Source organism: Lathyrus oleraceus, chromosome 5, assembly GCF_024323335.1.
Source record: "Lathyrus oleraceus cultivar Zhongwan6 chromosome 5, CAAS_Psat_ZW6_1.0, whole genome shotgun sequence".
Classification (NCBI taxonomy): domain Eukaryota; kingdom Viridiplantae; phylum Streptophyta; class Magnoliopsida; order Fabales; family Fabaceae; genus Lathyrus; species Lathyrus oleraceus.
In genome coordinates, this window is record NC_066583.1 from 261,233,709 (window position 1) to 261,305,797 (window position 72,089).

Below are 72,089 nucleotides of genomic sequence, written 5' to 3' on the forward strand. Positions count from 1 at the left end.
CATTTTGGATGAAGTTTGCTAGGCCAAAACAGAGCTGCATCATTGGAGAAAATCAAATGTCCAAAACTCCACATATCATATCCTTGCCACTCAAGCCTCATTTGAATTTCATAACAGTTGGATATGGATCAAATTGGATTACTTCATGGGCCTGTACACGCCCATTCAAGCTTGTGCATGAAATGACCAAATTTAGGAATTTTTTAATTGTGCAATTATCAATCCCAAATGCTATAAATACAAGGCCTCTGAGCTCATTTCGAGGAGACCTTGCGCGCCAGCTTTGCCCCCCAATTGAAACCCTCACATTTCAAAGGAAAACCTGAGAATTTTCAACTTGAAAATTGAGTTTGAATCTCACTGTTTGGAGATTCAAGAACTCCAGGATCCAAAGCTTTGTACCATTGTTAAACCTTTCCTGCAAGCTTCTTAAGTGTGATCAGATCAAGGTTGAAGCAAGCAACATCAAGTTCTGCACAACATTGAAGGTAAATTTTAGAAAACTTCATCTCTTCGATTCTCACTCAATTCTACTCAATTCTCTTGGATCTTTGGTTGTCTGAAGTCCTACCAATGTAGGCAAGAAGATTGAGTTGCTTAGAGGTCAAATCGAAGCAACTCAGGTGATACACCTCAAAATTCAACTCCTCATATCTTTTTATATATTTGGAGTTAGTTGAAATTGAGGTCAGATTCGTGCTCTATGCCATTTTTTCTTTTAGATCATGTCCTCCTTTTTCATTTTCTTGACGGTGATGAGTGAACCAGTCCAGTGGACCTCGCCTGAGAAGGTCACTGGAGATCCAGCGTCGGTGGTGTGCTGGACAGGTTCTGAGCCGTTGATCTCATTTGAAATGTTTTAATCTCACGCGTTGGTTTTAATTACCATCCCTGCAACGCATTGACTTAGGTCTATTGTGGAATGCGCGCACTGATCCACTTGATCTGCCACCTCAATTAATGAAGGAGACCAAGTAGTCCACGTTTTTTCTGATTATTTAAATTTCATTTAATTTGGTTTATTTTCATTAATTCATATTAATTTTAATATTGATCCAAAAAATATGAGAGTTTCACCAATTTTTTAAAAATAAATTCCTCTTTCATATTCTGAATTAAAATTATTTTTTGGATCATTATTAATATTTTTCATGATTTAATTGATTTTGTGATTTTTTTTAATTGTTCAAAAATACTTTTAAGTCTTTAAAAATTCTGAAATTTTTTCTCCAAGGTCCTTTGACCTTATTTGACCTATGATAAATCTCATGGTCATTTCTTTGGTATTTTGATGAGCTTTTAGGAATTTGGCAAATCATATTTAATTTAATGCAATATTTTTAGTATTTTTTTAATTTGAATAAATGCCAAATAATTGTGTTGACCTCTTGTGGTGATTTGTGTAAGTTTGACTTATGTTGTTGGGCCTTTGTCAAGGTTGATTTGACTTTGTTTAGTTAATATCATTGGATTTAGGGGATTGATGGAATGTACATTCCATCTCCCAAAATGAATGAATGATATTAATTTGGTAAAACTCCTCCTTTGACCAATTTCAGTTTTGATCCATTCCCCTCCCTTTTCATCTATTTCCCATTCTTTATGCATTCATCTCATTTGGCCTATGATATCTCTAAGTCCTAAGGCTAGTTGATTGAAAAATCAACATAAGTATGGATGAGATTAGGCCACCTCTTTTGCCTATTCTTTTTGCGTGTGGTATGTTTCATGAGCATAGTCCATTATACTATGTCTCTAACATGCATTAACACCAAAATCATATTGCCCGACCTCAAATAGTTGTGACTTCTACATAAGTCCAATTATGATTGCTTAACATAGCGCTAAATTTTTGACACAAAAGGCATAACGTTCTAGTTAATGAGATTGTAAGTCTCCTCTCTTTCATGGTATTGTGTGGAAACTTGGCCTTTTTTCCTTCCTTTGGAAGATGTCTTGGCTCAAGGATCCATGCTTGTGATAAGTGGGCTGAGTGTTCTCCAAAGAATGACTTAAAGAAAAGCAAAAGCAAAACAATACTAACTTCTAACTCATTAACAACTAAAATTTAATTTCAAGTCCTTTATTTTAATGCACTTTAATTTTTAAGCTCTATTTATTTTCCATTATTCATACCATTCTAATTGTTTATGTTAATGCAAATTTCACTTTGTCCATTTGGACCATATTGTGTGATATATCTTGTTTGTGTATATTGTGTTTGTTTGTGTGGTCTTTGACAATTAATGTACATAATAAGAACAAAAACCCTAAAAAGCTTTTGTATGGACTGTTGACTTGATCTTGGACAAATTGGACTTAGAATCTAGGAAACCTCCCCATGCTAAAGGACTTGGCCAATGCCAACATTTGTGTAACCAAGTGCTTACAGTTTGAAAACTTCATCTGATACATCTTTGAAGATCCCTCTGAGTTCATTTGCAACATGATCATTGTGAAGCTGTTATTTTGAACCTATGACTTTTGGAATTCATCTATTACATGGGCTAATTTGAAGAAGATCATGGAGTGGCTAAGCTTGGATGTGGCTATCTTTATTTGATGCCTTGCTCTTCAAGATTGATATAACTGTATGCATTGTTTGTTGCTTGATTCTAATATCCAAGGGAATCTGGGGTTTCTATATGGAATTCTTGCCTATTGGATTGCTACCCATCAGTCATATATTTTCAACTCTTAACTTTTAATTTTGAGCATAGGATTAGTCTCTTCATCTCTTCCCCATTTCTTTAATTTCAAAATCTCTTCCTACTTTTGAAAAACTTCTTTGTTTGAGCTTGTTATTTTCTAAACTTTGACCACTTTTTAAACTAGAAACTTTGGCCTTATGCCATGGCATTTTTCAAATTTCTTTTCTTAATCAAACTTGTAAATTGACTTAACCATACTTGACTTAAACTTTCAAAAAGCAAAAAAGAACTAACTCATTCAAACCATTTTTAGGCCTTTGTGTCTTTCAAACTTAATTTTTGTTAAAAACAATGCATCCACTTTGAAATTTGTATCACGAACTACGAGGTTTTGATCCCTCATTTTTATATTGGTACGTAGGCACAAGTCCGAAGGTCTTGTCAAACACAAAAATATGATCAATGAATTCTTTTCTCATCCCCCCATTCTATTTGTTTGTAAACATCATTTTGTACAAGAAAGGGCTCCTTAGGAGTACCTAAGACACTTTTGGTGCTAATACCTTCCCTCTGTGTAACCAACCCCCTTACCTGTAATCTCTGACATTTTATTAGTTTTGATTTGAAAACTTCTTGCTTTTGGGTTTTGTTCGTACTTTTTCCCTTTTCCCTTGGAAACAATAAAAGCGCGGTGGCAACTCTTGTTATTTGATGTCTTGCTTATCCATAGCTTGATGATCATGAATTTACCGCTACATAAATTAAGTGGCGGCTCTGCTGGAGACTAGTCTCCAATGGGTTTAGCCTACTTTTGTGTGTGTATATAATTGTATATATGTGATGTTTGTATATTTGTTTGTATAATATAATCTGCTTGTTATGCTTGGTGATCTCTGAGTGGTGAGATAAGTTCTAACCCGAACTTGAGTGCAATTAAGATAGGAGGATGGTATAGTCATGTTCGACTTGTGTGGAGTAGTCCTTAACAAGTTGGCTTGAGATCCATCTACTCAGTGGAGACTCTTTTGGATTTGGAAATGTCACACAAGTATTTGTGGTTAGGCATTACTATCTCTAATTTGGGATCGAGAAGCTGAGGACCGTAGAACATTTACCCCCTCTTGGCCTATTTAGGACGTAGTGGGGAGACTGTTCAAGTGTAGACTTGATAACAGTTGCTAGGTGATACTACACCCAGACGAGTTTCTCTTGAGAATATTATGGGTCGATGAGTCAGTCATCTTAACCTGTAATATCTGATAGATGGAATTAAGACTCTTGGAACTTTTTAGGACATGATCTACAGGTTTTTATCCTTAGTTCACTCCTTTGGGATGGTTCTTACCCAGACTCCATGCTCGTGACTCACAACAAACCCTTGATTCTTGGTTGATCCAATCAAGTCTTGTTAATATCAATGGAACTTAGGTGTTGATAAGGTGTAAACCATAATCCATCAAAATGGATGATTGATCTTGACAATGACTTGATTCATCCCTTGACCTTTGTTTGTTTGCCTTGTGTGTGATCCCATATTTGTGATTGTTGCATTCATGCATTCATGCATTCATGCGCATCATAACATTCATCACACGAAAATTTCAAGGAACTGAGGTATTATTTGTAAATATTTTCAGACCATGGATTGTGGACGAAGGAATACTAAGAAGTACATTTTAGATGTCCCGACTTGAAAGAGTTAAGGAAGCTAGCATCTTTTGTATTAGATCCCTTGGGCTTCAAACAACGTCATGGGAAGCTATTGTCTATCTTGTCTGCTGATGTGGTTGAATGACTCTTAATTGTGCTAGTGCAATTCTATGATCCTCTCTACCGTTGCTTCATTTTCCCAGATTATCAGCTTGTGCCTACATTGGAGGAGTATGCCCATCTCTTGGGGATACCTGTTTCTAGTAGAGTTCCTTTTAGTGGATTGGAGGAGATTCCCTGATCTAATCTTATTGTTGAAGCTCTTCACTTGAAGAAGTCTAAGATAGAGGCTCATTGGGTGAAGAAAGGATGACTGTTTGGATTGCCATCTGATTTCCTCATCAAGGAAGCTACTGCTTTTGCTCAAGCCGGTAGTATGGATGCTTTTGAAGTTATCTTTGTGTTTCTCATCTATGGATTAGCTTTGTTCCCTAACATTGACGGTTTTGTTGATGTTAACGCCATTAGACTTTTCTTGATTGGCAATCTTGTGCCTACTCTGTTTGGTGATATGTATTTCTCTTTGCATCTAAGGAATTCTAAGGGCGGTGGAACTATTGTCTGTTGCATTCCTCTTCTGTACAAGTGGTTTATTTCGCACTTGCCTTAAACACCTGTTTTTGTGGAGAACAAACAATATCTACGGTGGTCTCAGAGACTTATGTCTCTCACTAATGATGATATAGTTTGGTACGATCCCTCTTTGAGCAGTTTGGAGATTATTGATAGTTGTGGTGAATTCTCTAATGTGCCTCTCATTGGTACACAAGGAGGAATTAACTACAACCCTGCTTTGGCTCGTCATCAGCTTGGGTTCCCCTTGAGAGACAAACCTAATAACACTCTGTTAGAAGGTATTTTCTATTAAGAGGGTAAAGATCCCCAACATTTGAAGCAAAAGATTGTGCATGCTTGGCATAATGTGCATAGGAAAGGAAGATCCGAGCTTGGTCCACGCAATTGTGTAGCTTTGGAACCTTACACTCTTTGGGTGAAGAAGAGAGATTTAGAGTTAAGGATGCCTTATCCCTGTGAGAGGCCTATATATATGGTTGTGGTTGAGCCATTAACTCTCCCTAACCAAGATGTAGAGGAGTTGGAAAACGCGCTCACCAAGATGAAGCAAGAGAAAGATATGTGGGAAAAGCATTTCCATGCTTTGAGCAAGAAGCATGAAGAGTTGCAGTTGGAGTCTAAGGACAAAGATGCACTTATTGAGCTACTTGAAGACCGAGTGACAAAGAGACAGTGAGAGCCAGAGGTTTCATCTTCTAGCATGCCTCAGCCTTCCGTTGCTTGGAAGAAGATTGTTGATCAGCTTGTCCTCGAGAAGACTCAGATGAAGGCTTCTTTTGAGACCGAGATTCGACACATTCAAAGGAAGTACGCGCCTGCAGCCAGATCTTCTGACATTGTTGTTAGGGATCCTTAGGATGACTAGTCTCCTTTACTCTTGTATTTCTCATTTGATTTCTGAAATTGTACTCAGTGTAATCCTTCCAATTTATGTAAATAAAAGAAGATTTTTGATCATATCAAATTATTGCAATTATTGTTATATATATATATATATATATATATATATATATATATATATATATATATATATATATATATATATATATATATATATGCAAATGATATAGCAAGTTCCTTGAAAATAAAATAAAATAAACAAGCATTGCATTTCATGCATCATTTGTATAAGCATGTTTCTCTTTTGCCATATGTCTCATTGGTGCTTCAGCCAAGCTGACTCGTCGGTACAACACTCGCGCTAATCATCTAAGAATCATGGATCATTTGGAGCAAGAGAACAGATAGTTGAAGGACGAGATCCCTCGGCTGACTGCCATGATGGAGTCGGTGTTGGCTGCTCAGAGTCAATCTTCTCCAACGCCCGCTACTCCTCCTCCTCAGAGGACTGTTATTTCAAAAGTAGCTACTTCTACCATGCCTGTTGCTGCTTATTTTGCGCCTTCTATGTCTGCCGGATTCCCGTGGGGAAGGCCACCGAACTTCATGCCTGAAGGCTTTGCGCCTACCTTTGCGTCCATAGCGACATCTAGCCCGGTCATGTCTGTGCCACCTCCCGTTGTGCATACCTTACCTTATGTAGAGGATACCATTTATCCTTTCGAGCCTTCTAAGGATCTGGATGTTTACGAGAAAATGGACGAAATGAAGGATCAGTTTCTTGAGCTGCGCAAGGAATTGAAGACGTTGAGAGACAGGGATATGTTTGGGAAAAGTGCTGCTGAGTTATGTTTGGTACCGAATGTGAAGATTCCGGTGAAATTCAAAGTGCCTGACTTTGAAAAATACAGAGGGAACACATGTCCGCTCAGTCATCTGGTGATGTATGCCCGCAAGATGTCCACCCAAACTAACAATGATCAACTGTTAATCCACTATTTCCAAGAGTGTTTGATCGGTGCTACGCTCCGTTGGTATATGGGGTTGGACAGTGCAAGCATTCTCACTTTCAACGACTTGGGAGAAGATTTTGTCAAGCAGTATAAGTACAATGTGGATATGGCGCCTGATAGAGACCAGATGAGGTCTATGCCTCAGAAGGACAAAGAGACATTCAAATAGTACGCGCAAAGATGGAGAGAATTGGCTGTTCAGATCACTCCTCCCTTGGAGGAGAAAGAAATGACAAAGATCTTTTTGAAGACCCTGAGTTCATTTTATTATGAACGCATGATTGCTAGTGCACCCAATGACTTTACCGAAATGGTAAATATGGGGATGAGGCTTGAGGAAGGTGTCTGAGAAGGACGTTTGTCAAAAGATGAAGCATCGTCAAGTAAGAGGTATGGCAGTAGCTTTGGGAAGAAGAAGGAGAGCGAAACTAATGCAATAACTAGTGGGAGGCAAAGGAGGCCTCAGATCAGAAGAAATCAACCACCCCATCAACACCGCCATCAGGTATCTTCTGTCATTCCACTATTTTCCAATAATCAATCAGTGCCAATTCAACAACAACAACGTCAACAACCGCAACCGCAACAACGAACAAACACCTACAACAACAATAATACCAACAACAATCATCATCAATAAAACTTCGAGAGGAAGAAGGCCTCTTTCGACCCGATTCCTGTGTCTTATGCTAAATTGTATCCGTGTTTGGTTCTCAAGAACCTACTTCAACCAAGAAACCCGCCGCAAGTTCCAGAACCACTTCCATGGTGGTATAAGCCTGAACTCTGTAGTGCTTTTCACCAAGGGGCACCCGGACATGATATATAAAACTGCTACCCACTCAAGTATGAGGTTCAGAAGCTGATGAAGAGTGGAATGGTGTCCTTTGAGGACCGTGCACCGAACGTGAAAGCAAATCCATTGCCCACGCATGGAAATTCTTCTGTTAATATGGTGGATGGTTGCCCTGGCGAGTTTAAGGTGTTTGATGTTCGTTTCATCCGAAGGTCCTTGGTGAAGATGCATAAGGACATTTGTATGGTGAGTGATTGTGAGCATGACCATGATGGTTATGCCGTTTGCAGTATTAATTCAAGAGGTTGTGAGGTTGTGAAAAGGGACATATAACGACTGATGGATGAAGGCATGATTCAAATTGTTTAATCCCGTCATGTAGATGACAATGTGAATGTCACAGTGCCCATTTTCAAGCAACCAAAGAGATTGGTGATCCAGTACGACAGCAGTAACAGTAACAACATCAGCAACAGATCAGTATCATCGTTAGTTATACGGTTAGCGGCCCAGTCCCGTATTCATCTAATAAAGCTGTTCCGTATCAGTATAATGCTACGATGATGAAAGATGGTCAAGAGGTTCCGTTGTCTACGACTAGCTTTGTAGTGAGCATTGTTGATGTTACCAAGGTGACCCGCAGTGGTCATGTGTTTGGGCTGGTGTTCCCAAAGGATAAAGAAGAATCGGTTGTCAGTAAGAAGGTGGAAATGCCTACTGTAGATCCGGCTAGTGCTTCAAAGGGTAAGTCTGGTGAATCCAGAGATTTGAAGACTAATTATTATGATGAGGTACTTCGATTGATCAAGAGGAGCGAGTTTAATATGGTGGAGCAGTTGCTCCAAAACCCCTCAAAGATTTTAGTGTTGTCTCTGCTAATGAATTCTAAAGCACACAGAGAAGCACTGCAGAGAGTTCTTGAGCAAGCGTTTGTAGAACATGATATTACGGTGGATCAGTTTGATCATATTGTAGCTAACATCACTTCCTGCAACAACCTCAGTTTCTATGATGAAGAACTCCCTTACGAGGGTAAAAATCATAATCTGGCTGTGCATATCTCTATAAATTGCAAAGATGATGCTTTGTCGAATGTGCTTGTTGACACTGGGTCGTCACTGAATGTGATTCCGAAGTCAACTCTGTCAAAGCTATCATATCAAGGCGCGCCTATAAGGTATAGCGGTGTAATCGTCAAAGCTTTTGACGGTTCACGCAAAACAGTTATTGGTGAAGTGGACCTTCTAGTTAAGATAGGTCCGGGTGATTTTCAAATTAATTTTCAAGTAATGGATATCCACCCGGCCTACAGTTGCTTATTGGGAAGGCCATGGATCCATGAGGCGGGAGTTGTTACCTCTACATTGCATCAGAAGCTCAAATTTGTAAAGAATGGAAAGCTTGTTATCATTGGAGGAGAGAAGGCATTGTTGGTTAGCCACCTGTCATCTTTCTCTTATGTTGAAGCTAAGGATGAAGTTGGAACTCCGTTCCAAGCCTTATCTATTGATGATGAAAAGAGAGTTGGGGCACATATGTCCTCATTGAAAGATGCAAGGAAGATTGTTGAAGAAGGCAATGTTGATCAGTGGGGGCGCATGGTAGAGGTCTCCGACAACAAAGGCAGAACCGATCTGGGTTTTCAGCGAGGTTCATCAACGGCTAGATCAGAGGATATGCAACTTAGCTTCCGTAGCGGAGGGTTCATTCATGGCAATTAACAACACTTAGCTGCTATGCTAGAGGATGACGAAGAGGGAGACTGCACCAATTTTGTGACGCATGGAAAGGCTTGCAACAATTGGACTGCTGTTGATGTTCTTGTTATTTTGCATCGATCTAAGTAATTGCTTTTATATGTTTTCAAAATCCTTCTACTATGCCTAAGGGAGAAGTGAACATTGTTGGGCATTTTGAAATTGATCATTAATAAAATTAATTCTATTCATCCACATCTATGATGTTTGTTTTTACTTTTTGCTTTATTCTGAAAATGGTAATCACAAAAAACATAAATAAACAATATAATTGTCCATGTGCATAATATTTGGTCACAAATTCACTTCTCTAAAATCAAAATATCAAATCATTATGCAGGTTGGTTTCTAACCCCATTGAATACAATGGTCCTTCTCCTTCTCCAAAATTTGAATTCCTTGTGTTTGAGGCCGAGGAGGAAAGTGATGAAGAAGTGAGTGATGAATTGTCTTGTCTTCTTGAGTGTGATGAGAAGCCCTTTCAGCCATTCGAAGAGCAGATTGAGTTAGTCAACTTTGGTTCCGAGGATGATGTGAAGAAAGTCAAGATTGGGTCTTGCCTGTGTCCAGATGTTAATAAGGGGTTAATTGATCTTCTTCGAGAGTATTCAGATGTGTTTGCTTGGTCCTATCAAGACATGCCTGGTTTGGATTCTGAGATTGTGGAACATAGATTTCCTTTGAAGCCAGAATGCCTGCCAGTCAAGAAAAAGTTGAGAAGAATGCATCCTGATATGGCTGTGAAGATCAAAGAAGAAGTGCAGAAGCAGATTGACGATGGTTTCCTCGTGACCGCTGAGTATCCATAAGGGGTGGCCAATATTGTGTCTGTACCAAAGAAAGATGGAAAAGTCCGCATGTGCGTTGATTATAGAGATTTGAATAAAGCCATTCCAAAAGATGATTTCCCTCTGTCACACATTGATATGTTGGTAGACAATACTGCTAAGTTCAAAGTCTTTTCATTTATGGACGGATTTTCCGAATATAATCAAATCAAGATGGCACCCGAAGATATGGAGAAGACCATATTCATTACACCCTAGGGAACATTCTGTTATAGAGTGATGCCTTTCGGTTTAAAGAATGCTGGTGCAACTTACCAGAGAGCAATGACTACTCTTTTTCATGATATGATGCATAAAGAGATTGAAGTTTATGTCGATGACATGATGGCTAAATCTACTGATGAGGAGGAACATGTTGAGCATTTGTTGAAGATATTCCAGCGTTTGAGGAAGTATAAACTCCGCTTGAATCCCAATAAGTGTACTTTTGGTGTTCGTTCTGGTAAGTTGTTGGGCTTTATTGTCAGTGAGAAGAGTATTGAAGTTGATCATACCAAAGTCAAAGCAATACAAGAGATTCCTACGCCCAAAACTGAGAAGCAAGTCAGAGGTTTTCTCGGCCGCTTGAATTATATTTCCAGATTCATTTCACACATGACTGCCACATGTGCGCCTATATTCAAGCTTCTTCGGAAAGATCAGTCTTGTGATTAGACCGAAGACTTCCAGAAAGCTTTTGATAATATCAAGGAATATCTGCTTGATCCTCCGATTTTGTCTCCGCCTGTGGAAGGAAGACCGTTGATCATATATTTGACTGTGCTTGAAGATAGTATGGGTTGTGTTCTTGGTCAGCAAGATGAGACTTGAACGAAAGAATTTGCAATTTACTACCTTAGTAAGAAGTTCACCGACTGTGAGACTCGATATTCTATGCTCGAGAAGACTTGTTGCACATTGGCTTGGGCTGCTAAGCGTTTGCGTCAGTATATGTTGAATCATACCACTTGGTTGATATCCAAAATGGATCCAATCAAGTATATATTTGAGAAGCCTGCTTTAACTGGGAGAATTTCCCGTTGGCAGATGTTGTTATCAGAGTATGATATCGAATACCAATCTCAGAAAGCGATCAAAGGTAGTATCTTGGCTGACCATTTGGCTCACCAACCGATTGAAGATTATCAGTCAGTGCAATATGAAATTCCTGATGAAGAGATCTTGTACTTGAAAATGAAGGATTGTGATGAACCATTGCTTGAAGAAGGGCCAGAACCTGGTTCCCGTTGGGGCATGGTATTTGATGGAGCTGTTAATCAGTATGGTAATGGCATTGGGGAAGTGATTATTACTCTTCAAGGCACGCATTTTCCATTTACAGCTAGATTGACTTTCAAGTGTACAAATAATATGGTAGAATATGAAGCTTGCATTATGGGGCTCGAAGAGGCCATTGATCTCAGAATCAAGCACTTATATTTCTTTGGCGATTCAGCTTTGGTCGTGAATCAAATCAAAGGTGAATGTGAGACGAATCAACCCGGTTTAATACCATATAGAGATTATGCGAGGAGGATTTCAACCTTCTTTACCAAGGTTGAATTTCATCATATCCCTCAAAATGAAAACTAGATGGCAGATGCTCTTGCAATGTTGGCATCAATGATTGTAGTGAAGTATTGGAATGAAGTTCCCAATTTGTCTGTAATGTGTCTTGATAGGCCGGCTCATGTGTTTGTTGTTGAAGAAGTCAAAGATGAGAAGCCGTGGTATTATGACATCAAATGTTTCCTCCAAAGTCAGATTTACCCGTCTGGGGCATCTTTGAAAGATGAGAAGACTTTGAGAAGATTAGCCAGCAATTTCTACTTGAATGGTGATGTACTATACAAGAGAAACTTCGACATGGTTTTGCTCAGATGTGTGGATAGACACGATGCAGACTTGTTGATGACTGAAGTACATGAAGGTTCCTTTGGCACTCATTCCAATGGACATGCAATGGCGAAGAAGATGTTGCGAGCAGGTTACTATTGGCTGACAATGGAATCTGACTGTTGCAAGTTTGTGAAGAAATGTCACAAGTGTCAAATATATGCTGATAAGATTCATGTTCCTCTGACACTGTTGAACGTTATTTCTTCCCCATGGCCTTTCTCCATGTGGGGAATTGATATGATTGGCATATTGATCCCAAAGCGTCCAATGGACATCGTTTCATTTTGGTAGCTATTGACTACTTCACAAAATGGGTTGAAGCAACACTGTATGCGAATATAACCAAGCAAGTTTTTGTAAGGTTTATCAAGAATCAGATTATATGCCAGTATGGTGTGCCAAGTAAGATCATCACTGATAATGGATCGAACTTGAATAACAATATGGTGGAAAGTCTTTGTAAAGACTTTAAGATTGCACATCATAATTCTTCTCCCTACAGACCCAAGATGAATGGGGTTGTTGAAGCTGCAAACAAGAACATCAAGAAGATTATTCAGAAGATGGTTGTAACGTATAAGGATTGGTATGAGATGATCCCATTTTATTTGCACGGGTATCATACATCCATCCGTACTTTGACAGGGGCAACCCATTTCTCTCTTGTTTATGGAATGGAAGTAGTGCTCCCCGTAGAGGTTGAGATTCCGTCATTGCGTGTGCTCATGGAAGCCAAGTTAACTGAAGCTGAATAATGTCAGACCAGATTTGACCAGCTGAATTTGATTAAAGAGAAGAGATTGACTTCCATGTGTCATGGTCAATTATATCAATAAAGGATGAAGAAAGCTTTTGATAAGAAGGTCGGACCTCGTGTATTTAGAGAAGGTGACCTTGTGCTCAAGAAGATTTTATCATTCAAACTAGATTCTAGGGGAAAATGGACTCATGTTAAGAGAGCCTTTTCAGGCGGCGCTTTGATTCTTACAACTATGGATGGTGAAGAGTTTACTCGTCCTGTGAACGCAGATGCAGTCAAGAAATACTTTGCCTAAAAAGAAAAGAACAACTCGCTAAGTTGAAAACCCGAAAAGGCGGCTTAGGCAAAAAAGGAGCGTCTCGGTGGATTGAAAACCCGAAAGGGCGATCCAGGCAAAAATTAGAGACATAAAACAGAAAAATTTCCTGATAAGTTGAGTAACCCACCCTATGGAAACTTATGCAAAAATTAGGGAGTATGGCAATTAACTACATGCTACTTTGAAGACTTATCTTGAGCACATTGTCAGACTCTGGTTCATTATCTCCAATGGTCACTAAAAGCACAATGGATATCAAGAGTTGGTAGAAGGATTAGCGGTCAATTGTATTCAATGTAACCATTTTCCATGTAAATTACCATTTTCAACTTTGTAAAGATCTATGGAGTCTTGTCATTTACAGACTACCATTCTATTAAATAAAATTGAGCTTTTATCCAATTGTTTTCACTCTTATTTTACTTCAGCCAATAATTTAAATTTTATTATGATAATTTTTGAAATTAAAATTTAAAACAAAATCATTTTCTTAAATATATAAAAGCAAGAACTTTTCAAAGCAATTAAAAAGAAACATCGACAACATTTCGAAAGCAGCAAGTCTTAAGTGTGAAGCATTAAGGGTTCCCTAAAGCAGTTAACCCTTCGGGTATCCCTAGCCGAGTTTGTTGATCCAGTTCCCCTGCGACATGTTTGATCCCCTGCGGAACTCTCGTACCTTTTCCTAGCCGAGTTAGTGGATTCAGTACCCTGCAGAGTTGTGTTTTATCTCCGATGGAGTTTCTGTATCCCCCTACAAGGATTATGTTTTCTTTAGCAGGTTTGATTTTGGATCTTCAGCAGAGTAAGTTGATTTCCCTAGTAGATCGCGTTGGTTTCTCCACCTGTTGCCATCCGACTCGCTCCCAGTCAGAGTTTCCTTCTAGTTTCTGAGCAGTTACTTGTGTTATCCTCTGTATAGTTGTCTCCCATTTGATATGGTGTTGACCTAAAATTCCCCGCAGACTCGATAATGTTTCCTTTCCTCAGCAGACCTCCTCCTTCCCCAACTAGGGTTGAGCCTTTGAGATGTTGATCTCTCTGTTCTCCGGCAGTTATCCCTTTTTCTGGATTGGCCGAGGATTATACCGATGATTCAAATTTTGCGACACCTTTGTATACTTTGAGGTCATTTTGTCAGCATAATCATCATATATACATATACATATACATTCATATAATTTCATATCTGCATATTTACATCATTCATATTTGCTAAATCATTGTCTGAGATTCTTATGCTCTGTTATGGCAGTACTTTATCCCCATACGAGTTCGGTGTCTGTCCTCTCTCAATTATAGAAGGTCGTCCCTTTAAGCATAAAGACTTTAACCTTTCTCCTTTCCCCACTGAGTTATTTCCTCATGGATGATCATTGTTTCAGTTTTCCTCCCCAGTTGATTATCTGGATGGAACCACTACCCTTGAGATATATCCTCATTGGGTTGAGTCGTGATTGACCGTTTCTTTCTAGCTATTACCTAGATAGATGCTTTGAGTTTCCTAAGAGTTTATTGCCCAGTAACTGGTAATATTCTTCTTAGTTTGCAGTTTGTTACTTCTTGCCTAATACACGACAAAAGTACCCTTGTTTTTCTCCTCAGTAGAGTCCCTAGTGGATCTATTCCCCATGAAGTATATCCTTGATATGTTCATCCTAACCGGTGACAGATATCTTTCTCTCCCCTGCCTGAGTTTATCCTTGATATGTTTATCCTAACCGATGACAAATATTCTCATCTTTGGTATTCTACCCAGTAAAAGGTAGTTGTAATCCCTATTTTTGTTCCCTAGAGAGTTAATCCTTGATATGTTCATCCTAACCAATGACAGGTTTCCTTCTCTTTGCGGTCTTCTACCCAATAACCGGTAGTTGTAAGTCCTGCCTTTGTCCCCTTCACAAAGTCTATCCTTGATATGATCATCTTAACCGGTGACAGATTTTCTCTTTGATGGTATTCTGTCCAGTAACTGATAGATGTAATTCCTATTTTCTCTCCTCGCAGAGTCTATCCTTGATATGTTCATCTTAACTGGTGACAAATTTTCTCTTTGACGATATTCTATCCAACATTCAATAGATGTAATTCCTACTTTTTACTCAGTTGGTTTATCCTTGATATGTTCATCTTAACCAATGACGAATATCCTCCTTGATAATTCCCAGGCAAGTCTATACTTGATATGTTCATCCTAACAGATGACGAATTTTCTTCCCTGTTGAGTTTATCCTTGATATGTTCATCTTAACTGATGACAGATACTCTCATCTTTGGTCTTCTACCCAGTAACAGTTAGTTGTAAATCCTATTTTTTCTGCAATTTTCCCCAGCAAGGCTATTCTTACCCAGTAACCGGTAATGGATACTCCTTCCTGGAAACTCCCAGTGAGTCATCCTTGATATGTTCATCCAAACCGATGACGGATGTCCTCTCTGTAAGATCTTTGTTATCTCCTTACCCAGTAACAGGTAGTAGATAGCATATTTATGCTCCTCCTGTGTTGAAGTTTATTTCTCCCCAGTTGAGTTGAGTGCGCATTTCCTTAGTCAAATCGCTTTTCCTACATGATTCAAGTACGTCAGTTTTATCCTGACCTACTCGCTTCCCCTGCAGATACTTTGTTTCCCCGACCGAGTCTTTCCATTCTGTATGGAATTCCTCTAGTCTCCCAGCAGTTTTAAGTCGTAGCCTGGCCTACGCATAACCTCATTTATCCCTTTAGAGTCTTTGTCTCCCCAGTGAGTTTTCCTTACGAAATACATTATACTCCTGCGGACTTTCGGTCTCTCTGTTTTCTTTTCCTTTGTGGCAATATTTCCCCACAGGGCATTAACTTTTGCATTCATATCATATGCATCATAAGGTCTCTTTGGGACCAAAATTTGTTTCTATGTGTTGTTATTTAAGCTCATTCTACTGAGTTGAGCCAAAGGTTTTAACCTTCGCCTCCTCAGTTAGAATTTCCTTAAATAGGGGAAGCTGTAAGACTCCAATTTTGACCCTAAGATCCCTCATGCAATTTCATCCTATGCATTAGCATTGGGATCATGCCTTGGCATCCTCCTTACCCCTCTCTCATTGGGTTTGTTTTGGGAGAGATCACCAAGCACTATATGATTGTGTCATACTTGTATATTTTCATTTTACTAACCAAAATACCAAAAATATGTCTTTTTCATTTGCCTAATTCTTTTGTAGGAAGGGCATGATCCCATTGATTTATCAAGTTCATATCTAGGGTTTGAGACCCTCATGGCAAAGAGCACAACCATGGATTGACCCACAAATGGTTGTAAGCATCATATATGAGTCCCAATGATTCCTACATGTGTTATTGATCAAGTATTCTTCAAGAGTTTGAAGGTGATTTGCCTTGGAAACCCTAGTTTGACTGGGTATCTTGAGTAACTTCTCCAACAATCCATCTCACAAATTGGTAAAATTTCTCAAGGTACACTTCAAATTTCATCATCTTATGCATATATGATCTACCATGAGCCAATAAAGTCAAAAGAATTGAAGATTAGCAAGTTGGTTGATGGTGGTTGGCCAGATGAATTCATCTGATCAAAACTGGGTCTCCCTAGACCCTATCTCCTACAACTTGCACCATATGAAAATTATTCCAAGAGAAACTTTACTCTAAATGACATTACAAACAACTTTCATGTTGAGACCTAGAGCTAGTTTTGCTTGGAAAATCATTTTCTATGTTGAAACATTATAGGTCATTTTGTCTAAACCCTAATTTGAAAGTAAACTTCCCAAGGCCATAACTTGCTCAATTTTTATGAGATGAAAGATTTCAAAGTTGCACAATCAAATTCAAGATGTCTAATTCAACTTTTATGTTTGGAGTAAGAGCTAAATCAACTTTTATGAGCATGTGATATGAGGATACATTATAGGTCATTTTTGACCTGTACCATTGAACAAGTGATTTTTCCAAACTTCAAAAATGTATAACTCTATCATTCTAAATCCAAATGCCATTAAATTGGTGACCATTTTTAGGGTATTTGAAATAAATACAACTTTGATAAAGACACTTTTCTCATTTTGAGCTCACATAACAAGTTAAGCAAGGTGGAATATTGAGATATATGGCTTGACACTTAGAAATTTTTTCAACATGTTGAAATTTCCAAACTTCCACCTTCAAATTCACCATGATCCAAGTTCCAAATGAAAAAGTGTTCAACATCAAATTTGCTCCCCTTGATCTAAGCTTTCAAAAGAACTCAAGTTCATACATTTTGGATGAAGTTTGCTAGGTCTGCGCATGGCTTTAACATAGCTGCATCATTAGAGAAAATCAAATGTCCAAAACTCCACATATCATTGCCTTGCCACTCAAGCCTCATATGAGCTTCAGAACAGTTGGATATGGATCAAATTGGATTGCTTCATGGGCCTGTACACGCCCATGCAAGCTTGTGCATGAAATGACCAAATTTAGCAATTTTCATGTGTGCAATTATCAATCCCAAATGCTATAAATACAAGGCCTCTGAGCTCATTTCGAGGAGACCTTGCGCGCCAACTTTGCCCCCCAATTGAAACCCTCGCATTTCAAAGGAAAACCTGAGAATTTTCAACTTGAAAATTGAGTTTGAATCTCACTGTTTGGAGATTCAAGAACTCTAGGATCCAAAGATTTGTACCATTGCTAAACCTCTCCTGCAAGCTTCTCAAGTGTGATCAGATCAAGGTTGAAGCAAGCAACATCAAGTTCTGCACAACATTGAAGGTAAATTTCAGAAAACTTCATCTCTTCGATTCTCACTCAATTCTACTCAATTCTCTTAGATCTTTGGTTGTCTGAAGTCCTACCAATGTAGGCAAGAAGATTGAGTTTCTTAGAAGTCAAATCGAAGCAACTCAGTTGACACACCTCAAAATTCAACTCCTCATATCTTTTTATATATTTGGAGTTAGTTGAAATTGAGGTCAAATCCGTGCTCTACGCCATTTTTTCTTTCAGATCATGTCCTCCTTTTTCATTTTCTTGATGGTGATGAGTGAACTAGTCCGGTGGACCTCGCCTGAGAAGGTGACCGGATGTCCAGCGTCGGTGGTGTGCTGGACAGGTTCTAAGTCATTGATCTCATTTGAAATGTTTTAATCTCACGCGTTGGTTTTAATTACCATCCCTGCAGCACATTGACTTAGGTCTATTGTGGAACGCGCGCGCTGATCCACTTGATCTGCCACCTCAATTAAATAGGGAGATCAAGTGGTCCACGTTTTTTCTGATTATTTGAATTTTATTTAATTTGTTTTATTTTCATTAATTCATATTAATTTTTATATTGATCCAAAAAATATGAGAGTTCCACCAAAAAAATTTAAATAAATTCCTCTTTCATATTCTGAATTAAAATTATTTTTTGGATCATCTTTAATATTTTCCATGATTTAATTGATTTTGTGATTATTTTTAATTGTTTAAAAATACTTTTAAGTCTTTTAAAATTCTGAATTTTTTTCTCCAAGGTCCTTTGACCTTGTTTGACCTATGATAAATCTCATGGTCATATCTTTGGTGTTTTGATGAGGTTTTCGGAATTTGGCAAACCATATTTAATTTAATGCATTACTTTTAGTATTTTTTTAATTTGAATAAATGTCAAATAATTGTGTTGACCTCTTGTGATGATTTGTGTAAGTTTTACTTATGTTGTTGGGCCTTGGTCAAGGTTGATTTGACTTTGTTAAGTTAATATCATTGGATTTAGGGGATTGATGGAATGTACATTCCATATCCCAAAATGAACGAATGATACTCCCTCCGTTCCTTTATATGTGTCACTTTTGCAAAAAATATTTGTTCCTATTTAACTGTCACTTTAAGAGTATAAGATTGTAATTTGTCAATTATACCCTTACTTTTCAAATTAATTTTACTTACACATTTACTCATAATTACTCCACCATTTTAAAATTGGTTTATCAATTCCAATGTCTGAGATTAATGTTGCGTGCATATTAGGAGTACATGTTACCACCAATGGAATTTCAAGAGGTTCTCAAGAGGTCCACTTCTCAAAAAAATTAAGGAAGAGTTTCAATATTTTCTCTCTTTAAATGGGAGCTTTTTAGCCACAGTTCCTAAGATATGTAATGGAAAAACAAAACAATTCATGAAAAGAAGAAATGATGGAAGATTCATTGGGAAACCGTGAAGAAGAATCAATAGAAGACTCATTGGACAACAAAGAAGAAATAATGGAAGATTCACTGGACAACAATGGAGAAGAAACAATGGAAGACTCATTGAACAACAATAGAGAGGAAATATTGGAAGACTCTTCTGACAACAATGAAGAAGAAGGAGAAATACCAATATTGGATTTTGATTTAAACGAAGAGGCTGAATATGAATTTGATTTGAATAAATTTTCAGAAGAAGGAGAAGAGTCTTCACAAGCGGCTGAGGAGTTTCGTCCGGTGATTAGAAAGATGCTAAAAATAATTCTTCCTAAATTTTATTAAAGTCTTTGTAATGTTTAAATCTATGATGTAGAAAGAAGTTCTTCCTTCTTTATAAAAATCCTGTAGTACTGCAAATGAACGATGTTCTTGTTTTTGAAAATTAAATATTTTCTATAATATTTTTCTTATTTTAGAGTTATTTTTTGTAATAATTTTCTTACCATTTATTTGATTTTTTTCATTAAATATTTTTTATGAATTGATTCAATATGATTAAAGTATTTTTCATAGTAATTTAGGAATGATTTTAAGATATTCCTAAAATATTTTTTTCCTTTTTTTATTATTTTGTTTAGGAATGTTTTTTATTCTTTTGTTTTTTATAATTTGTTTTTTATAATTTGTTTTTAGGAATGTTTTTTATTATTTTGTTTTTTTGTAATATACAATTTATTTTGAGTTTTTATGTGAAGTACATAATCTATTGTTGTGTCTAACCTTTTTAATTAACTTTTTTTATTAATAATGATTTATCATATGAAAGAAAAAATATGCTTAAAAAAATTAAAAGAATGAAACTTATAAGTTGTGTTCTTGGTTTTTTAATTGTGTGCAAGTGACTACAACCCAGTCACAATGAGCATTACTCTGTATTTAGGTACTTAAAAACTTGTACTAAAATTGGATCACACTTCATTTGAACGGGTAATTGTCCTTCTCTTTCTAGTCTTTCCTTATTCAAATGTGGGATTTTATATTTATTAGAACCATTGGCTTTCATGATCTCTATCATGCATAATTGCAATGTTACAAATATATGATTGGACTTCACAGATGAAAAGTTTTCAAATGACTTCACCACCGCACGAACAAGTTCAACAATAGTTTTAGGGGACTCCTTGTGTTGTAATGATTGTATTGCACTGAAAAATCCAAGGTCTAAGACATTCAAATCAGGAGAATTTGCAGGTTGACACATCAAACGAATATCAAATCCATCTCGTGTGGCTTCTTGAATGAACTCTTGATCATCATGATTAATATGAGTTCTTGCATTATCTTGTTGGATAAATATTGTACTAGTACCCAAATCATCTCTTGACCATTTTTCCTTTATAGTTGGCAAGACTTTTTCAATAAGAAATGATCTTATGACATCTCTATTTACCGATGTTATTGCTTTTGTCTCCATTGTTCCTGCAACTCGGTTAGCACTTGTCCTTTTAGCAGGTTCCTGGGTAACAAATGGAAAAATACCAATTTTACCTGAAAAAATCTCATTTCCTTGCGAGTCAAATCTTGGTCGAGTAAGAGCAACTAAAAACATAACTTTGGCAATAAAGTTTTTGCTTTTACATGTACGATGTGGTTCATCATCCTCCGATAGCAAATAATAGTTCTCAGATTTCTTAGTCATGTAAAACCACTTTTCATCAATATGAATAATATTGTGCATACTTTTAAACATTGGATCATGTGGTATACCTTCGAGCATTGACAAACAAAACTCCAACCTAACTCTTTTGTTTTCTTCTTTTAACAGTGGCTTTATGGCATTTGAGTGACGTCGTATAACTCCTGATTTTAAAAGCCTGGATTTGTTTTCATCGCAAAAGATAAAGACCAGATGTTTGTTTCTTTGTCTCAAAGGAATTTGACTAATTTGATTAGGATAAAATTGAATTCTCTTACGTCCATAGTTTTTTGTCTTCCTATGGGACACATCATGTATTTCACATTCTTTTGCTCTTTTCCAAATACGTTGAATAGTTCTCCTAGAAACAGAAAATGATGAAGCCACCACATTTGTAATTCCTCTACGTAATTTTCCATCAACACTTTTTTGTAGTAACTGGTGATAAATAGTTGTGCGTTCTTCATTGCTTAAAACTTTTAATTTTTTTCTTTCACTATTTAGTTCATCTTCAATATTTTCTTCTCCATTTGGTACACCTTCAAAATTTTCTTCACTATTTAAAGCATCTTCAACATTTTCTTCCATATTTAGTACGCCTTCAATATTTTCTTCACTGTTTGATGCATCTTCAATATTTTCTTCCATATTTAGTCCACCTTCAATATTTTCTTCACTATTTGATGTATCTTCAATATTCTCTTCATTATTTAATTCGTTATCTACAATATTTTCTATACCTGTAAATAAAATTAGGAAAAAATTATATAAGTCAAGTAATATATTCTTAAAAAAGTACTTTCTAAAAAATTATTTATTTTTTAGGCTCTATTCAAAAAATTAATGTTATTAATAATGATAATAGTTTTATTGATAAAAATTCATCCTAAATAACAAAATTATTTATTTTTGAGGCTTTATTCAAAAAAATCTAATCAAATACGATTTTATTTAGAAAAATCAAATATTTAGTTATTTAAAATCACATGTTTTAGAGCATGCCAAATCAAAACGGTTATCTTTAAAAATAAAAATAATATTAATGATAATCATTTTATTCATAAAAAATACATTAAAAATCATCATATAGAATAAATCATTCAATCAAGTTCATATTTATATTCATAAATGTCTTTCAAAATTATTTATTTTTTACTATTCTTATTGGTTACCTATTTAATTGTCTTTTTTAAAAATATTCCGCTACCAATATGTAAAATCAAAACTGAAACTTTGAAAACTAAAATAAAAACTAAAACAAAAAAATTATGTTTTTAGTAATATTAATCATTTTCTTCATAAAAAATATATTAAAAAATTATCCTACTCAATAAATTATTCAATCAAATACATAAAAAATACATTAAAAAAAGCATCCTACACAATAAATTATTTCTTCAACTTAATTAGGCAATCCATAAAAAGTAAAAAATCTCAACAATTAAATTTGAGTTAATATGTTATTAATACTATTTATTTATATTATTATTATTATTATTATTATTATTATTATTATTATTATTATTGTGATATTCACCAATTAACTATCATAAATTATGTAAAGAGATAAAAATAAGAAAATTAAAAGAGACAAAAACAAATGCACATGAAAGAATAAATACATTACCAATATTATTGTTGGTTTCTTCAACGTCTTCTTCTTCACCAATATTTAAATCTGGCAAAGGAATAAATTCTACATTTAAATCTATATCACACAATGAAAATCTAGTAGTACTTGAAGCCATATTTTATGAGTTTATTTTGTAAACCTACAATATAAAGGTATATATACACTTCAAGTATTACTGATTTTAACTTTTTTTGGTTGGAATCATGAAATTTAGAGTAATAAAATTGGAGGGAAATGAAATTTTAAGTGTATCATGAAATTTGGAATAATAAAGTTGGGGAAAGTTGAATTTTAAGTGTACCATGAAATAAGAAAAAAAATGTAGTATATACTTTAACGTGAAAAAAAAGTTAAGGAAATTGAAGAAGCTATCTTGTCTATGTAATAATTGGAATCTAGGCATTAAATGTGGAGTATTAGGAAAGAGAAATGGTATGCTGAATAAATGAATAAGTAAGGGTAAATTAGGAAACAATGGCCAAATATTTGTTCTTTATCGCTTGTCTTGGTTATAGAGATTTTTGCAAAAGTGACACATATAAAGGAACCGAGGGAGTATTAATTTGGTAAAAAGTCATCCTTTGACCAATTTGAGTTTTGATCCATTCCCCTCCCTCTTCATCTATTTCCCATTCTTTGTGCATTCATCTCATTTGGCCTATGATATCTCTAAGTCCTAAGGCTAGTTGATTGAAAAATCAACATAAGTATGGATGAGACTAGGCCACCTCTTTTGCATATTCTTTTTGTGTGTGGTATGTTTCATGAGCATAGTCAATTATACTATGTCTCTAACATGCATTAACACCAAAATCCTATTGCCCGACCTCAAATAGTTGCGACTTCTACATAAGTCCAATTACAATTGCTTAACATAACGCTAAATTTTTGACACAAAAGGCATATCATTCTAGTTAGTGAGATTGTAAGTCTCCCATCTTTCATGGTATTGTGTGGAAACTTGGCCTTTTTTCCTTCCTTTGGAAGATATCTTGGCTCAAGGATCCATGCTTGTGATAAGTGGGTTGAGTGTTCTCCAAAGAATGACTTAAAGAAAATCAAAAGCAAAACAATACTAACTTCTAACTCATTCACAACTAACATTTAATTTCAAGTCCTTTATTTTAATGCACTTTAATTTTTAAGCTCTATTCATTTGCCATTATTCATACCATTATAATTGTTTATGTTAATACAATTTTCACTTTGTCCATTTGGACCATATTGTGTGATATATCTTGTTTGTGTATATTGTGTTTGTTTGTGTGGTCTTTGACCATTAATGCACATAATAAGAACAAAAACCCTAAAAAGCTTTTGTGTGGACTGTTGACTTGATCTTGGACAAATTGGACTTAGAATCTAGGCAACCTCCCTATGCTAAAGGACTTGGCCAATGCCAACATTTGTGTAACCAAGTGCTTGCAGTTTCAAACTTCATCTAATACATCTTTGAAGATCCCTCTGAGTTCATCTGCAACATGATCATTGTGAAGCTGTTATTTTGAACCTATGACTTGTGGAATTCATCAGTTACATGGGTTAATTTGAAGAAGATCATGGAGTGGCTAAGCTTGGATGTGGCTATCTTTACTTGATGCCTTGCTCTTCAAGATTGATATAACTGTATACATTGTTTGTTGCTTGATTCTAATACTCAAGGGAATTTGGGGTTTCTATATGGCATTCTTGCCTATTGGATTTCTACCCATCGGCCAGATCTTTTCAGCTCTTAACTTTTAATTTTGAGCATAGGATTAGTCTCTTCATCTCTTCCCCATTTCTTTAATTTCAAAATCTCTTCCTACTTTTGAAAAACTTCTTTGTTTGAGCTTGTTATTTTCTAAACTTTGACCACTTTTTAAACTAGAAACTTTGGCCTTATGCCATGGCATTTTTCAAATTTCTTTTCTTAATCAAACTTGTAAATAGACTTAACCATACTTGACTTAAACATTCAAAAAGCAAAAAAGAACTAACTCATTCAAACCATTTTTAGGCCTTTGTGCCTTTCAAACTTAATTTTTGTTAAAAACAATGCATCCACTTTGAAATTTGTATCATGAACTATGAGGTTTTGATCCCTCATTTTTATGTTGGTACGTAGGCACAAGTCCGAAGGTCTTGTCAAACACAAAAATATGATCAATGTATTCTTTTATCATCCCCTCATTCTATTTGTTTGTAAACATCATTTTGTACAAAATACATATGCACACAAGAAAGGGCTCCCTAGGAGTACATAGGACACTTTGGGTGCTAATACCTTCCCTTTGTGTAACCAACCCCCTTAGCCGTAATCTCTGACATTTTATTAGTTTTGATTTGAAAACTTCTTACTTTTGGGTTTTGTTCGTACTTTTTTCCTTTTCCCTTGGAAACACTAAAAGCGTGGTGGTGACTCTTGTTATTTGATATCTTGCTTATCCATAGCTTGATGATCATGAATTTACCGCTAAAGGCGGGTCTCCCAATCTCATTTGATTTGATAGATGATAAGTGCTGAGTCTCCATACACCTCAAGAATCTTAACTCTTAGGTCAATAGCTGCTTCAATTCCCAAGATACATGCTTCATACTCTGTCGTGTTATTGGTGCATTTGAAACATAACCTTGTTATGGAGGGAATATGAAAATCCGTTGGAGAAGTTATAACAGCCCCAATTCCGTTACCCAATGCATTTGAGGCACCATCGAACATGAGCGTCCACCGCGATCCTGGTTCGGGTCCTTCTTCCGGGCTTGGAATCTCATAGTCTCTTATGTACATGACGTCTTCATTTGGGAAGTCGAGTCTCATCAATTGATAGTCCTCCACTGGCTGGTGCACAAGGTACTCTGGTAACACACTACCCTTAATGGCCTTCTGAGTTACATACTGAATGTCATATTCTGATAACAACATTTGCCAGCGAGCGATTCTTCTAGTTAATACAGGTTTCTCGAATATGTACTTGATAGGATCCATCTTGGATATTAACATTGTTGTATGATAAATCATATACTATCTCAGATGACGAGCGGCCCATGCCAATGCACAACAAGTCTTTTCTAGCATGGAGTACCTAATTTCACATTCTGTAAACTTCTTGCTCAGGTAGTAAATAACATGCTCTTTTCTACCCGTCTCATCATGTTGCCCCAGTACACATCCCATGGATTCATCGAGTACTGTCAAATACATAATGAGAGGCCTTCCTGGAACTGGTGGCACTAAGATTGGTGGTTCTTGCAGATACTGTTTGGTTTTATTGAATTCACTTTGGCAATCATCGTTCCACCTAACAGCTTGATCTTTTCTTAAAAACTTGAATGTTGGCTCGCAAGTGGCTGTCAGATGCGAGATGAATCTGGAAATATAGTTCAATCTGCCCAAGAAACCATATACTTGCTTCTCTGTCCGAGGTGCTGGCATCTCTTAAGTAGCTTTGACTTTATTAGGATCAACTTCTATGCCTCTCTGGCTCACAATGAACCCTAAAAGCTTTCCAGATGTGATGCTAAAAGTGCATTTAGCAGGGTTTAAGTGCAGTCTGTATTTCCTCAATCTTGCAAACAACTTCTTCAGATGAATAACATGCTCATCTTCTGTCTGAGACTTGGCAATCATGTCATCCACGTAGACTTCAATCTCCTTATATATCATATCATGGAAAAGAGTCACCATGGTGTAATGAAAGTTGTTTTCTCCATATCTTCGGGAGACATTTTAATCTGATTATATCCTGAGAATTCGTCCATGAAGGAGAATACAGAGAACTGAACTATGTTATCTACCAATACATCAATGTGAGGTAAAGGAAAATCATCTTTGGGACTCTCTCTATTCAGATCTCTATAGTCTACACACATTCGAACTTTGCCATCTATCTTCGGAACTGGCACAATATTAGCAACCATTGCGAGTAAGTTGTAACAACTAGAAAACCTGCATCAAACTGCTTCTTGACCTCTTCTCTGATCTTGACAGCCATGTTTGGTCGAGTTCTTATCAACTTCTACTTGATGGGCGAGCATTCCGGCTTCAACGACAGCTTGTGCACAACTATGTCGGTGTCGAGTCCTGGCATATCCTGATATGACAAAGCAAACACATCCACATATTCATGTAGTAGCTTGACTAGTTCCTCCTTCACACTTTTTTCTAAAGCAGTTCCGATCTTGACTTCCTTTCGATCCTCCTCAGCCCCCAGATTGATCACATCCACTGGTTCCTGATGAGGCTGAATCATCTTTTCCTCTTGTTTCAAAATTTTGGTAAACTCTTCTGGGAGTTCACAGTCTTCCTTATCATCCTCTTCAGCTTGGTTAATCGGGAGGTCGAAGTCATAGGGAATCATAACATTGTCGTGTTCAATGGATTCAGTTATTAATGATCTGCATGACAATGATTTTTCTTTTTAGAGGAAGATTTTGAAAAAATGAAAGTGATGTGAAATAAAAAAAAATTGCCATTTTTTTAAAATTTATTGTTTATTTGTTTGTAAAGAAATTAAAAAGATGAAATACAAAGATCTCAAAAAATGTGTTTTGTATTGATGATAAGGCTTAAACATCAACATAAAATGTGCCCTACAAAGCTATCCATATGCCTTGGGCATGGCACTGGACGTTTTAGAAAACAGTAAATTACTTTGAACAAGAAAATATCTCTGGAACATTTGTCGCCTTCCAGTTAGTGAGAGCAGCATCCGGAGGTCCACAAAACACCATTTTGGACAAATCTGTTTCTTTATCTTCAAGAGCATTCACTTGATCATCACTTCGAAAACCAGCTTTGGAGAATATTTCTTGGATGCTAGGAACCTTCCCCTGAAGTATCTTCTGATATTTGAACAATTCAATAGACGACTGATATCCTAATCCACACTTATCTTTCTTCTCTAGAAATTCAATCACTATGCCCCAACTTCCAAGGCAACCAGCTTCAATTGCAGCTTTCACACTCTTCCACGAGGACATGACCCCTTTGGGTTCTTCGACAAGCTTCGGCTTAGTCTAGACCACGTTGACCACTTCAAGGGCTTGGAGAGGAGTTTCAACAATGTCGTCACCTACTTCAATGTATATGAATGAAGTCAAATGGATGACAAAAATATCTTCCTCTCCAGATACTGATACCAGCTTACCAGAAGTAACAAACTTCAGCTTCTGGTGGAGTGTCGAGGTGACATCTCCAGCAGCATGAATCCAAGGTCTACCTAACAGACAGATATAGGCAAACCTAATATCCATTACCTGGAAGGTAATACGGAAATTTTAAGGGCCAATCAGGATTGGGAGGTCAATCTCCCCAATAACCATTTGCTTAGACCCATCAAAAGCTTTCACTATCAAAGCACCGGATCTCATCTGCACCCCTTCAATATTCAGTTGTGCTAGGTTAGTCTTAGGCAACACGTTCAAGGAAGAACCTGTATCTACCAGTACTCGAGCCAAAGTAACATATGTACACTGAATGGAGATATGAAACGCCATATTATGTTCTCGCCCATTAGGGGGTAAATCATTATCAGCGAACATCAAACAACTACTAGCATTAAGATTAGAAACCACATTATCAAACTGAATAACACTTATGTCTTCTGCCACATAAGCTTCATTCAAGAACTTCAATAGAGCAGTCCTATGAGCCTCAAAACTCATAAGTAGAGAAAGAATGGAGATTTTTGAAGGAGTTTGGTTGAGCTGATCTACGACCTTGTAGTCACCCTTCTCGATGATTTTCAAGAATTCTCTATTCTCTTCAGCAGTCATTGCTTTCTTAGATGAGCCTTCTCCTGCTTCTGGAGGACTTACCTCTTTCCCATTCGTTGGTTCAACTGTTGGTGCACTTTCTTTGTTTAGGATCACTTCAGGAGCGAAAACCCTTCCACTTCAAGTCACACCACTAGCTCCAGCGATGTTAGTCACATCTGGCTCTTTCAAGATTACTGGTTTGTTACCCACATAAACTACAGGCTCATAGTTCCAAGGCACTACTTTGGTACTGTCAAATGAGAATGGAGCGGGAACATAGATAACCATGGGCTCAATCTTCTTCACTAGCTCTAGGTCAACATTTCTCTAATAAGGGACCACAAAAGGCTTGGGAAGCCTCTCTTGATCAAACACAGGCACAATCACATCAACATCTTCATCAATGTTTGCTCTAGTGAACTGAATAACCCGCTGATCCATCAAATGTTGAAGATAAATTTTGAATTCACCACATTGATCAGGGTTGGATGAACACACCACACAATTAGCATGCACTCTCTTTATCAATTCTGCTTCCAACAATCTAGCATGGACCATTGTTAAGGGAGTCTTCAACTTGAACACATCCTTTATCAATCCTTCATCAGTTGGACTTTCTATAACATTGACACCTGAACCATCATGTTTAGGCAAAGGATTGTTCCCCACATTTGGAACATTAGCAAAAGACAATATTTTCTGATCTATCAACTCTTGGACCCGGAGCTTGAACACCTTGCAATTCTCTGTTGTATGACCCTCTGAATTAGCATGAAAGGCACATCTAGCATTCTCACCATACCAAGGCTTATGCGGCTTCGACATTGGAGGTAATGCCCTTGGCACAACAGTCTCATTCTGAATCAGATACGGTAGCAATTAAGTGTAAGTCATTGGGATATGAGTGGTATTCACATTATTGTACTGTTGATATGGCCTCTGTTGATTTGGTCGTTGTTGCTGAACTGGACGTGGTTGATTGTTTTGTTGATTTATCTGTTGATGTTGAGGTGGAGGAGCCTTGAACTAAGTTTATGGAGCTTGATATTGAGGAACTGGAACTTGATAGTGAGGTATCGGAGCTGGAATAGGGACAGGAGTAAATGGACGATAAGGCATGGTTGGATATTGAGCAGCTGCTATGTAAGGGTACTGATAATAAGGTATAGGAGCAGGAGCCCTGTGTGGTGCCCTCCCCCTTTGAGAAGAAATGGCATTAGTCTCGCCCTCCTTCCTCTTGAGTCCGTTGAAAGGCTTCTTCAAGATTGGTTGACTGCTGGAACCTCCCTGAATTTTACCACTTTTCAGTCCTTCTTCTACTCTTCCGCCCACGATCACCATGTCAGAAAATCCAGTGGACACACTACTGATCAATCTTTCATAATATTGGCCTTGCAAGGTTCCCATGAAAATGTTAATCAATTCACGATCAACCAGCGGCGGATGCACCCTTGTAGCCAATTCTCTCTAGCGTTGCGTATATTCTTGAAAAGACTCACTGTCTTTCTGGGCCATACTCTGAAGCTGAGTACGATTTGGTGCCATGTCAGTATTATATTTGTATTGCTTTGCAAATGCTTCAGCCAACTCATCCCAAGTGTGGATGTTGCTACACTCCAACTGCATGTACGAATCCAAAGATGCCCCCGTTAGACTGTCCTGAAAGCAATGGATCATGAGCTTATCATCTCTGGCATATGCAACCATTTTTCTGAAATACATTTTCAAGTGTATGTTAGGACATGTGAGGCCTTTGTATTTTTTTAAATTCTGGCGCTTTGAATTTTGGAGGAATCACCATGTCTGGGACCAGACACATCTCCAAGGCACTCAATCGTGTTGAGTTATGTTCTTCCAAGATTCTTAGCTTTTCGGCCAGCACACGACACATCAGCATAGCCTCAGAATCCTAGGCAGTAGTAGGGATGACAATTGGAGTAGCTCCATGTAGCAACCTGAAAAATACAGTGCGCGAAAAAACAACCGGCGAAAGAAAATGACAGAAGAGTCGCCACCGTGTGTTATTCGTCCCAAAGGAGGGAAAGGAAACGCTCGAAGTAAACCTGAAAAAGGAAAGGACAAGACGGGGTCTCGCAACCAAATCTTGGGTTCGGGAGTCGGTTATGCGAAGGGAAGGTATTAGCACCCCTACGCATCCGTAGTACTCTACGGGATCCACTTTTGTAGTTCTTGTCTAAAGGGTGTGAGTTTATCTTGTGCTGTTTACCAAAAAAAATGGTTAAATGAAAATGACTCGCGCGGATGTCGCATCCACTGCATACGTATCTCATATGAATATGAGAATTAGAGTCTTCGTAGCTCGGCTGACCTATGGGTTGGGGGGATGTGTGCTCGCTAAGACATCGCGTCTTATGCCTACGTATCTCATCTGGAATGAGAATCAGAGCAAGCCGTAGTTCGGCTAACTACGGGGTTATGGAGTGGGTTTTGGACGAACGACGTTACTACGCAATCTACCGGATGCTCGACCTTTGGAGACTTACTCACCTGTAGTAGAAGGAGTAAACGTGTGTTTAGGAGAAGAAAAATAATTGAAGGGTTAGGGTTTGGTGAACTCATGCAAAAAGGCAGTCCTTGACGAAGGAACCTGTAAAAAAAACACACCAAAACATTGCCTCCTATCTAGGTCTTCCAGCTAGGAAAGCAGTAAAATGCGGGAAAAATGTAAAAGTACCACGCGGATAAAGATCTGAAGTAACAGCAGTTAGAGGAATGGGAAACCCAGGGATCCTTCCAGGCTAAACACCATCAAAGAAAGTGAGTCAGTACAGGTAATCGGAATGAAACCTCCAGGGGGTATCCCACAAATAAAGTGGAAAACCACGCAAGTTATCCCAGCAAAAGTCATGTGAGCCCTCACAAAAACTCAACAAATAGGTTAGAGACAAAAAATAGGGTAATCAAGGGTTGCCTCCAAATCAAAATGTAACCACATGAATCATGCCATTAAAATTCACAAAAAAGACATGCATCAAAAGGGTATCAAATTCACCCATAATACCTCATACATTTAGAGCATTCAAATTAAAGGCATAAAGATGATGGATATAGGGCAAACCTAATTGGAGAGCTTGATTGAAATTGAGTTGCACCTGTGAGGTTTACAAAATAATCTTTAGGGTTTATGTGAGGCAGAGGTGATTTTGTGCAGTTGAGTTCCCTTCAGGGTTTGGAGGCTGCTCTGAACTCTGTTAGCTCTTCTCTCACTATCTTTTTCCTCAGGGTAATAGGAATCGAAATCCATCTTTGTTTCACTGAAACTCTAGTATTTATAGCCTAATATTGGTAACTTAGTGGGCTTTTGAGAGAGGTCCAAGTCTGAGATTTTTTCTTTTATTTATTTATTTATTATTATTATTATTTTATTATTATTATTATTATTTTATTTTTTTATCATTTTTTTTAAATAAAGTTTCTTGGATCTAATTCTGATTGACATGATGAAATGCAATGTATCTAATGTTAAATGACCTAAAAATGAATGCATGCATGAGGTGTAAAGCGTATGCTTCCAGGAAAAATGAAGGGTAAATTTTGGGGTATACACTCCATTATAATTCTGCATTTCAAACTCGTCCTGGAGCTCCTCATCAATGTGGGGAATGACTACTTGATTGACTATCGGAGGTCCTTGCACAGCGACTCCAGAAGTATGCGCAGGTGGAGGCACATGATTTCTTTCAGGTGGTGGAACAAAACCTGGAGGAAGACCGTAGATAACGGTATTTGGAATAGGAACTGAAGACTGGAGAGCAACCCCTTGAACTAGAGCATCGTTCCTTGTAGCAGCGGCAACACGAGCCTCTTCTTCCCTTCTAGCCAGAGCTTGTATAGCCTCAAAGATCTGCTCAATTTTGCTTTTGACAGAGTCCATCTCCTCTCTGAAGGCAGCTTGTTCTTCTCGAACTACATCCATGATTCTTCTTGTGTTGGAGCGAGTAGCGTATGCACGTTGAGGAATCAACTTGAACTACTGAATACGAGGAAAAATGGAATGAATTTTTTGTTTTGAGAAATGAAATGCATGATGCATACTTTAGTGCATGTGGATGCAAAAAAATGTCTTTTGTGCTTATGTTCAATTTTATTTTCAGGGAACCGTGTTAGAGTCCTTGTTATTTAGCAAGCATTCAAAGAGATCACGAGGAATAAAACAATAATGGAACCAAACTTTTTATACAAAAGAACTCAAAATCCTTCATTCATTCAATTCAAAATAGAGTACAAGGATTGAGTACAAAATATTCTTTCAAACATAAAGGAAAGTACAAAACAACATGAAATTCTAGTTATCAGACTTTGGATGTCACACTGGTTGTTATGACATCCAATTCTGCACAGACAGGGATTATTCAGAACTTAATAGTAAGTGCAGTAAATAACACAAGTAATTGTTCACCCAGTTCAGTCCAACATGACCTACATCTGGGGGCTACCAAGCCAGGGAGGAAATCCACTATTAGTAGTATCAATTCAAAGCTAAACTCACCCGTTTACAACTTATCACTTAATCCCTACCCAATGCAATTTCAATCTTAACCTAAGATCAGAGTTCCTACTCACTCCCCCTCAATCACCTCAGTGATATTAAAGACAATTTGAAGTCACACTTCAAAAACAACTCTTGATTATGCTTCACAGCTTAAATCAAGATACACAGCACTCACGCTTAAAAGCTTTGAGTGACACAACACTTACAACTCAATGAACACCCTATGCCAAAGCAATCATCTACTTGATAATGGCTTGGCTTACAAGATACGTCTAATACAAGACTCACAAAATACAGCAGTGAAGTATGATGGACACACTAACTCTTCACGCTTCAAAATCCCCGAAACTGAATGAAGGAATGCCTTCCTTTTTATATTGCAGCACCTGGGCTTTTGCACCTGTATTTTCCTGAATTTTAGGTCACACAAGTTCCCTCAAATTCAACATTTAGGTTGCTAACAAATAGGCTATTTGTTAGGTTCATTGAATGTAGCTTGGTTGTTGATTTCCTGGATTTTCTCTCAGCTGTTGAATCCCTAAAGAATAGCCTGAGAAAAAGCTAAAACAGAAAACTGAACAACCTACAATTTAGCATATGCTGTCAGGCACGAATGTCACGATATTCAGCTTGACATCAAGGTCCATATGCTGAGTCTGTTTTTCCAGAAAACAGACTGTACAATTTGCTGACCTGTACATGATCAAACTGACCATACTACAGTAACAGCTTACATTAGTAAATGTCAAAGTGTCCAACTTAACATTTACACATTTGGCCTTAAGTTAGTTCTGTTATTCTCTTGAAGAACAAACTAAGTTATATGCTGAAGTATAGCAGAACACCACTCTGCCTAATCTTCACCAGCTGCTGTTAATGATGAATGTCACAACATCCAGTTTGACATTCAGTCAGTAGGCCTTATGCCAGGTCTGGTTCTTCCTTGATAACCAGACTGCAAATGAATACTAAGTTCTAACAGAACTTCTGTTCCTTAGTATCTGTTGACAGGAATGAATGTCACAGCATTCAATAGTCCTGTGTTAGCTAGTCCTGCAGTAACTACAATGTAGTCACACTTACATGTCATGACATCAGTCAAGACATTAGTGTTTTACCATATAATGCAGCCAATTAAACACCTACAAACTCCCCCTTTGGCAAATTTTTGGCTAAAATACTTTGATCCCCATAACAGAGTTCATGGCAGCGGAATACTACTAGCTAATACACTCAGAGTGGCAGCACACTCACACACATGGAAGTTAAACAAAAACTTCGCATAGCAGCACACACATATTAGAAGTTGCACCTAAACTTCAACATCAGCTGCAGGGGGGGGGGGAATCTTCAGATCTGTCATGAGAGTCTGTTGTAGAGACCCACTCTGTTTGTCAGTGGTGTTGGTGGTGGGTGTTGGTGGTTATTACTCCCCCTTTTTGTCACAAATGTTGCCAAAGCCAACAACATAGCCAGAGCACAATGACAGAGTTCCAGACTTGGTTTTACTTCACAGTTTCAACCAAGTTAACATCCACTTGATCTTGCTTCACAGCTTCGATCAAGTGATCACCCACTTTTGCTTTACAGTAGGTACCACCATATCAGATGCCATGATTTTGTTTCTGACATCCAGAACCACTCCTGCATGAACAGCATCCTTGAACTCCTGCAGGTACAGAGACCTTCTCTCTGTTGGGTGTCTCCTTACCCTCTTGTATACACCCTTGTTGCAAGCAACATAGCTATGATCTGTTGACCAATCATAGCCTAGTACAAATTGTTTAATAGGCAGAGATATTAAACAATTTATCCCAAACATCAGTGGTTGCTATAAGGTCTCAGAGAGACATATTCCCAGTTTGCTCCTTAAGTTTTCAAACTGAGTAGCATCCAGAGCCTTTGTAAATATGTCAGCCAGTTGAAGATCCGTGGCTACATGTTCCAAAGTGATCACCTTGTCTTCCACCAGATCTCTGATGAAGTGGTGCCTAATGTCAATATGTTTGGTCCTGCTGTGTTGGATGGGATTCTTGGAGATGTTGATGGCACTGAGATTATCACAGAACAATGTCATGACATTTTGAGTGACATTGTACTCAGTGAGCATTTGTTTCATCCAAACCAGTTGGGAGCAACTGCTTCCAGCAGCTATGTATTCAGCCTCTGCAGTGGACAGAGAGACACAGTTCTGCTTCTTGCTGAACCACGATATGAGGTTTTCTCCTAAGAAGAAACATCCACCTGATGTGCTTTTTCTGTCATCAGCACTTCCAGCCCAATCAGCATCACAGTATCCAGATAGGACAGGCTCAGACCCATGTGAGTACAGCATCCCATAGTCACACGTCCCATTGATGTACTTGAGAATCCTTTTGACATGATTCAAGTGGCTCACCTTGGGCTCTGCTTGGTATCTGGCACACACTCCAACTGCATAAGAAATGTCAGGTCTACTTGCAGTTAGATACAGCAGACTACCTATCATGCTTCTGTACAGGCATTGATCAACACTAGGCCCTCCATCATCTTTGGTTAGCTTCAGATGAGTAGGAGCTGGAGTCCTCTTGTGCCTGGCATGATCCATACCAAACTTCTTAACTATGTTCTTGGCATACTTGCTTTGGGAGAGAAACATAGAGTCCTCCATTTGGTTTACTTGCATTCCAAGGAAATAGGCCAGTTCTCCCACTAGACTCATTTCAAACTCAGATTGCATCTGATTCACAAATTTTTTAACCATTTGTTCTGACATTCCACCGAAGACAATATCATCAACATAGATTTGAGCTATCATGATTTTGCCTTCTTCATCCTTCACAAACAAGGTTTTATCTATGCCACCCTTTCTGTATCCATTTGAGGTCAGAAATTCAGTTAACCTTTCATACCAAGCTCTGGGTGCTTGCTTCAACCCATACAAGGCTTTCTTCAACTTGTATACATGCTCAGGTTGGTTAGGATCACAGAACCCTTTAGGTTGTTCCACATAGACTTCTTCATTCAGGTAGCCATTCAAGAATGCACTCTTCACATCCATTTGGAATAGCTTAAACTTCAGGATGCATGCTACCCCCAACAGCAATCTGATGGACTCAAGTCTAGCCACAGGAGCAAATGTCTCATCAAAGTCTACTCCTTCAACTTGAGTGTATCCTTGAGCTACTAGTCTTGCTTTATTTCTAGTAATTACTCCTTTCTCATCAGATTTGTTTTTGTAGATCCACTTGGTACCAATGATGTTGGACCCTTCAGGTCTTGGAACCAGCTCCCATACTTCATGCCTTGTGAACTGCTCGAGTTCCTCTTGCATGGCAATGATCCAGTATTCATCAGTCAGGGCTTCTTTCACATTCTTTGGTTCAACCTTGGAAACAAAGCAGGAATTTGAGTTTATTCCTCTTGACCTGGTAGTTACACCACTGGTGGGATCCCCTATGATAAGATCCTTAGGGTGGTCTTTCTGAATTCTGATAGATGGCACTTTGGTGGGTGCTTCTACTTCACAGTCAGGAGGAGGTTCCTGTACTTCTTCAGGCTTGACTGGACTGTCAGTTGGACTATCAAGGAATGTTTCAACATCCTCCATGACATCGGTTCCTTCCTCTTTATCATCCACAATGACATTTATGGACTCCATCAGGACATTGGTCCTGTAGTTGAACACTCTATAGGCTCTGCTGTTAGTGGAGTATCCCAGAAATACGCCTTCATCACTTTTGGGATCTAGCTTCCTTCTCTGTTCACGATCTGTGAGAATGTAGCATTTACTTCCAAAAATATGAAAGTACTTCACAGTGGGTTTTCTACCCTTCCATATTTCATACAGAGTGGAGGAGGTTCCTTTTCTCAAGGTGACTCTGTTGTGAACATAGCACGCGGTATTCATTGCTTCAGCCCAAAAGTGCATAGGGAGCTTCTTTGCATGAATCATTGCTCTGGCAGATTCTTGAATAGTTCTATTTTTTCTTTCAACTATTCCATTATGCTGAGGAGTTATAGGGGAGGAGAACTCATGGCTTATTCCTTCAGATGAGCAAAATTCATCAAACTTGGAATTCTTGAATTCAGTACCATGGTCACTTCTAATCCGGACCACACAACTGTCCTTTTCCCTTTGAAGTCTTATGCACAGATCTTTGAAGACATCAAATGTATCTGACTTCTCTCTGATGAAGCTTATCCACGTGTATCTGGAATGGTCATCAACCACCACGTAGGCATACTTCTTCCCACCAAGACTTTCAACCTGCATAGGTCCCATTAGGTCCATGTGCAGCAGTTCCAGAACTCTGGAGGTTGTGGAATGTCCCAGCTTTGGGTGTGACATCTTGGTTTGCTTTCCCACTTGGCATTCTCCACAGACTCTTCCTTCATCGATCAGAAGCTTTGGCATTCCTCTGACTGCTTCCTTGGATATGATCTTCTTCATTCCCCGTAAGTGGAGATGTCCAAGTCTTCTATGCCACAGCTTCACCTCCTGTTCTTCCTTGGCTGAGGAGCATGTTGTGGAAAAGTTAGAGAGATCAGGTTCCCACAGGTAGCAGTTGTCTTTGGACCTGGTTCCTCTCATAACTTCCTGATTGTCACCATTTGTCACAATGCACAGCTCCTTAGTAAACTGAACATGAAAACCTTGATCACACAGCTGACTTATGCTGATGAGGTTTGCAGTTAGTCCTCTTACTAACAGCACATTGTTCAGTTTTGGCACTCCAGAACAGTCCAGTTTGCCCACACCTCTGATTTTTCCTTTGGCACCATCACCAAAAGTCACATAGCTGGTGGTGTGAGGTTGAATGTCTACCAGTAGATTTTCCATACCAGTCATATGTCTTGAGCATCCACTGTCAAAGTACCAGTCTTCTCTGGAAGAAGCCCTTAGGGCAGTGTGTGCTATCCTAGCATACCATTGTTGCTTCTTAATGGGAACACATCGCTTACGTGTTTTATGCTTAGGTCTGACATGTGAGGCTCTGTTAGGGAAGCCATGAATCCAGTAGCAGGAGGCTTTTATATGTCCAAGCCTGCCACAGTGGTGACACCTCCAATTCTGGTATATTCTCTTCTGATGATCATTCATCCTAGCTCCTCGATGTTGAGACATTGGCTTTGACATCTGCTTGAACTTCTGAACTCTAGCCTTTGGGCGTTTGTGTTCAGCTCTTTTTCCAAATCCTAGCCCAGATTTGGTTCCAGACTGCTGTCCCACCTTTAGAATTTCTTCCAAGGTGTCAGTTCCCTTATTCATCATTCTGATGGATTTGGTCATCTGATTCAGCTTGGAGGTCAGCAGGGCTATCTCATCATTTAGCCCTTCTATGGCAGACAGTTGCTTCTGTCTCTCATCTTCCAGTTCCTTGATGAGTTTCTTCTGCTTTTCTCCTTGTGCACGCACTTCTGCACTGGTGGTACACAGCTTCTTATAAGCTGCAGCAAGTTCATCAAATGTCAGCTCATCTGCACTTGTGTCATCTTCAGAGACACACACACTGGTTAGTGCAGTGACATGTTTGGCAGATTCTCCTTCAGATTCACTTTCAGAATCTCCTTCAGACCATGTGATAGCTAGCCCCTTATTTTGCAATTTGAGGTAAGTAGGGCATTCAGCTCTGACGTGTCCATACCCTTCACAGCCATGACACTGGATTCCCTTCCCATGGTTGAACTTCTCCTCAGAAGCTGATCTTTTCTTAATGTCAGTCAGGATGTTCTTGACATTAGGTCTACCTCTTTGATCAATCTTCTTCATGAACTTGTTGAATTGCCTCCCAAGCATGGCTAAGGCTTCTGATATACTTTCATCACCTCCTGTATATCCTTCTTCTGACTCCTCTTCAGCATTTGATACAAAGGCTATGCTTTTCTTCTTCTCAGCATACTCACCTAAGCCCATTTCAAAGGTTTGGAGAGAACCAATGAGCTCATCTACCTTCATATTGCTGATGTCCTGAGCCTCCTCTATGGCAGTGACCTTCATAGCAAACCTCTTAGGCAAGGACCTGAGAATCTTTCTTACAAGTTTCTCTTCAGTCATTTTCTCACCTAGTCCACCAGAGGTGTTTGCAATTTCAAGAATATTCATGTGAAAGTCATGAATAGTCTCCTCCTCTTTCATCCTCAGATTTTCAAACTTGGTTGTCAACATCTGAAGTTTGGACATCTTCACTTTGGAAGTACCTTCATGAGTTACCTTGAGGGTATCCCAAACTTCCTTAGCTAGTTCACAATGGTGCACCAGCCTGAAGATGTTCTTAGTGATTCCATTGAACAGTGCATTCAAGGCTTTGGAGTTTCCAAGAGCTAATGCCTCTTGTTCCTTGTCCCAATCTTCTTCGGGAATCTGCACACTGACTCCATCTTCATCAGTCCTCGTTGGATGTTCCCATCCCTTGTTGACAGCTCTCCAGACTTTGCTGTCTAGAGACCTTAAGAAGGCTATCATGCGAGGCTTCCAGTCATCATAATTAGATCCATCCAACATGGGTGGTCTGTTTGAGTGTCCTAAATCCTTGTCCATGGTACTAGAAAGTAACTTCCCTAGATCTCACCCAGAACTTCACAGGCAGGGTGCCTGCTCTGATGCCAATTGAAATTCTAGTTATCAGACTTTGGATGTCACACTGGTTGTTATGACATCCAATTCTGCACAGACAGGGATTATTCAGAACTTAATAGTAAGTGCAGTAAATAACACAAGTAATTGTTCACCCAGTTCAGTCCAACATGACCTACATCTGGGGGCTACCAAGCCAGGGAGGAAATCCACTATTAGTAGTATCAATTCAAAGCTAAACTCACCCGTTTACAACTTATCACTTAATCCCTACCCAATGCAATTTCAATCTTAACCTAAGATCAGAGTTCCTACTCACTCCCCCTCAATCACCTCAGTGATATTAAAGACAATTTGAAGTCACACTTCAAAAACAACTCTTGATTATGCTTCACAGCTTAAATCAAGATACACAGCACTCACGCTTAAAAGCTTTGAGTGACACAACACTTACAACTCAATGAACACCCTATGCCAAAGCAATCATCTACTTGATAATGGCTTGGCTTACAAGATACGTCTAATACAAGACTCACAAAATACAGCAGTGAAGTATGATGGACACACTAACTCTTCACGCTTCAAAATCCCCGAAACTGAATGAAGGAATGCCTTCCTTTTTATATTGCAGCACCTGGGCTTTTGCACCTGTATTTTCCTGAATTTTAGGTCACACAAGTTCCCTCAAATTCAACATTTAGGTTGCTAACAAATAGGCTATTTGTTAGGTTCATTGAATGTAGCTTGGTTGTTGATTTCCTGGATTTTCTCTCAGCTGTTGAATCCCTAAAGAATAGCCTGAGAAAAAGCTGAAACAGAAAACTGAACAACCTACAATTTAGCATATGCTGTCAGGCACGAATGTCACGACATTCAGCTTGACATCAAGGTCCATATGCTGAGTCTGTTTTTCCAGAAAACAGACTGTACAATTTGCTGACCTGTACATGATCAAACTGACCATACTACAGTAACAGCTTACATTAGTAAATGTCAAAGTGTCCAACTTAACATTTACACATTTGGCCTTAAGTTAGTTCTGTTATTCTCTTGAAGAACAAACTAAGTTATATGCTGAAGTATAGCAGAACACCACTCTGCCTAATCTTCACCAGCTGCTGTTAATGATGAATGTCACAACATCCAGTTTGACATTCAGTCAGTAGGCCTTATGCCAGGTCCGATTCTTCCTTGATAACCAGACTGCAAATGAATACTAAGTTCTAACAGAACTTCTGTTCCTTAGTATCTGTTGACAGGAATGAATGTCACAGCATTCAATAGTCCTGTGTTAGCTAGTCCTGCAGTAACTACAATGTAGTCACACTTACATGTCATGACATCAGTCAAGACATTAGTGTTTTACCATATAATGCAGCCAATTAAACACCTACACAACAGGGTTAGACTGTAGGCTTCTGTTTGTTGAGCTCTTCCAACTCTTCTTTGAACCTTTTCATCATGTCTTCACAAAGATAAATAAAGTTGATCACTGAAGGAGGGATGTTGTTATTGTTTATGTCTTCCAGAGCATATCTTAACATCAAAGGCACGTCTTTAGCCATGCCATTACAGAAGTCTATCAAACTGGCAAACTTGTCGCGATACTCATTTCTTTGTTCATGTAAAAACTGGATGGTTTCCTCGTAGGCTACCAAACTAGCATTCACATTTTCCCTTGTGTTTATCAAATATTCACCTTCTCGTAGCAAAGAGTCATGTCGGCCTCTCCAGTATCGTTCCCACTGATTAGCATTTTCAGCCTCTTGGCACTTTCCTTTCCATATTTCAGGTGTAACTTTGAGTAGCAACCAGAGCACTCTCTTTACTGCGGTGTTCTCGTTCTTCCCTTTCTTTTAATTCACAGAGTGAAATACTGAGGTTAGCTATCTCATCCTCAAGCATCTATCTTATCTCCTTCTTTTGTTTTGTGGCGAGCTTCCACCATTTCTCTTTCTCACGACAATCCCTCTCAGCCTCTTTCAGTTGGCTTTTGATGGTATTCAAGCAGTTGTCAGCCTAATCTAACCCATGCTTGACTCTTTTTCTCTTATATTCCTCCTTATCAGTCCTTTCCACATTTGCTTGAAGCTGTGTTTTCTTCCGCCCAAGCTCCCACTTATGATTATCCCTTTCTTCAGTAATCCAGAGAAGGTTCAATCGTAGCTCTTCATTCTCCTTTTCCAACCTTTGGATGACAACTTTGATCTCTTTAGCTTCCTCCATAGTGACGTGAGTAGGTTCTGGAAGACTTGTATGCATTGGAGGCTCATAAGGGTATGGTAGTTTGTCTTGAGAAGCTCTGGCTTGGACCCAACTCGTATATGGCTCTCTAGCTATACAATTCTTCTTTCCAGACTCCCTTTTTTCCTTCTCTGCGAACTTTAGTCCAAGCACGACATATCTTCTTCACCAAATCAAAGTCCTTCACTCCTTCTCCCAGCATGAAACCTTCTAGCAACCTGTCTTCTGGTTTTTCATCCATAGGAAACCCAAGTTGCCGCATAGCAAGCTCAGGGTTATAATTGATGCAACCTCGAGTCCCTATGAGTTGCACATTATGGAAGTTGCCACATTTGACGATTATGTCCATATCATCATAAACACGAGAGTACCAGGTGATGTCATCAGCAGTGAGAGACATGATTTTTTGAGACCACTTGAGGTTATCCTTGTTTTGAACAAAAGGCCATTCGCTTGGTAAGTGAGATCAGAACCATTTATATAGTAGAGGAGCGCAACACTGGACCATTCCCCCTTCTTCTCATTTCTCCAATGGATGGAGTGATAAACATCTGCAAGCAAGGTAGGAATGGGATTCTTGAGCGAGAAAATGCGTATAGTAGTCATGTCCACGAAGTCATCAATGTTCGGGAACAAGACAATCCCATAGAGTATCAAGGCTAACACATCATTGAAAGCGACCCAATCTTCTTTACTTTTGAAAGATGAAGCTTTTCCCACTAAGAACTTTAAAATGAAGCCCAAAGTGTCTCCTTTTGGTCCAAGATTAGCTTTCACTTTCGCTTTATCTAGATGTATAGTTGAACCTATTTGTTGATGTGTAGGAAATTCCCCTAGACCGGTGTAAGGGATTTTATCCTTGATACTAATGTTTGCTATATGTGAGAACTCTTCCAGTGTTGGCGCCAACTGGAAGTCCTGGAATGTGAAACACCGCAAGGGAGGATCATAGAATTGTGCCAAAGTGAAAATGGCCCAAGCATCCACCTCGGTGTTCATGATAGTCAACAGGTCACCATACTCAACACAAAAGTTGTTCCTTCTAATTTTTTTTCACATATGAGATCAACCCCTTAATCAATCCTAGCTTTGGATTCCTGAACTTGAATGAATAAGTACTTTTCTAATTGCTACCCATGTCTTCTGATTGCCTGCAATCAACAGAGTCTTTAGGTCCCTTGAAAATATGCACATGTCATATGTGTTATGATTATGAAATGTTTTATGTTTATGTATGTACAGTTGGGTAGGTGATCATTGGAACATTCTGATTAATTACTTCATGGAGGAAAGGTTCTAGGAATAGGAAAACCAAACACAGGTAGGCTCTAGGGTTTAAAAGGTTCCTAGAGTCATGGACCCAATTCAAGAATATTATCGCCAGAACGACTAATCGTAAGATAATAATATCTTAAAAAGGATATATTCTAGGTGAGGTCTTTATATTAACCCAACGAGTCGTAAGTCTCGTAGGTCAATACTACACAACCATCGACTCCACGGTTCTAGACACGGTTCCCAGAGTCATGGATCACACCTGACAATATTATCGTCAGAACGACTGCTCGTAAGACATTAATATCCTAAAAAATGATCTATTCTGAGTGAGGTTTTCGCATTAACCCAATGAGTCCTAAGTCTCATAGGTCAACACTACACAACCATCGGTCCTAAAAGCCATAGGTTCAGGGTTCTACAAAAGGTCCTCAGAATCATAGATCGAGGTTGAAAGTATCACCGCCAAAAAGACTAATCGTAAGACAATAATACTTTCAAGGGTCTCATCTGAGTGGGGTTCTCGCATCAACCTAACGAGTCTGATGTCTCGCAGGTCAATACTACACAACCACCATCCTAACTTAAGTTTTTCTCATAGCTCGGGTATAAAGCTTTTCCTCACACAAATGCCAATAGTCCAGAAAGTTCCAATGATACCATATATAAATAATACAGAAATTGGAAATACATATAATAAAGGCATATATAGATAAAACAAATAAGAAGCAAATAAACAGATAAAAGCAAAAACTCAAACACAAAACAAACTAAATTAGGGTGATGTTAACCCCAGCAGAGTCGCCAGCTGCCGCGACGCGAAAAATACCCGAGCGTAAGGAACACTTGAAATATAAACAAAATAGAGTCGCCACTGAACTTTATTTATTCGCAAAGAGGGAAAGGGAAAATATCGATAAAACACACGAAAAACAAAAAGAAATGGTCGTCACAACCAAATCGGGTTCGGGAGTCGGTTATGCAAGGGGAAGGTATTAGGACCCCTCAAATCCATCGTACTCGATGGGACCCATTTAGTTAGTTTCGTATTAGAGTGCTAGCGTGATATTATTTGCGATCTTCTACCTATTGAATGAGAAAAGAGAAATAAAGAAAGGAAATACTTAGGGGTTTCTTAATATTAATGTGCCTGACAAGATTTCACAATCTTGCTCCTACGTATCTTCAGGTGCTATGAAGAACTCAAGGTATACATAGTTCTACTCAAAGAGAACTACTAGATGGATTGATTTTAAAGAGAGTGATGCTTGGATCACATTTGAGCGATTAAACCTTTACTTGCTGCTCGCTCTTGGAGGCTGAAGTCTTTGTTTGTTTCGCATCAAAATGGATGTTGCATACTCTTTTCTGAAAATGTTTTCGGGGTCGCACAAGGGCGGAAAATAAGTTTGATGAGTTTAAGTTGATTTTAAGCGGAGACAGGCATCCAAGCAAGGAGCTCTACTGCAGTACTCGAATGCCCGAAAAGGAAGAGGCCTAAGCCCAATCACTCTCTTTTCATCCAAAAGTTTGTTATGAAAATGTGTGGCAAATTAGGTTAAAGTTCATTAACGGAAGACGACTAATCAGACATAGAGTTCTACAACAGCCTCCAAATAATCGGGAAAGAGAAGGTCGATACCCAATCAATCTTTTTCTTCTATAAGAGAAATGACCTAATTCTAGTAATTATTGTATTTTAATATGGAAGGCAAATGTTTGAACAATGAGCTCTACAGCAGTATCCTAACATCCGAAATAGAGAAAGTCTAGACTTAATTAGTTTCTTCCATTTTTATTGTGAAAAGCTTTTGAGAATAGGGGGACGACTTGACATTGGATCAAGCGTCTGAAGTTGACTTTATGAAAATAGTTTGGATGTGGCGGGGGGCATATTTGACTTTGTAATCAATTTGGATTTGATTTAGGACAAAAGACTCGACGTTGGACCGAGTGTTTATTTTTGTTCTTTCTAAAAAAGGATTGATTTTAATCTTGGAATTAACAATCAACTAATACAATAAAAATAAACGAAAGCAGTAAAATTTATTATACATTTTCGGGAATGGGGGTACAGTTTGTCGAATGGGGATATAACACAATAATTTAAACAGTACAAGTTCAAAAGACAGTTGTAAAATAAAGAATCTCGTTGTAAGAAGGCCCAAGAGAAAGCCAGGGGACTCGAAGTAAAAATCAAAAATAAAACAAAAAGAAATTTAGCGATATTTTAAGCAATCGTAAAGTGATTCATGTAGGAATCACCATATTTGAGGCCGTTCAACAAAACTCTATGCGCTTAAGCAATTTCTGAAGTTAAATTGAATTTTTAACTTCAAAATTGATACACATCTGTGGAAAAAAACGATCAAATAAATCAATTTTTTTAATAATTAAAAACAAGTAATTAATTAATCAATGAATAAATATAACAGTAATAGTAAAAAAATAATCAAAAAAATAAAAAATAAAAATAAAAATAAAATAAATAAATAAATAATAATAATAATAATAATAATAATTAATAAACAAATATAATCAATAATAATAATAAATATAACAATAATAATTTTAATTATAATAAATAATAATAAACATAGCAATAATAATATTATAATAAATAATAATGATAATAATAATTATAACAACAATAATCAATAAAAATAATAATAATAAAATAATAATTAATAATAATAATATATAAATGTTAATTCTAATCGACCAACCCAACATTAAGAGTGGAAAGATTTTGACCTCTTTTCTTCTATCATCCATGATCCAATAAGAAATAAACATGTGGCTAGGCAAAAGAAAATAGATGTAAATGTTTCTATCTCTCATATTTAGCATTTAAGATTCAATCAAAGAAAAAACAAAGAAAACTCATATAAATATCACAAAGCCGGGGAAATGAGAAAGAGAAAAAAAATACAGTAAACACAACCTTCTCCATCACTAATTTTCATCTTTTCATTTCTTACTTCACACATAAAAAAAGGCAAATATTTTAAGATTAGAAAAAAATCTTGTGAGCAAAACTCTCTCATGCCTCTCAAAAAATATATTAAAACATGAGTAAAGTTTAATGGTAAAAAGAAGATGAGATAGTAACCGTCGAACGGTGATGCAGTTCCGGTTATGCACGCCCAGCGCTGGTGTTCGCGGTTGTAGGGAGCTCGGAGGATGCGGGTCTATGCGTTTAGGAGGGAGACGTAGTCATGACCAACGATGCAAGATTTTGATGTGTGTTTCGGCGAGTGGTGTTGAAGGTCCATTTTCTGGCGTTTGGTGGTTGTGTAAATATGTTATGGTGTTCATGGAGTTTTAGAGGTAGTGGTGGGAGAAGAAGAGAAGAAGATTATTGATGATTGATTTGTAGTGATGTAGAAGAGATATTTTATTTTCTTTTTATGAATGAAAGTGTTTGTGTAGAAAATGAGTATTATGGAGTTTTAGAGGAAGAAAAACATAAGAAGAAAATTCACTTTCTTACTCCCCTACAAGCATGCGCCGAGATAGAAAAATGTGTGAGAGTGCAAGTTGTGTGTTTCTACAAGTCATTGTTTGGATCTTTCAAGGAAGCCAAAAAAAACATTTTTTACTTCCATGGATGAAAGCTGGCCGCGTGGCCTTCTTGTGGTTGAGAAATTTCCCACTTACATACCAATAATATATATATATATATATATATATATATATATATATATATATATATATATATATATATATATATATATATATATATATATATATATATATATATATATATTATAATAAGTTTAATTTAAAGATTAGTGATAAATCATGTTAATTAATTAAAATTGTTCATGTTTTTGTTTTTATTTTTGATAGTTTAACTTTGTTTAAATTAATTTGTATCAATCATTAATCATTATTTGATAAATATGCTCGAAAACATAAATTGAATGCGCCAAAATGATCGGCGCAAAATACACTTCTCGGAAACATACAGGTTTTGATCAAATTTTGAAATAAAAATCGGTCAATAAAAAGGCTTAGGCGGATAAAAACACGACCAAAAAGTAGTCAAAAAATTAAAACGAGCACACCATGTTAAACTTCGCAGAACGTAGATTAAAATAACTGACATCTGAAAGCTCAATTTTGAAAATTTTCATCTGTTAGTTCGATGAACAACTGAGAAACGATTCGACCGATCTGTCTATAAATTCGAAAAAATTATTTCGAACGTCATTTTACGTGCTATACGAAACTAAATACATGTTGTGACAAGTATATAAATTAAAATGTCATGTGAATTCACTAAATTGCTGATTGAATAAACGTGAATGGATAATCAGATGCAAATGAATCACCCTTTAACCATTTACTTTGGATTCTCCATCACAATCAAGATCTACAAAGATTTAGATGACGATAATACTCTTGATTGTCACCCTCTGAACTTATGAAAACACGATATAATGGAACGAACGATGCATTGAGATTGAGAAATCAAATCTTTTGACTTCTTAATCAACAGATGATTGAATGAATGTCATCAAGACCAAATAAAATGTCAGAGCTCCTGACTTTTTATCTGAACCCTGATGAATGCTTTTTAACTGATAAAAATGCATGACAAAATGGATCGATTTATGCTATGCTAATGCGAGTGAAAACTCAGTGTAAAATTTAGGGTATGACACGATGGTTTGATGCATAACTTATTGTCTATTAGTCAACTTAGTGACAATGGTTATGATATCATTTTTAATCAAAAGTCATGTAAGGTTGTTAGTCAGAAAGATGGTACAGTCTTTTTTAATGGAAAGAGAAAGAATAACATTTATATAATCAGACTTTCTTATCTTGAGGATCAAAATGTTAAATGTTTAATGTCTGTTAATAAGGAGTAATGGGTATGGCATAAATGTTTAGACCATGTTAGCATGAGAAGGATTTCTCAGCTAAATAAGCTTGGATTAGTCAGAGGCTTACCCAACCTGAAGTTTGCTTCAGGTGCTCTTTGTGAAGCATGTCAGAAATGCAAGTTTTCTAAAACATCTTTCAAAATGAAAAATGTTTTTTCTACCTCTAAATCATTAGAACTTATGCATATTGATTTATTTGGACCAGTGAAAACTGCCTCTATCAATGGTAAGAAGTGTGGACTGGTCATCGTTTATGACTATAGTCGTTGGACATGGGTAAAGTTCTTGAAACACAAGGATGAGTCACATTTTGTGTTCTCTACTATCTGCTCACTAGTGCAAACAGAGATGGATTGCAAAATAGTCAGAAGCGATCATGGTGGCGAATTTGAAAAGGAACATTTTGAAAATATTTTTGATGTAAATAGAATTTCCCATGATTTCTCTTGTCCTAGAACTCCACAACAAAATAGGGTTGTAGAAAGGAAGAACATGACTTTGCAAGAAATGGCATGCACCTTGATCCAAGAAATTGATATGGCTAAGCATTTCTGGGAAGAAGAAGTTAACACAACTTATTATATTCAGAACATGATTTTTATTAGACCTATTATGGGTAAGATTCCCTATGAATTATAGAAGAACAAAAAGCCAAACATCTCTTACTTTCATCCTTTTGACAGTGAGTGTTTTATGTTGAATACTAAAGAGAATCTTGGCAGTTTGATTCTAAACCACAAAAGTGTTTATTGTTAGGATATTTTGAATGCTCCAAAGGCTACAAAATCTTTAACACTGAGACACGAATTGTCGAAGAATCAATTCATGTTAGATTCGATGATAAGATTGACCCTGAAAAGTCAAAGCTAGTTGAGAAATTTGCAGATATGAAGATTAACTTCTCAAAATCTGAGGATAAAGACTCAGAAGGAAAAGCAAAGGACCCTGAAGCAAAAGACTCATAAGAGACTCAAACAAAAGCCATTATTTGTTCAACTCATCAAAAGAAGAGTAAATCAAGAACCTCTCATTCTTAAGAATTGATTCTGGGAGATAAAGACGCTCCAATCACAACTCGATCTTCATTCAAACATTTTGAAGAAACTCTTCTGGGTTTAGTTTCTCTGATAGAGCCCACAACTATTGATGAATCTTTTCTGGATAATGAATGGATGTTGGTTCTGCAAGAGGAACTGAATCAATTCACTAGGAATGATGTCTGGGATCTTGTTCGAAAACCAAAGGGTTTCCATGTCATTGGTGATAACATGAAATAATATCACATTTTTGGACTCGATTTAATTAAATTATATTATTATTTGATTCGATTTATTTCATTTTATTCGATATTACTTGGTATTTTCCTTCTATTTATTTCATGCAACATTATTTGAAGCATACGTGAAAAACAAAGAAAAGGAGGTGCAAAAAGTATGAGAAACAATTCCACTAAAGCCCAGCCCAAAAGTGCCTAAGCGCTGAAGCTGTGACGAGCGTCACGCCCTGCTACCTTGTGTTACGAGCGTAACACATGGTGTGACGAACGTCACACTCCACTCCTATATTTTTGGCTTTTGACGCGCAACAGAGGCACGTTGAGCCTATTCTTCCGTTTGACTCGTGGAAGTGTGAAGGTTACTTACTGAAGGAATTTGTGGGAAACGGTTACAAATTGGAGTAATATAAATAGAGCCCAACCCTGCAACTCTCGAGGGATCCCTCAATTTTCCAGTTTTCGGCACTGCATTTATTTTACTGCCTTTTTAATTTTTTTCAGCACTTTATTTTCCTAGAAATTTTTATTTCTTTTCTTTTCCAGTCAATCTTTCAAGCATTCAATTAATTTTCTCACAATAGTTTCTACACCGGAAACTATTGTGTAATTTTTACTGGGTCTAACCTTACGTTAGATCATAGTATTTTATTCCTTCGCCCTTATTTTACTGACTGATCGAAGATTGTGAAGAACAAATCCAACCGGCTTGTGGTGGAGTGTTCAAACATCGAAGTTAGAGAACAATCAAGATTTCTATTAATTTCACAGGTTCTTTAATTTATTGTTTTATTTTATATATGCTCTGCACTGCTGTTTATTTATATTGTCTGGCTGCTATGGCTGTATGTAAGCATAATTATTGTTTAGGCTTATTTAGCATGTCTGGCTAAATAAACTTAGATATCGGTATGTAAAGTAAGCGGAATGAAGGAATCAAAACTAAGTTGGTTTAACTTTATTTAAAAATACAATCACTCTTTTTATGGTCTCAATTTACATAATTAACACCAAAGTTTTTGTAAGAGAGTAAAAGACATAAAGAAGTTAAAATCAATAGAACGAAAGTTTGAGCTTTTAACTGGACAGTGTAAATTGGACATTAATTTTAAATCAGGGCGAAAGCAATTTTTAGAATTAATTAAATTCTAATCATTTTCAAAAAGTATTTTTAAAGGTTAAATGTGAGGACGAGAGTTAAGCATTTAAGTTTAATTATATAGTCTAAGTCAACAGAGCGAGAGTTTGAGACAAGGGTGTTTAAATGGTTAGTATTTTCTTAAAAAGAGTTTCTATAGATTCTATTGTTTTCAAAAAGTGATTTTGGACTTAACTAATTAGTGACAGCGCACGTTAATATAAAGTCATAGTCTATTCAACAGAGCGAGAGTTTGAGAAAAGGCTTTTAAATTAATAGTGTCTACGGAAAAGATTTATTTTAAAACTACGAAACCAACGAAGATTTGATTCCCTAATTACGACAAACTACATACCGATATCCGCCTATTTGATATTTAATTTAGATCTTATTTTAGTTTTATTTTTCCCCCTAATCAACAAAGTATCATCCGCCTTAGCTTTACGAAGTAACCTTAGAAAACGGTATATCGATTCATAAGTCCCTGTGGGATCGATATCTTTTATTACTACGCGATTAGACTGTGCACTTGCAGTTAATACCTCAATAGACTCATAAAGTCCGCGATCAAGTTTTTGGCGCCGTTGCCGGGGATTTTTATTTAGTCGATATCGTAACTCTTCTGTTACGCTGTAGAGACTAAGGCAATTTTTTTTTTTTGCGTTGATTTGTATGCCACATACTCGCTCACAAGGCGAGCCGTTTTACTTACGAATCAACGACGTTAAACTATATCTCCGAGTCTTACGACGAATTCGGGAATATCGTGCTGCAAATAATCTCCCTCCTATCGAAGTGCCCGACCTCAAAAATCTTCTTCCTTCGCCGATACCCGAGATGGCAGAACCAGCTCGTGCTCTTCGAGATTACGCCGCTCCATCGCAAGATGAGCCGCATTCGAGTATTGCTCCACCCGCAATCGAAGCAAACAACTTCAAACTTAAACCTTCGCTGTTACAAGCAGTGCAACAGAATCAATTCTCTGGAAATCCTACCGAGGATCTAAACCTTCATTTATCCGTATTTGTCCAATACGCTGATACTGTTAAAGCTAATGGTGTCACTTCAGAGGCGATTCGACTTCGTCTTTTTCCCTTCTCGTTAAGAGATAAAGCTAGAAGATGGCTTCAGTCTCTTCCTTCCAACTCAGTCACCACATGGAATGAGTTGAAGAAAGTCTTTCTTGCCCGATATTTTCCTCCAAGCAAAACAGCTATGTTAAGAGCCCAAATAAATGGATTTAAACAGAAAGATAACGAGTCTCTTTTCGAAGCATGGGAAAGATACAAAGACATGATGAGACTTTGTCCACACCATGGTTTAAAGGACTGGTTAGTAATTCATACCTTCTATAATGGTCTCTTATATAACACAAGATTAACAATAGACGCCGCCGCAGGTGGTGCGTGTAACACCCTTCTAAAAATACCCCAATAAATAATTAAAACAACCAAACATAAATCAGAGTATATATGCAATTAAGGGTGTCACACAATCACTTCACACCATGTTCCAAATTAACTGTCATGCTCATTTATTATTCAAAATATAAAACATTGCACAATACGCAGCGGATAGAGATCAAATCAATCATACAAAACATGTAACACATTACATGTAAAATGGTCCAACAACCAAAATGAAAACACAGTAAAACATCCCATCCCGATGTTACATCTACCAGAGCATGACCCACTAAGGAACTACACTAGACTCCAAGCACTAGCTTCTACTCAATCACGGCTCGTTACCTGAAAAATAGTTGTAAGGGTGAGTTCCTCAATCGATATAATAAGAATTATAAAATATCATGTCATGTTAAGTAATTTAACACATTAATCACCCTAATCATATCACGCATCCAGTAACGGCACATCAACTCCAACATCATACTCAATATCAATACAACTCATACTCATACTCAATACCAACACAAACACACGTATAATATTGGAATACATCCATTCATATTATACGCCATACATACATTATGCAATGAGACTCCATGCATGCGGTACCGACTATTCGTGAACATATAGTTCAACTTCACCGACCAAATCCAGGTACGGCTACCAAGCTCACTAGTCCCACTCATTTGAGACCTAGTGACTCACATCACTAATTCCTCACCATGGGAATTAGCTACCACCCCAAGGGCTATGCTATGCACGCTAATCACCTAGCATGCAAACATCAACAACAGTCCAAAACGACTAACATCACTAATTCCTCACCATGGGAATTAGCTACCACCATACAGGCCATATTATGCTATGCCAAATCACCTAGCATGCAACATCAACAACAATCCACAATGGACATATGCTCACACTCTAAGCCATAAAACAGTCCATCCACAATTACATACATAATATATACATTCACAACATTACGCATATTTTCACACATCATCGGCATATTTATCGCATAATCATATTATGTCATGCCAAATAATTCAGTCACAGTATTAGCACACTCTACTAACACCTATCCTACTCAAAACAACGGGAAATAATCCCTACTATATCCCACACCGATATAGGCCAATCACCAATTATGTTCACAACATTAAAATATCAATTTTTCCAATTTCCAACAGTGTTAACCGGTTAACGCCCTGGGTTAACCGGTTAACGCAACACAGAACATGCTTTCTGGCAAAACTCAACAGTGTTAACCGGTTAACGCCCTGGGTTAACCGGTTAACGCAAACAGAACAACAATTTCTCACAAATCACAACAGTGTTAACCGGTTAACACCCTGGGTTAACCGGTTAACCCAAGCAAAACAGCAATACTTCACAATTCATAACAGTGTTAACCGGTTAACACCCTGGGTTAACCGGTTAACGCAAGACAGAAAGCTGTTCCTGCGCTAACACGAAGCAGAATGCAGAATTCTCCGCATTTTCCGCCGTTGGAGGACTTCCGGACCTCCGATTCCAATTCCGTAAAAAGCTACACTTTCGGAAAATCACTACCTATCCAATTACAGATTCAATTACAGCTTTAACATAGTTTATTCATCACAATTTTTCAGCACTCATCATCCCAATTAGGGTCAATCAACGGTTTATCACTACCCATTACATGTTAACCCATAATACCCATTAAACGACGATAAACCCCCTTTACCTGAGTTAATCCGGCAATTGATTCTTTTAGCTTCAAGCTTTTCCGTCTTCAACCTTCGTTCTCTTGCTCTCCCTCTTTGCCCTTTCTCCACTTTTCTGTCGCTTCTCTGTTTTCACGTAAAAACCCTTTTTACCAAATGGAACTCTTTTTCTTATTTCCAACTTATATATATTTTCCAATAATTATTATTCCAATAATAATAATAATAATAATAATAATAATAATAATAATCCAATAATTCCAATTATTTAATTAAATTAATAAATATAATATTAACTTAAATTAAATAATTATCTTATTTTTATCGGGGTGTTACAGTGCGCTTATGGATAAACCTTACGCTGACGCTTATCAACTTATCGAAAGCATGGCCCAAAACCATTATCAATGGGGAAGCGACCGGACAATGGTAGAAAAACCTCAAACGAAAACTGGCATGTACGAGATAAGTAGCCTTGATCATGTTAATGCAAAAGTGGATGCTCTTGCCCAGAAAATTGAAAGTTTAAATGTATCACCTCCAGCCACCGTGGTTGCCGTAACTCAAAATTGCGAAGTCTGTGGAATCCAAGGCCACACCCCTACATAGTGTCAACTCCTAACAGGAATCCAAGCAGAGCAAGTGAACTATGCTCAAGGAAATCCCTACTCGCATACCTATAACTCAAACTGGAAGAACCATCCTAATTTCTCATACAAGAGTAATAATGCTTTATATGCACCAGGACAAGCTCCCAGTCAAGCCCCAGCTATACCTCCTGGATATCAAAAACCGACCCCATCTACACCTAACAATAACGTTCCTAGGAAATCCAACTTGGAAATCATGATGGAGAACTTCATAGCTTCTCAACAGCAAACCAATAAAGATTTCTTAAACCAGAATGTACACACTAACGAACAGATTAAACAACTAGCAAGTAAAGTAGATGCCCTGGCTACACATAACAAAATGCTGGAAACACAAATATCACAGGTAGCTCAACAACAAGCGCCTACCGCTGCCCCTACTGGTACATTTTCTGGACAGCCCCAACCTAACCCGAAAAGCCACGCTCATGCAATTATATTAAGAAGTGGAACAGAGGTAGAAGGACCACCTGATCCAAGGATTGAAAACCAAAACTCTAAAAAGTCAACTGAGGAAGAAAATAAACCTAAGGAAAAGGATGAGAGTAATAAGGAAACCGTAGAAAAGAAAGAACCTTATATACCTCCACCGCCTTATAAACCACCTATCCCTTATCCTCAAAGGCTTATTAAAACCAAAGACGAGGGCCAATTTAAAAAATTTGTTGACCTACTGAAACAATTAAACGTCACCATTCCGTTTACAGAAGCTATTACACAGATGCCCTCATATGCTAAGTTCTTAAAAGAAATTCTTTCTAATAAAAGGAAACTTGAAGATAGCGAAACCGTTACACTCACTACTGAGTGCAACGCTATAATCCAGAATATGCCTCCTAAACTTAAAGATCCTGGTAGTTTCTCTATACCTTGTCACATAGGAAAATTCGTCATAGACAAAGCTCTATGCGATTTAGGAGCCGATATCAGTGTTATGCCTTTATCCATATGCAAGAAACTGGAAATGGGAGAATTAAGACCAACTAAAATGTCTGTACAATTAGCAGATCGTTCCGTTAGATATCCCGTAGGAATTCTTGAAAACGTTCCCGTGCGCATAGGTCAATTCTACATCCCAACCGATTTTATAATTATGGACATAAGAGAAGATGAAGTTACACCCATTATATTGGGAAGACCTTTCTTAGCAACCGCCGGTGCTATCATAGACGTAAAACGAGGACGACTCACCTTCGAAGTAGGAGAAGAGAAAATTGAATTCATTCTTTCCCAATTTTTGAAAGCACCTGCAATAGATGACACATGTTACTTCATGGATATCATAGACGAATGCATAAAAGAAACAGAATTAGAAAATGACAAATTGTCTGACTATCGTGTAGAAGACGGACTGAATCATTGTTTAGAAATAACACCGGATCCTATGCAATGCCTCAAGAAACCAAACCTCAACCTGAAAACACTTCCCAAAAATCTGAGATATGAATTCCTAGACTTAGAACTTGAACGACCAGTGATAGTTAATGCAGACCTAGGAAAACTCGAAACCGAAAAACTCCTACATATCTTAAGAAAATATCCAACCGCACTAGGATACAACATCACCGATCTTAAAGGGATAAGTCCTTCTATTTGTATGCACCGCATTATGCTAGAAGAAGACTGTCAAACTTCTAGGGAACATCAGAGGAGACTAAACCCGATCCTGAGTGAGGTAGTGAAAAAGGAAGTGACGAAGTTATTAGAGGCAGGTATCATATATCCTATATCCGATAGAAAATGGGTTAGTCCTGTACACGTAGTACCAAAGAAAGGAGGTATAACCGTTATCAAAAATGAAAAAGGAGAAACTATAACCAAGCGAATCGAATCGGGATGGAGAATGTGCATTGACTATAGGAAACTAAACAAAGCAACTCGAAAAGATCATTTTCCTTTACCATTCATAGACCAGATGTTAGAATGATTAGCAAAACATTCTCATTTCTGTTATCTGGACAGTTACTCAGGCTTCTTTCAAATACCAATTCATCCTGATGACCAAGAAAAGACAACGTTCACATGTCCTTTTGGTACTTTCGCTTACCGACGAATGTCGTTTGGCTTGTGCAATGCTCCTGCAACTTTCCAAAGGTGCATGATGGCAATATTCGCCGATTTTCTCGAAAACATCATGGAAGTCTTTATGGATGACTTTTCCGTATGCGGACAAAGTTTCGAAGAATGTCTTGAAAACCTAGAAAGAGTTCTAGAATGGTGTGTAAAAGTAAACCTAGTACTTAATTGGGAAAAATGTCACTTTATGGTACAAGAAGGAATTGTTTTAGGACACATTATATAAAATAGAGGAATTGAAGTAGACAAAGCCAAAATAGAAGTAATCGAAAACCTTCAACCTCCGAAAACTGTGAGAGAAGTACGAAGCTTCCTAGGACATGCCGGTTTTTACCGATGATTTATTAAAGATTTCTCTAAAATAACTAAACCTCTAACCGGACTATTAATGAAAGATGCTGAATTCATCTTCGACAATAAATGTGTAGAAGCATTTCAAACGCTTAAACAGGCATTGATCTCCGCGCCCATAATGCAGACTCCAGATTGGAATGAACCATTCGAAATAATGTGTGACGCAAGTGACTACGCCGTAGGCGCTGTTTTAGGACAACGAAAGGATAAAAAGCTTCACGTCATATATTACGCAAGTAGAACCCTAGACGAAGCACAAATGAATTACGCCACGACCGAGAAAGAACTTTTAGCAGTGGTGTTTGCACTAGATAAATTTCGTTCTTACTTGGTCGGAGCTAAAATAATCATTTACACTGACCACGCCGCCATTAAGTACCTCTTAAAAAAAAGGACGCTAAACTTAGACGCCTAAGGTGGATTTTGTTGCTACAAGAATTTGATTTGGAAATCAAAGACAAGAAAGGAACTGAAAACGTAGTAGCAGATCACCTCTATAGACTTGAAAACCTGGAACCGGAAAGAACATCGATCAACGATGATTTCTCGTACGATAAACTTATAGCTACTTTGGAAGAAAATAAAGCTGATAAACAGGTAGAGACCACCTTAGCTATATGTGTTACACCATGGTACGCTGATCTCGTCAATTATTTATCTGCCGAAATAGTTCCACCTAATTTATCTTACCAACAAAAGAAACGATTCTTCCATGACTTGAACATTATTACTGGGACGACCCTTTACTTTTCAAAAGAGGCCCCGATGGTATTTTCCGTCGGTGTATACCTGAAGAAGAGATAGAAAATATAATCCAACACTGTCACTCCGCTCCTTATGGTGGACATGCAAGTACATCCAAGACCTGCTCTAAAATCCTACAAGCCGGTCTTTATTGGCCAAACATATGGAAGGATGTGCATGCGGCTATCAAGAAATGTGATAGATGTCAACGCACAGGAAACATATCTAGACGTGACGAGATGCCACAAAAGGGCATTTTGGAAGTAGAGATTTTCGACGTGTGGGGAATAGATTTCATGGGACCTTTTCCACCTTCTTTCGGTAACAAGTACATACTCGTAGCGGTTGACTACGTATCAAAATGGATTGAAGCTATAGCTTCTCCAACGAACGACACACGAGTAGTAACTAGACTCTTTAAGAATATAATTTTCCCAAGATTTGGTGTCCCAAGAATAGTAGTCAGTGATGGTGGATCGCATTTCATATCTAAGATACTCGAAAAACTACTGTTTAAGTATGGTGTAAGACATAGAGTAGCGACACCTTACCATCCTCAAACCAGTGAACAAGTGGAAGTGTCTAACAGAGAAATTAAACAAATATTAGAAAAAACAGTCGCCACCTCAAGGAAAGACTGGTCATCAAAACTATCCGAAGCTTTATGGGCATATCGAACTGCTTACAAAACTCCCATAGGAACAACCCCATTTAAGCTTATTTATGGAAAATCTTGCCACCTCCCGATAGAGTTGGAACATAAGACCTATTGGGCTATTAAAAATCTAAATTTAAACTATAAGGCCGCTGGTGAAAAGCGAATCCTTGACATAAACGAATTAGAGGAACTTCGACAAGACGCCTACGAAAATGCCAGAATCTACAAAGAAAGAACGAAAAAATGGCATGATAAACGTATATCAAGAAAAACCTTTAAACAAGGCGATGTAGTCCTATTGTTTAACTCTAGACTTAAGTTATTCCCAGGAAAACTACGTTCTAGATGGTCAGGCCCTTTCCAAATCACCAATGTCTTTCCCAGCGGAGCTGTGGAAATTAAGGGAAAATCTATGGAAACATTTATCGTAAACGGGCAGCGTCTGAAACATTATCACTATGATGAGAACAATGAAGATTCGCAAGTCCTGCACTTAGACGTAATGCCTCCAGAATTTATAGATTATATTTGATAGTTTTTATGTCGAGCTTGCGACATTAAACAAAGCGCTTCGTGGGAGGCAACCCACAAATTTTTATTTTTATTTCTTCTTTGATTATTCTTTTAAAATTTTATTTAGTTCTCATTCTTCGTATTCTTTATTTTAATTAAATATTTCTTCTTTTCTTTCGGCATTTGGCCAAATCCTGACTGACACTCTTGTTTTTCTTTTCTCTAGCCAACACTAACCTGATGGGACAAATTGATCGTATGGGTATCAAATTCAGAGGGAAAGCTCAGACACAAAAGTTCGAAGAGCTAGCAGAGAGAGAGATGCTACCTAATCTCTATGCTGATGATTGGGCAATGACTGCCCTTGGACTAAGAGAGAGTGTCCTGTATCTGCTGAGTCAAATAGGGTGGGAAACAACACCTATTCGAAGACAATTTGTTACTTACCGGAGGCTAACTCTAGAATTCCTTAGCTCCCTAATCTACCTACCCAGCCATGGAAAAGGAATAAGCAGAGGTTTCATTCAGTTCAGGATGTTCAACATGGAGTATCAATTTAACATTCAAGACTTTACTAACCTTTTAGGGTTCCCTACCTCTTTTGATACATTCACCATGAGCCAAGAAGACCTTTTTGAATATAGAGAACTTGAACATTTTTGGGGAAGTTTGACGGGAAATGACGACCCTGAGGAACATGAGTTTCTTTCTAGAAACATTCATAACCCATCACTTCGCTATTTCCACAAAATCCTAGCACACACTCTCTTTGGGAAGAAATCAAACAATACCACGGTATCACGTGATGAGCTCTTCATAATATTTTTGTGCTTCCCAAAACCGTCCAGTGAATGGTGCCACTTATATGTTGGCAAATTTTGACCGTCTTATTCAGGAAGACCGAGCACCAATTCAAATAGGAGGTTTGATAACCATGATTGGAAATGCTATCGGATTACGCCAACCCATGCTAGACTTGAGCCCTTTCTGTGGCATTGAGCCTATGAGTATACCTTTCCTCTTCAACACTTTGTTTATCAGAAATCTTGGACCTGAAGAGTTTGAGCTTATAATTAACAACCAAGTTCTTTGCCTATTCACCCTGCCTAGTCCGATGACTAGCGTTCATAACCGAAATAACTGGCTCTACAACCTGAACAGAACACCCTCCCCTGTTAGATCTACCGAATCCATCCAAGACTATGAGATTTGTGACGACCCAATTCCTTATGCTGAGTCTGACCCACAGACACCTACTGGATACCATGATGTTACCTCTCCACCTCGTCCTATCCCGTCCGCAGAGTCGGCAATACCTGATCTTAGACATCATATGCCCGGAACTGATTATAACACCGCCATTCAAGCCTTGATGTCAGAACAAGAAGCCATCAGAAAAGAGTTAACTAATATGGGACATGAATTTCTGGGATACATGAGTAGTATGACAAACCAATTTCATGAGTTGCTACACCGTGTGAATTCCTTTGTTCCTCCGGCCAGAGATCCTGCAAATGGCTAGAAGTTTTTAGTTAATTAGTTAATTAGTTTAGGTTATTTATAATTTTGTTTCACATTACTTTTAATCTTAGTATTTGTTTTTTTTCGCATGTTTGCTTTTTCCTTCCAATGTTACATTATGATTATTTTATGAAGCTATTGCATTATTGGTTTATTTTATTTTATTTTATGCAATATCTACAATTATCCATAGTTCTCTTTACTGTATGCTACTTACATGGCCTATTAGAGAAAAATATATTTATGCACTATGATGAGTAGTAGAATACATGGTATTCCTAAAATATAGAAATAGTAAAATAAAATAAACATAAGAAAAACAAAATAACAAAATAATAAAAATAATTATGAAGCACCCACGCAAGCAGTGACCGTTGCAAGCTGATTGTGTGACGAGCGTCACACACGCCATCACGGTCGTCACACCAAGTGCCTGTGACGCCCGTAACACCTTCTGTCACGAGCGTGACAGCTTCAGCATAGGTGAACGTTAGTAACCGTTGGGGATACGACCGTTACACCTCTCAACTTTTTATTTTCCCCATTCATTCACCCATTTACTCACATTAATCCACATTTAATTTTTTCTCACCCACTCCCTTTCCAACTTCCAAAAATTTTCCTATAAATACCTACCATACATTTCTCCCTAAACCACATCCTACCATACATTTCTCCATACAAATCCATTTTCATCCCTTCTCCTTCTTTCAACCCACTTATCAATATGGCGGAAAACCAACAATTCGGAAATATCATCTTCCGATCCGAAGATGATAATTATCAACGAGAGCAATTCGAACGATTTCAACAACGAGGTGTCGTATCTACCAGGTATCCTGATTTAAATTGTTTACAAGAATTAGGATTACTTCAAGGTATACAATGGATGCTCCGCCTTGCTGATTTAACCTTTCTATGCACACACAATCAACCTACCTACCCATCTCTCACCTTAGAATTTTTAAGTTCTTATTCGTACAACACTCCTACCGGTGAAGACGAGTACTTAACCGACACCGCAACCTTCCGCATGTTCAACACCGAATACTCACTATCCCAGAACCAATTGAGTGACATGCTACACTTCCCTGTAGGAGACCGAGTCCACCCAAGAATCCCTCCGAACTCCCAGTGGCACATAAACGCCTTCGACCTCTTTAGAAAAATATCCGGTGTGGAAACCAACAACTGGGATGTACTACTTGCTTCACATATACATAACCCTACCATCCGGTATTTTATCCGCATCCTGCAAAACACAGTTTTTGGAAGACCGAACAACAGCAAAGTCAACGCCAAGGAATTATTCTTCCTCCATTGCGTCTTTGAAATGGATACAAAGGTAAACGCTGCTTCTTTCTTATTTCATCATATCCGCACCCTATGTCCTAGAGGCCGTCAACCTTTTGTGATTGGAGGATTAATAACCACAATAGCACTTGGTTTAAATCTAGGAGACCGACTCCAAAATTTACAATCTCTGCCACCCCTATTTATGGATATAAGCTATTGCCGGTCCAACCGCCTAATCAAAAACAGGGTAGGCGGAAGATACTATCTTATGGTAAACAACCAAGAAGTCCCAAGCGTTGTTTTACCCAACATTGCCCTCACAGATGTCACCAACCCCAACCGCTTCATCTACGATCTGAATACTCCCGAAGCTACCGAGCCTACACACGCAAACCCGCCTCCAGACGAGTTTGAAGAAATGGAGCAAGGTGATCAAGGTCCTGAGCAACAATCAATCCCGCTCAACCCTTCCGATAATGCTACATCCTCCCGACACCGTCGAAGAAGAAGGCCAGCAACTAATGAAGACATCATGGACACTATTGAACATCAAACCCAACGGCTTGATGCCATGCAAGTGCATAACAACGAAGTAATGCAACTAATGTGCCAGATGCAACAACAACAGGAAGCGAGGAATCCAATAACCGACCAGCGATTCACTGAGTTGCTCAGTAGGTTTGACGACTTAGGAGTACGTCAACGATCACCAGGTCCAAGAACAAGAGGGGGCAGGCAGCATTGACTTTAGTTTCTTTTTCTTTTTCTATTTCTTTTGTTTTCTTTGAAACATTGGGGACAATGTTTCATTTAAGTGTGGGGGGGGGGGGGGGGGGGGGGGGGGGGGGGGGGAAACCTTGTTCTTTCAACCTTCCCTTTTCAAGTATGTTATTTTCCCTTTCATTGTTATTTCCCTTTCTTATTATGAAAAATAAATAAATTATTATAATATATATTTATTTTAAGTTAAGTCCCTAGTGTGAAAAATTCTTATTATATATTTCCCTCAATTTTCTTGAGCCATAACAAAAATTCAACACACTCAGTAAATATAAAGGTTGCTTATTTTATCAAACTTGAGTGAAATCAAGATAAAATTATTACCATACCAACGCTCTAAACAAACCTCAACATGTTAGATCAGAAAAGTACCTATTATACCAATCCCTTGAACTTTTAGTTTTATAGTAACCCCGAGTAGTTTATACAAGAAGTCAGCACCATCTTAATAGCAAACTACGTGGAGAGCCGATGAATATAAGTGAATGATTCCCAAAATAACAAAAAAATATATATATCAGGAAATGCACTAATTAAGTTAGGTGATCCTTACCAGATCATTTAATCTAAAGGTTGCAGATTATACAAAAGCATTGTATGAACGATCCATTGTGGGTTGGTTCAGCGGTTTCTGGTGCTGAATTTGGTAGGGCGGACTACGGTCCGATCCCCCGCAATTTGCAATGGACTAAATAACGAAGTTATCCAACTTATGTACCAGAACTTCAAGCTAAAAAGGGAATCAGAATCGCTAACCGGTTACTCCACTATGTGCGCGAAAAGATAAAGGGCTTAATGTGATTTCGCTAGAATGAAAACGGGTGAAATAAGAGTAAAAGAACTAGGCTGGCTATAATAGCGTGACTCGATCTGGTTTGCATAAGGTGAGGTTGTCTGAGGTTGTAACGATAATTGTTGATGTTAAGATTAAGCTCAGGTTATTTCTAAACGAGATTTACTTGCAACCTATTACGACTTGATGTGTGTTTGGAAATTTCATCTGGCTAATACTTTAAACTGATTTCTATATTGTATATTGCTTGAGGACAAGCAAAGATCTAAGTATGGGGGAGTTTGATAACATGAAATAATATCACATTTTTGGACTCGATTTAATTAAATTATATTATTATTTGATTCGATTTATTTCATTTTTATCGATATTACTTGGTATTTTCCTTCTATTTATTTCAGGAAACATTATTTGAAGCATACGTGAAAAATAAAGAAAAGGAGGTGCAAAAAGTATGAGAAACAATTCCACTAAAGCCCAGCCCAAAAGTGCCTAAGCGATGAAGCTGTGACGAGCGCCACGCATGGTGTGACGAGCGTCACACCCTGCTACCTTGTGTTACGAGCGTAACACATGGTGTGACGAACGTCACACTCCACTCCTATATTTTTGGCTTTTGACGCGCAACAGAGGCACGTTGAGCCTATTCTTTCGTTTGACTCGTTGAAGCGTGAAGGTTACTTACTGAAGGAATTTGTGGGAAACGGTTACAAATTGGAGTAATATAAATAGAGCCCAACCCTGCAGCTCTCGAGGGCTCCCTCAATTTTCCAGTTTTCGACACTGCATTTATTTTACTGCCTTTTTAATTTTTTTCAGCACTTTATTTTCCTAGCAATTTTTATTTCTTTTCTTTTCCAGTCAATCTTTCAAGCATTCAATTAATTTTCTCACAATAGTTTCTACACCGGAAACTATTGTGTAATTTTTACTGGGTCTAACCTTACGTTAGATCATAATATTTTATTCCTTCGCCCTTATTTTACTGACTGATCGAAGATTGTGAAGAACAAACCCAACCGGCTTGTGGTGGAGTGTTCAAACATCGAAGTTAGAGAACAATCAAGATTTCTATTAATTTTACAGGTTCTTTAATTTATTGTTTTAATTTATATATGCTCTGCACTGCTGTTTATTTATATTGACTGGCTGCTATGGTTGTATGTAAGCATAATTATTGTTTAGGCTTATTTAGCATGTCTGACTAAATAAACTTAGATATCGGTATGTAAAGTAAGCGGAATGAAGGAATCAAAACTAAGTTGGTTTAACTTTATTTAAAAATACAATCACTCTTTTTATGGTCTCAATTTACATAATTAACACCAAAGTTTTTGTACGAGAGTAAAAGACATAAAGAAGTTAAAATCAATAGAACGAAAGTTTGAGCTTTTAACTGGACAGTGTAAATTGGACATTAATTTTAAATCAGGGCGAAAGCAATTTTTAGAATTAATTAAATTCTAATCATTTTCAAAAAGTATTTTTAAAGGTTAAATGTGAGGACGAGAGTTAAGCATTTAAGTTTAATTATATAATCTAAGTCAACAGAGCGAGAGTTTGAGACAAGGGTGTTTAAATGGTTAGTATTTTCTTAAAAAGAGTTTCTATAGATTCTATTGTTTTCAAAAAGTGATTTTGGACTTAACTAATTAGTGACAACGCACGTTAATATAAAGTCATAGTCTATTCAACAGAGCGAGAGTTTGAGAAAAGGCTTTTAAATTAATAGTGTCTACTGAAAAGATTTATTTTAAAACTACGAAACCAACGAAGATTTGATTCCCTAATTACGACGAACTACATACCGATATCCGCCTATTTGATATTTAATTTAGATCTTATTTTAGTTTTATTTTTCCCCCTAATCAACAAAGTATCATCCGCCTTAGCTTTACGAAGTAACCTTAGAAAACGGTATATCGATTCATAAGTCCCTGTGGGATCGATATCTTTTATTACTACGCGATTAGACTGTGCACTTGCAGTTAATACCCCAATAGACTCATAAAGTCCACGATCAATTGGAACCAGATGGGTTTTCATAAAAAAGCTCAATGAGAAGGGCAAAGTCATTAGGAACAAGGCTTGGCTGGTAGAACAAGGTTATAGTTAACAAGAAGGTATAAAATATACAAAAACCTTTGCTCCAGTTGTCAGGTTAGAGTCTATTCGTTTTTTAATTTCATTTGCAGTCATCATAACATCTTGCCTTATCAGATGGATATTAAGAGCGCATTCTCAAATGGATACATTTCTGAAGAAGTGTATGTGCACCAACCCCCTGGTTTTGAAAGTTCTTAAAATCCAGATTTTATTTTTAAACTGAAAAAGTCGTCATATGGTCTGAAACAAGCTCTTAGAGCTTGGTATGATAGACTAAGTAACTTCCTTTTGGAAAATGATTTCACCAGAGGGAAAGTGGACACAACTCTCTTTTGCAAAACCTTTAAGAATGATATTCTGGTTGTTCAAATTTATGATGGTGATGTTATTTTTGGTTCTGCTAATACTTCATTGTACAAGGATTTTGCTAAGTCAATGCAGGAAAAATTTGAAATGAGTCTGATGGGAGAACTCAAGTTCTTTATAGGATTCCAGATTGATAATGTTTAGAAGAAACATGCATTCATTAGAGCAAGTATACAAGGGAACTTCTGTAGAAGATTAACTTGTCAGAATGCAACCAAGCAAAGGCTCCAATGCATCCTACATGCATTCTTGAGAAAGAAGAGGTAAGCAGTCAGGTAAATCAAAATCTATTCAGAGGTATGATAAGACCTCTCCTTTATCTAACCTCTTCTAGACCTGATATTTATTTTGTGTCTACTTATATGCTCGCTTCCAATTAGATCCTAGGGAGACTCACTTAACTGTTGTTAAGAGAATCTTTAGATATCTGAAAGGTACTACTAATCTTGGTTTGTTTTATAGAAAATAAAGTGAATATAAATTAGTAGGCTATTGTGATGCTGACTATGCTGGAGACAGAATAGAAAGGAAAAGTACTTCTGGAAGTTGTCAATTTATGGGAGACAATCTGATCTCATGGTCCAGCAAGAGACAATCAATAATTCCACTTTCAACGGCCGAAGTTGAGTATATTACAACTTCTGGATACAACATTCAGATACTCTAGATGAAGATTGAGTTGGAATATTATCAGATATCGAGAGTAACCTTCTTACTCTCTGTGATAATACTTTTGCTATTTGTTTGTCTAAGAATCCTATCTTGCATTCTATGGCTAAGAATATTGAAATTAAACATCACTTTTTATATTACTATGTTTAGAAGGGTATTTTCACTTAAAATTTGTTGATACAGACCATCAATGGGCTGATATCTCTATAAACCCCTTGCTGAGGATAAATTCATTTTCATTCTAAAAAACTTATTTATTGACTCATGTCCATAATGAAAAGATGAATTTTAGAATGCTAACCTGTCAAAACTCTATATAAGGTTCTTAAAAAAATTGTTGATTCTAAAACATGAGTTTTCTAAAGTGAGGAAGTTTCATGAATCAGAAAGGTTATGATTAAAAGAAATCTTATCAATTTGTCTTCTTGATTATGAATAGTTGTTGCATTAAATGTTTGTCTTGTCGTTTGATATCACATGGTTCTAAGTGGTGAGAGTTGTCCCACTTTCCGAGCATGCGTGATGATAACGTGTCACATTGGGTTTCACATTTCTTGGAATTAGGTTAAAATCTTTTACACTTCCCCCAATTTCTGCGTATTTTTAACTTGTCATCATTGCAAAAAAAATTCTATATTAACCAATTTCACTCACATTTTCACACTACGCGCACTATACTCACACTTTCTTCTTTCAAACATCCTTTTCTGCAACTGTTCATGCCCCCTTCATTCAACGATGGATGATCAAAAACAACAATAACAACAACAACAACAACAACAATCTCATCCTCATTCTCCTCCTCAGTCAATCGTCGATGAGAGCACTCCTCCATCCAAAGAAGAAATTATCGGTAGTAGTATCCCGTCGGAAAACTATCCTATCTTCACAAAGATCGCTCCTCTGGAAGTTTTAGTGTAATACATGGAGATATGTATTGAAGGTAATGTTTATCCATTGGTGGATCCCTTAAATCTACCAGATCACTACCCAGTTGTTCCGCCGTCATCTCCTCCTCCCCAAAACCCTTAGTTTTAAAAATAGTCTCCGCACATGTGTTTCTTATTTTGTCTAAGTGTGTGCTCCTTTTATGTTTGTTTGAGTATTTTTTTTCTTGTTTTTAAGTATTTCCGCCTTTGCAATCTTGGTTGTATCTTATCCGCCTTCTGGAACTTTTAATGAAAATCTTATCATGTTTCTTTCCAATATCTTTTTATTTTGTCTTTGTCTTTTTGATTGATGACAAAGGGGGAGAAACATATTTAAGGGGAAAAATCGTAATTAATTTTGATATACCTATATTCTTGAATAATAACCCATACATTTATTAATGTTTCTGTTGACAACTACTTCGAAGAATAGTTTTTTAATTGTTTTACAGGGATAAGTTCAAAAATCATAAGCTCTTTAAGTTTTTTAGATCAGAATAATGGTCTACTATTTAAGTCTGAAACTTTCACGCAGCTGTTTGAGAAAGACCTCAATCAGGAATCAGAACCAAGCATCAAGTCTTCAAGGAATCGAAAACCATGCTCTAAACTTGGTATCAAGTTCTGAGGAATTGTAAATTCCATGGTAATCAAACTTGGCAATCAAGCTCTTTAAAGAAGAATTCATAACCAAGTTTTGAAAGCTCTTTCGAAGATTCAAAGAAATTTTTTCAAAGGTAATCAGGCTCTGAAAGAGAATTTCAAAGAGAACCAGGCTCTGAAGCTTCTTCAAAAGAATTCAACCAAGCTTCTGAAGTGAAGTTCATCAGAATATTGAGTTTGACAACCACTGCTCTGGATAAGTTCAAGCAACTTCTGAAGATAAACTAGATTCTGATGGAAAGATCATTCTGGTACTTCAAAAAGGTTAATCAAGAAAGTGTTATTTCATTATGCTTTTATATTTTTAGGATTATACATCTCAGGGGGAGCTTTGTGCTTCTGTAAGACGTATCCTTCTGTGATTACCTTGTACAAAATTGTTCATCAAATAACATGCTTTGTCATCATCAAAAAGGGGGAGATTGTTAGAACAAGATTTGGTTATGCATATATACCTTGAGTTTTGATGATAATAATGTTATATTTGTGTGAGAACAATTTTGGTACCCTAATGGTTTATTATTGTGTAGCTTTAATAGTCAAATTTGATTCTAAGTATATGACGTGCAATGTCATTAGTTTCTGAACATTGTGTTCTAAATTCTGCTTATGCGGTAATCATGAGAAGTTATGAAAGATATCTAGTTGTTGCTGCAATGTTCTTTCTCCTTCTATGTTGATTCACTCATGAGAAGTTTTTGAAGATATGCTAGGTTGTTGCTACAACATTCTCTCCACTTCTACTTCTGGGCGTGACTCTGATCATCAAGCTTCTGAAGTTTTGTTACTAAGATGAAGATTCTGAAGATCTCAATCCAGACATTGAGGTTATAAAAGTTCTGACTGTAGATTCTGAAGACTCTTAAGATTTTGAAGATATTAAAGATCTCAAGCCAGACTACTGACGTTGTCAAGGTTCTGACCGAAGATCCTGAAGTTTTTGAATCCAACTGTATGGTTCTTCATTTCATGCTTCATCAACTTTCATCATAAACTAATGAACTTGAACATAAGATCAAATAGGTACGTGATCAAATAGTACATAGTACAAATAAAATATTCTTTCCACTACCTGATATCGTGGGCAATGACAATACTATTCATCACACCTGTCACCAAATTTTTTGGGCGAAGGACAGTATGTAGTATCACTCATTTCACCTATCCAATAGTAGACAACTATTCTATTTGGTATCCCCATTTTGCCCTCCAACGGTCTCTTTTCTTATGCTATATAAGTGGGACTTAGAGACTTGTAGAAAAAGCTGAAGCGCTACAACTTTTTGACAAGTATATTTATTTGTGAAAACCTATCAATTTTGTATACATTTTTTCTTTAAGTGTTTGTAATTCATTTGTGTAAAATCTACTTGTGTAGAAGTATCTTGTAAACACACAAAATATTACTCAAACTGTTTGTTTGATTTTCCTTAAGGAGACTAGGGTATTGTCGGATCCTTGAGAAGACAAAGAAGATTATTCTTTGTGATTATTATAATAAGTTGATTATAGTGGATTAAATCCTTGTGTATAAGGAAAAATCACCTTAACAGATAGACTGGAGTAGCTTTGAGTTTCAAACGAACCAGGATCAAAATACTTGTATTTTTATCTCTTTGTTATTAACATTTGAGTGGTGTTCTTGAGTTGAGTAAATGATTTTGATTTTAAAAACCAAATTCACCCCCCCCCTCTTTATTGTGTCTTTCACACCTTCAGTTGTGACTTACTATCATCCTTTTGGTGATAGCAAGATAAATGTGATCTAACCATCATCCTTTTGGTGATGGAGATCCTTGAAGTTGTGATCTTACCGTCATTCTTTTGGTGTTGACGATCTTTGAAATTGTGATATAACTATTATCTTTTTGGTGATGGTGATCTTTAAAGTCATTGTGAGCTTACTATTATAGCAAGATTTGTTGTTTGATCTTACTATCATCCTTTTGGTGATGGCGATATTTGAATTTTAATCTAACCACCATCCTTTTGGTAATGGAGATGTTGTTAGTTGTTATGTAACCATCATCCTTTTGGTGATGGCCATCATCCTTTTGGTGATGGAAAATCTTTGTTAGTTTTGATCTCACCATCATCTTTTTGGTGCCGACGAAATTTGCAGTTATAATCTCACCATCGTCCTTTTTTTGACGGAAATCTTTGTAAGTTGTTAGTATTACTATCACCCTTTTGGTGATGTCAAGCTTTGTTGTTAATCTTACCGTCATCCTTTTGATGCCGACGATCCTTGAAGTTATTATCTAACCATCATTCTTTTGGTAATGGATATGTTGTCAGTTGTTATATAACCGTTATCCTTTTGGTGATGGAAAATATTTGTCAGTTTTGATCTCACAGTTATCCTTTTGGTGTCGGAGATCTTTGTAGTTATGATCTCACCATCGTCATTTTGTCGAAGGAATCTTTTGCAAGTTGTTAGTCTTACTATCATCCTTTTGGTGATAGTAAGCTTTGTTGTTGATCTTATTGTCATCCTTTTGGTGTCGGCGATCCTTGAAGTTATTATCTAACCATCATCCTTTTGGTGATGACGATATTTGAAATCATTGTGACTTATTATCATCCTTTTGGTGATATCAAGCTTTGTTATTGATCTTACAGCCATCCTTTTGGTTCCAACGATCTTTGTCAGTTTAATTTAACCATCATCCTTTTGGTGATGAAGATATTTGTTTATTTGGTTTCACCATTGTCCTTTTGGCAATGGTGATGTTAGTAATTGTTATCTAACCATCATCCTTTTGGTGATGACGATCTGTATCATTATTCTGTTGCCATCATCCTTTTGGTGATGGACATCATCCTTTTAGTGATGGCAAATATTTGTCAGTTTGATCTTACCGTCATCCTTTTGGTGATGACGATCTTTAAAGTCATTATGATCTAACCATCATCCTTTTGGTGACGACAATCTTTGTCATTATTATGCTACCATCATCCTTTTGGTGATGAAAAATATTTGTTGTTAATATTAGCGTTATCCTTTTGGTGTTGGTGATCTTTGAAATCAATTTGGTTTAACCATCATCCTTTTGGTGATGGAGATCTTTGTCATTGTTATCAAACCATCATTATTTTGGTGATGACGATCGTTGAAGTTTGATATAACCATCATCCTTTTGGTGATCACAGTATTTGCGGTTTGATTGGTATCAACTCGAGGGTTAATATTGATCCAGTATCCTATCCCAATAAACTCGTTTTCCTATCTCACTATATTTCATCTCAACATTTTGAAGGACAAAATTTGGACCCTTTTGTATTTAAATATATCTCACTGCGATCATATGAAGAGTGACATTTTTCATATTCTCTGGTTGAAGATATTTAAACAGTGGCAGCTGTCATATCCCAATTTTGTCCGAATATTTTAAATTCATCTGATACATATCTATTTGTAAAGTTTTGAATTTTTATCATCAAATAAAGTCACCATAATCATGCATATGTACATTATAGGAGAAAAAAAGTCAACATGAAGTCAACATTTTACATGTTGAAGAAATGAACTAAAATTGCACTTTTTCATTATGCATTTTGAAAAATAAATTCATGATCATCAAAATATATATTTTAATTTTATTATTCATTTTAATGTATCATAAAACAAAAATCAATGTTTTTAGAAACTCTAAAATTTCTCTCATTTATTACATAATTATTTCATGCATATATTACATCATTATTCACTATTTAATTAAATAAGTTTCTAGAAGATACCTAGACTCTTTGCATTTCTTTTTTTCTTCATAATTCCTAAACTATCATTTTTAGAGCATATAAATAAAATAATTACCATTCACAAATCTCACCAAGAATCACTCACAAGAACAAGCCAAAACTTTGGACAAATTTCTCTCCAATTTTCAAGTCACTTTTTATTTTTCTTTATTTATGTTGACTTTTAATGTTTATTGTTTATTTAATTTATTTTTGCATTACTATTCTTGATTCACTTCATTAGTATCTTAATCATCACTATTTTGCATGGAACTCAATTGATTCAAAATCAAGACTTTAAAGTGTTCTTGAATTTCCATGAGCAAAAATGATTAAATGTGAATTTATTTTCATTTTTTTGTGACTTATTTTTTTAAATTCTAATAATTCTATGATGTTCGTTAGAATGAGTAGATGAATTTTCATTATTCGTTTGCTTAATTTCATGGAAAATTGAGCAAATTATGACCAAAATAAATATGAATATTGTTGTTGTTCTTGAAGGCAAACCCAGATTAAATCCTAGCCATCCGTTTCATCATGTTCCTTTTTTTTGGTCTATTTCTCAGTTTTTTTTGTTTGGTGGCTTGGGGGTCCAGCACCAATTAGGGCTTATGGCATAATTTTCTTGTGCTATTTGCACCCTGTTTGACTCATCATCCCCTTTTCATTTTATTTTATTTTATTTTATTCTTAAATGCTTTGTCATTTTATTTTTTGATTTCAATTTTTTTCATGCATTTGTTAATTTCATTTTCTCACATATTAAAAAATTCAAAAAATATTTTTATTTTATTTCAATTAATTAATTAATTGCATTTTTTTCCTTTTTATTATTTTTTCTC

The 72,089-nt window shown here is 37.1% G+C and overlaps 2 protein-coding genes and 1 non-coding gene across 3 annotated transcripts; all 3 read right to left on the reverse strand.

Annotated features, from left to right (window-relative positions):
• Positions 1 to 20,230: 20,230 nt before the first annotated feature.
• Positions 20,231 to 22,749, reverse strand: LOC127080105 (uncharacterized). The gene is made up of 2 exons (XM_051020433.1): positions 22,629 to 22,749; positions 20,231 to 21,741 (listed from the first exon to the last, which is right to left on the reverse strand). Exons 1-2 carry the CDS (start codon positions 22,747 to 22,749, stop codon positions 20,231 to 20,233), a joined length of 1,632 nt encoding a protein of 543 aa, XP_050876390.1.
• Positions 22,750 to 25,110: 2,361 nt separating this feature from the next.
• Positions 25,111 to 25,602, reverse strand: LOC127080106 (uncharacterized). The gene has a single exon (XM_051020434.1). The coding sequence runs from the start codon at positions 25,600 to 25,602 to the stop codon at positions 25,111 to 25,113; it is 492 nt and encodes a 163-aa protein (XP_050876391.1).
• A 25,880-nt stretch (positions 25,603 to 51,482) lies between these two features.
• Positions 51,483 to 51,589, reverse strand: LOC127088772 (small nucleolar RNA R71). The gene has a single exon (XR_007790590.1). It is a non-coding gene; the product is annotated as a small nucleolar RNA R71 (small nucleolar RNA).
• Positions 51,590 to 72,089: the final 20,500 nt, after the last annotated feature.

Excerpts from the sequence above, each read along its gene's own strand:
- LOC127080105 (XM_051020433.1), bottom strand. The coding sequence starts at position 22,749 with ATGGCTTCAAGTACTACTAGATTTTCATTGTGTGATATAGATTTAAAT. Across the intron at positions 21,742-22,628 it reads AGAAACCAACAATAATATTG|GTATAGAAAATATTGTAGAT; the intron begins GTAATGTATTTA and ends TTTTATTTACAG.
- LOC127080106 (XM_051020434.1), bottom strand. The coding sequence starts at position 25,602 with ATGGATCCTATCAAGTACATATTCGAGAAACCTGTATTAACTAGAAGA.